Source organism: Calonectris borealis, chromosome 4, assembly GCF_964195595.1.
Source record: "Calonectris borealis chromosome 4, bCalBor7.hap1.2, whole genome shotgun sequence".
NCBI lineage: Eukaryota > Metazoa > Chordata > Aves > Procellariiformes > Procellariidae > Calonectris > Calonectris borealis.
Window position 1 is genome coordinate 31,281,777 of NC_134315.1, and position 71,442 is coordinate 31,353,218.

Consider the following 71,442-nt stretch of genomic DNA (forward strand, 5'->3'; position numbering starts at 1 on the left):
GAAATATTGCCCTCCACCTTGGGGAAATCTCTGTTATGTGTCTCTCAGCAACCAAGAGGCAACAAGTATACACAAGTGAGAGGAGGTTGGCACAGTACCAGCCCCTATATACAATTATTTGAAGAAACTTAGATGTGAGCGCTGAAGAGAGAGAAACCCCCGAGAGCAAGCAATGATGGCAGCTACATACAGAGTTACTTAAGAAATACCCACAAACTTCGTTCCCTGTATCATTTCAAAAAGAAAATAGAACTGATGTGTTGAAAGAAGAGTGCAAGGGTTAATCGTTTTACAGATATAAATAACATGAAGTCCAGATCACTCTGCAAATACAGCTTCCAGCTATGCCTGACTCAATAGCATTCCTTTACTCGTGGTAGTGTAATAAGACAATTCAGCATACCGCCAAGGTATTTTGCGATCCGCTGTCATGTCCAGCCAACTTCTGAAGGGTTGTGTGGTGAGAAGGGAGACTTCACAAACTGATGCACTAACAATGTGCGGAGCTGCTCTCAGAGGAGCGTGCCAGGTCTCAGTGAAGTTAGCAGGTTGCAGTCTTGGTTCCAGTCCCAGCCTTTTTTCTGTCTCTTCCCCCAGCATTTTAATTCAATACTGGGGAGAAACCAGAACTACCAGTCAATTACTGCAAGCTTCAGAAAAGTGTAATCTTTCTGATGACCTACCCAGTAACCTAGGAAATCCTGAGCAAACACTGAGCTTCTAACAAGCCAATTAATGAACTATCAGTGCAATTAATGGTTTCCTTTTATTTAGGACCTTTAAACATCATAATAAAGAGATTTATTCCTCTCTGCACTGCAGTGGTTTGTGGAGTGTCATAATTCAGCACTAATTCTCAGCACAGGCAAACCTCTGCCTCTTCTATGTATCTAAAAACTCTAGAAAATGAGACTGCAGTTACTGCAGCTACAAGCAAGGGAAGAACCAGTGCGTATATAGGGGCGGGTTACTGGTGAGGGAGATGCCTCCTCCCCAGCCATTGGCTCATAGCTTGGTTCCCCAAGCTGGGGATGGGATACAGTAGTTTCAATGCCCGCTTGCCTTTGCTGTCTCATCCTTCTGGCAAAATAAATGCTCTTCAGGATTTTACGGAGCCTAGTCCTCTGAGACGAGGGCCGTGAGAGGTCTTTCACCTCCCAGGTGAAGCCAGGCACAGTTCTGTCCTCACTGCTCTCAGGCTGCTGCAGGGGTCCTGGTGATCACCCCACCATTTTGGAGGACTATCGCTAACCTCATCACTCTGGTGCTTGGAAACATTTTGATCACCAGCCTAAATATGTGCGTAATCAATATTTACTTCTTTATTGTTATTTTATTTACCAATATCTGTTAATGCATTTATTCTTTTGCTTTTTTTCCTAAATGGGTCTTCTCCCTTCTGGTGTTTAGTCTGTTGATACATTTACAGGACATTTATACTTCTTCAGTTTTCAGTTTGTCAGCCTGACATAGCCAAGCTCTTTAGGTGTCCTTTTATCCTCCCACTTTCAAGGTAGCCCTTCTCCTGTACCTAGGATTTACCTTTCCTGGCTATGCTTGACTACAGCTGTACAGGGTATTTCAGTTGATATCTTACCCAGTGCCTTGTACAACGGCATTTATTCTTCCATTTCTCTGATATCAATTCCTATCCTGATACATCCTGTTATCTGTTTGCTTTTTTTTATTTTGGCCATTACACATCTAGGAGCTCAAAACTATCCCATCAGTCTACCGTCTTTCTTATTCCACAGTAAAAACTGTTCATAGCCCATTGGTACATGATCTTGGCATGTTCTGTCACTGGATTTCATCTCATTTCTCTCACTTCAGTCCTTAATTTCTTCTTTTTTGTCTGCTCTCCTGGTCCTCTTGCCTTGTCCTTGTCCTCAGTGATACTTGCCAACTTGATGTCAAGAGACTTTATTGGCAGACTCTTCCTTGCTGTGCTGCTCTGGAGAGGCTTTTGTAGAGCAGCTGTGGCCTTCGCAGTCCTTTGGCCTCCTGGAAGAGCCACCGCTGGGACCGCGTGTTGTTGCTGGCTGCTCAGCTCCTCCAACCTTGAGCTCCGTCACAGCTTTTAGAAACACAACATCTGGAACTGGCAACTTACCACCCTGTAAACTCTGCTTTCTTCTGACATTTTCTTCTCCAAGATGGCTTCGTGTTTCTTAGAGGAAGTGACCATGTCCAGGGCAGGCATCTTTGCATATTTCTGATGATAAACATAGATGAAGGGAAATCACTTAGCTTCTTAGCAATGTGCTTATTTTGAGTTTTTCCTTTTATCTTTAGTGACGCAGTGGGCCTCCGGCTTCTTTCCATGAGACCCTCTTTCCGATATAGGTAAAGAATCCCTTATTTTTTGTTTTAAACTTTTTGTACTTTTCTTTATGAAATTTGTGATGACCCTCCCTATTAATTTCCTTCTTATTATTTGTCTGCTGTAATATATGGTTTTCTTTATTGGCGTCCCCAAAATCTGATTTCTCCATTCTGACTTTGTATCTGAGACTCTCCAACCTTGCCGTTGTCCATACTGTTGTCAGTGGTACTCATCTCTCCTGAGGCTCTGCTGACACTTTTTTCCAACGAACTCCTTGATTCTGGACGTGCAGAGGCTAAAACTCTGCTGTGGTACAAAGTGCAACTGGAAAAATTCTTGGACATTGGGAACTATTAAACATGAAGGAACTCCCTCTGAGATGCAAATTGCTGCAGGCCAGGTTGGTACTCTGAGAAAGTAAGATTATGCATTTGCCTCTATTACTGTGTTACTCAGTACTGGCCATGGCCAGAGACAAGATGGGCCTGTGGTCTGACTCGGTGCAGCTGCTCTTACAGTCTTATCTTGGCCAGAAATCCTGGATTTTGCCTTTTCTGATTTCTTTTTAGCTTTAACATTTTGAGAAGCTTCTCATTTAACTGAAATCTCCCCTTGTGAGACCCAGTGTGTCAGTTCGAAGTGTTCCCTGGTGCAGAACCATCATAACTTTGTGCGCGGAGCCCCTTGGTGCTCGTAGTTCAGTGCCACGCACTGCTCAGTAGCTCCCCTGTCTTGGCTGAAACCAGGACCGGAGCAGCTTCACCTCCGCGTGGCGGCTGAGCCAGAGCTGAGCTCTGCTGACTGCCCCTGTGACCGAGGTCTGAGACAGGAGCTGGGGACAAGGACTGTCACACAGCCATTGACTTGATCTGTCACACTGATGTGACTGCAAGCTCTGGGACAGGCTGTATATGTATTTATATATAACCATATATATGTACGTGTGTGTACACAAAGCATTCATCATGGCAGAGCCTTGACCTTGGCTGGTACTTACTGCAGTAAGAGCAAACAAATTGTTGGAAACAAACCCAGGTGTGAAGGGAAAATGTAGAGAAATTAAGAAAGTTACTGGGAAAAAAATATGCTTGCACATATAAGTGCATAGAAAAGTACAATAATAAATTGCTTCTATATGTAGCTTACTCATATGTTTCCCTATGTTTTGTTTTTCCATCATTTATCCTAGACAGTAAATCGAGCTGCTTTTGACACTTCCTGGATTAGTTAGAGGAGGAAATAACAGATTATGGTAACCTTTCTCTAGAAGAGGTGTCTTGTAAAGTTATCTACATCGCTCCAGAAATGCTGCAATGTCCTCCTCTTCTGAGAAAAAAACATTTGTGCTAAGGGATGAAAACACAGGAGAAGCATTGCACAACTTTGCTAGTTTATGGGAACCTGTCAGGTCATGTTAATAAAACAGCGTTCTTGAAATCAAAGTTTAAGGTGACAGTGCCAACTTGAAATTATGCCCATGCCTGCAAAATAGGTAATTATCAAAGAGACAAGTAATATATAACATACTAAACAAACTTGACATATTTCTCCTCTCTTATGAGGGCACTATTCAGATATTTTTTTGCTAAAAAGACCCTTGTGAAAATATAAAACTCGAAGATTAAGAAAACAATCTGGTAAGAACAAATAATGTGACAAAAATATTTCAAATGCATTTCAAAAGAAATCTCAGAGATAGCATTTCAAAACTGTGCTATTGGGACTTGATTTTTTCAAAGTTTTTCTCCAATAGGAATCATAACAACCTGATAATGATCAAAGTTTGTAATGAAGCAAATTTAATGCCATGATATAACTTTTTGATCTATGTCACCACACCCTTTGGAAAAATGAGTGACCTTTGCATCTCAAAATCCTTTTGATATGAGTATAGGAAATGAAAAATCTTTCTAAAATTTTTCTGTTCAAAGCAGTTGTCAAATGAAGTAAAAATCAGTCTAAAATCAGCATAAATATAATGTGCAGTCACGTTCTCCTAAGTTTTTCTTGTATGAATGTTACCTACTTTGCTGAAAATACTGCATATCTCATTTTCTTGAGGCAGCATAACATACATTTCTCAATGTTTTCATGAAATTATGTATTTTTTCAAACTGTCGTGTCTTTTGATGTACCATAGAAACACCTAGGATTACAGTCACTCTGCCTGTTGAACCCATAACCAGCCACATCAGTGCTAAGCAGATGGTACTGGTGGCAGATGGAGAAGGAGCTGGAAAAGAGCTATTTGCATTTCTTCGGTCTTGTCCCTGTTTTTCACCACTCTCTGTTCTCAAAATTGTTTAGAGAAGTCTTGGATCCCTAGATTGACCAAACCCATCACAATCTCCTTCTCTCTCAGGTGTGTATCTCCTGACTCAGTCCAGAACTGCAGCAAGCATCTGCTCTGCTGTGCCACCAGCACAGCTCAACGCCTCAGCACTGGTTGTGCCACAAAGGAGCAAGCATCAACCTGTCTTTCTCTTGACCCAATTTTTCCCTGTCCCCGGTCCAGTAAATGGGAATGTGCTTCAGTCTGCAGACAGACAGATGGAGGAAGAGTCTCAGGACGTGGCTGGCTGTTGCAACAGCTTGAAAGCGAGCCAGCATGACTGCATCATTGCACAAAGTAGTAAACAAGCCCAACTGGAGTACGGAGTTGAGATAACCTGGGCATTCAGAGTCAGCTCTCGAGCTGGGGAGAGTCACCACGCAGCAGGGACGTTTGTCAGTCTTCTCTCTTTTTTCCCCCTTTTTTTCTTATATGCTCTGGGAAAAAAAGGGGAAAAAAGTAAATGTAAAGAAATGTGGAAGGTGAGAACCTGACAGTGTTTTAAATAGATTTTTCTATTTTAGGATTTGGGCCTTCTTAATTTTGTCAAAAAAGAAGAGATTTCTTCTCTTCTCCCACAAGCATCTGTTAAAAATTTCCAGCAAAAAAGCAGTGACCTGTTTTGGCTAGTTCAAGCTTTTTCATTTACGTTAGCAGCTGCCAGAAGCCCATTTGGAGCAGGGATTTTGCACTGTTAGGCACAGGGGGATTCTGGATAGAAGCCGCCCTATTGAGCTATACTCACTGTCCCAAATTTCTTCCATAGTGATGCTGAAAGAGGACCTCTGACGTGAGGCGGTCTATACATGTGTACAGCACGTTGTGAAGTTTTTTAACTACCTTATAGTGAGTTTTGGGAATGCTGATCTTAACCCAGGCCCCAAGTAGCATGGCCAAGCAGAAGGACGTTTTATATGTGATATCCAGAGTAAGTGTTTTGACCAAATGCTTACGGAGGTCCTGATTAATTCTTATGTAGTTAGTACAATGATATTTTTTTTCCTATGTTTGGGAAAGAACAATGCTTGCCAAAATATGCTATTGTGTCTAATTAATTATTTTTCAAGATTAAAAGCTACTATACTACCTATGAGTAATGTTCCTCACTACTTAAATCCCTCAGCAACTTCAGAAAATATTTAGGAAAATATTTAGTATGTTACAGCTTTTTTGTGAGTTCTTTTTTTTTTTTTAATTATCTTACACCAGTGTAAACCAGGAGAAAACCCACACACTTCAGCATGTTTGACTATTTGTTCTGCTGCACTGGTCCTGTGCTCCTGGGATGCCACTGTCAGCAGAATTTGTTGAGAGGAAGGGGAAGCAGGCATGGTGGTGGTTTACCAGCATACAGCAGGCATAGGCATCCCAACAAATTTAAGATTTTCATTGACCCGATTGTCCGCAGGATCCGGACCTCTAAATTTTAATAGCTGTCTGGTGATTGCAGAAGCCTCTTTATCTGCATCCTTCCTCTACACGATAACAGCAAATCCAGCGTCTCCACCAGATGCAGTGTATAACCTCTTTGAAGAGTGTCAGATGTTGCTAGCGTGATGCACTCCGCACTTGGAGAGCATCAGCCCAGTGCTCTGCAGGGAGCGAGGGACTGGCTCGGTAGTATCTGCCAGTTCAGAAGCCGGAGCATGTGTGCTAGACAGGTAGGATGCCCACTGGCTACGCACAGAAAGTAGAATAATGGAAGACACTACAGAGGGGAATGAAAGAAGCAATAACTGAGAGAAGTCCTTGCAGGGCTATGGAAGGATTTCATGAAGCTCTGAATCTACTTTATGAAATCTACTCCCCTGCAGGGTTGTAAGCTGGCATGTTAGCCTGGCTTTAGATAGCAAAGGATCTCCTGGCCCCATCACTCTGCGTGTTGCCACTGAGGGGCCTCTGGGCAGCCTGTATGTCCTACCAGCTCTATCCCACCAGCTCTGTCTCACCAGCTCTGCCCCACCAGCTCTGCACGCAGTGGAATCCCATTGTGTTTCTTCCAGAGGCGCCTCTAAACCTCTAGGGGCAGGAGCCAATTTTGGACGGCATGCAAAAGCGCTTGAAATGCCTGCTTAGAGCCCGCTGCTCTGTTGTGAGACGTTGAGGAATCTAAGTGAACGGTCAACTTCTTGAGATTTAGGAAACAGTCTGGTATTTAGGCTAGAGTAAAAACAAATGTTCCCTGCAAGAGCAGATGAGGATGCTGTGTTTCACTTCCTGGAATTTAGGTCTGGCAAAGACAGAATCCTTCTAATTCATATCATATCAAGGTCTTCTGCACATTCCTTCTGAATGGGAGATGCTGAGAGTGGAAAGTTGGCTCTGGTTTTTATGTGTTTCAAAACAAAGTTCTTTCAGTGGTATTCTTAACATAGATCAAATGAGTGAAAGGAAAACACTAGAAACTTTTCTTAGAACCCCACCTTTAGGACACTGATTTTTCTGAGAGACCCCTGTAGATGCAGTTTGTTACATGTAATGTTGTCCTCACTGATTTTCTGTTTTACTGTTTCAGTTTTCCAAAAGTGAAAAACATCATGGGTGATCACTGTGACTTCAAAGAAAACAGGCTCATCCTCTTGGTCCGGTTCTTTGCTCACTGTAACTTTGTGGATTTCAAGAGTTATCCCTCATTTACACCAGTGAAGCCACTGCATCTCTGAAGTGACTGGTCTTTTTTCCTATACAACTAGCGCTAAACATGAGCTGATCCATGGTAGGCCATCTAAACTTGCACCTTTGTAGCCTTGTAGCTGCTTTAGTGAATTGTTAAGTGCATAATTAACTTAAATCCCAGCAAGAGGACACAAGCCTCTGCCTGTGCTTTCTCCACAGGTTTAGCTGTTCTTCTACCCTGAATTTCCCCTGCCCCAGACAAACTCATGCTCCTAATGTGGACCGAATCCCTATGTCTGCTCTAATCATCAGCAAAACCACTCCCCATCTGAATGGAGAATTTAAGGACTGGCATCAATGCATTTCAATAAGCCTGGAGACCTGTAACCACCACTGTAAAGATAGGAGGATGCAAGCTCTGCCCGTACTCTCTGCATGCGGCATTTCTGGCACACGTGGCATTTCTTGTGGTTCAGGTTCCAGGTCTCAGCGTAATCCCTGGATTCAGGAGACCACAGGCTGTGCCCAGATCTTTCCCAACAGAGCTTAGCTTTGGAGATGCCTGTCAGGCCCCAGGACACCTCTGGCATCAGGGGCACTCCACCAGGTGTTGGGAGTTGGGTGTTGGGAGTGGGCAAAGCTTCAGGTGGTAATGAACACAAGGGAGGGAGGGTGGATTTTTACCATTTTATCATTAGTGCTCCCATTGCACTTAACTGCGCAGCGGGAACTCAGTCCCTCTTCCTCCAAAAGATGTGAAACAGTGGCATTGCAGCCCGCTGTGGAGGGATCATACATGTGTAACATCACCGAAACTTACCCTGTCTCAGCTCTGCCTCCACTGATAACTTGAAGAATGAAACAAAGCATAAATTTAAAATTGCTTCTTGGCTATTTTAGAACTTCTGTACAACCCCTCTTCCTTCCTCCCTCCTTCCTGTGGTCCCCAGAGCTGAACCCTCCTGATGCTCCAGGGCTGAAGCCACAGGGATGCTCTTTTCCAGGCTCCAAAGCCACAAAGACACGACGAGCAGCTCATGGACCATGTGGTTGGTGGCTGCATGCCTTCCATTCGCGTTCTGCCTCAAGGACTGCCAGGTTGCTGCCAGGGCATGCCAGCAAGTGTGTCCTCCAGCATGTTACTGTCCTGCCCCTCTGGCCACATCTGCAGGCTCATTGTGTGGTGGGACTGGTCCTCAGGCCTCCCCAGAAAATGGTAGAGACCCAAGTCCGCATCGGTTAGTCATTACATTGCCATATCAATGTGTCACGTTCAAGCTCTGACATCAGGATGACATCATACTTCTCAGCGCTGACTCCTTACCAAAGAAAGCCACAGTGCCGGATTCACCACCTGCTCTCAGAATCCGAACAGGATCAAAACAGTCACTCCCGGCACGTTTTAACCTGTAGAGATCAGAAAGCTTTTCTCCCTGGAAGACACCTCACCACAACCTACTTTGGGTTTGACTTCTGTGGTGTCTCCTTTCTGCTGTGGCTCCTGGAGATGCTGCAGGAGTTGCAGAGCCGGCGGAGCCGTGGAGCTGGGCGGAGGGAGCCCGTGATGCCTGTGCTCACAGCCACCGCTCATTTTATTTTTGCTTCTGGGTGGGAAGCCAGCAGTTGGTTTTAATCCCAATTTGAATGCTTCTCTCTCAGAGTCTGGCTCTCTTCTTGTGTAACACTGCGACGCTGAGATATTCTGGGACACTTTTACTAACCATGGCAGAGATACATTCCTGGAGACTGGAGCGAGAGTGTTTTTCAGTGCAGGGCCACATGTTTGAGTGCTTCCAGCTGGGAAACCCACTCTCTCTGGTGGTCTGATGGAGCCTAGGTTTACTGACCTTCGTAAAACTGTGCCACCCACTGCAGTAAGACCCCCCTCCATGCCACACACACCCCCCTTCGCACTGCGTACCCCAGTGACCTGGGACTTCACATTTGCTTCTTCTGGGTTTGGCCAGGCAGAGCAGTTTAGAGGCAAGGATGGCAGCTAGGAGAAAGGAGGAAATGAAGCTACCCATGAATGACAGCAGGCTTCACTCAGGCTCCCGTGGACCCTTTGAGAGATCCAACATGGGTTTTTGAAAGCAAATTTGTTACATCCTTAATTCCAAATAATCCCTGCTGCTGAAATGGGATGCAAACATCCTCCGCTGTGATCCTGCTTCTCTCCTACTCTTCAAAATAATTGAGGGGTGATACTTACACAAGGTGACTGCCTACCCTATCTCCTCTTGTCCCCCTTATCTCCATTCAGATGCTAATGATGGTTTAAACCAATGTTTGTCGTTCACAGGCCTAAAGCAAAGCTAGGTAGAAGGTCTGTAGACAGTACAGGAGTATTTTTAACACTCCTTCTTTCCTAAGTCAATATTGGGATAGGCAGCAATGAAAAAAGCCAACATACGGAGAAGGAATTTGAAGCCGGGAGAGCTTCAGAAGCCGTCAGAACAAGCAGCCCCATGGGGCAAAGGGCAGCGGAGGGGCACTGGCAGGTGCTAAGTGGGCTGGGGGACCATTTGTCTCCCAGAAAAAAAAAGCACTCGACTCTTCAGATATTTACAATGGCTTCTGTCCACTCAAACTGTCTAACTACCTATATATTTTAACCTCCCATAGGCAGAACTGCGTGCCTCTGACTTCCCTGTTAACGGCAGAGGCTACAGTTATACTTCCGAGTGCTGTTTTGATCAGCCCCCAGCTGTACAGCTGCTGATGTTTCTGGAGTAAAGCATTTCCTCAAACCCTTCATCTTGTCAAGTTGACTAAATCCTACTATGTTTTGGAAAAGGATAATCGGAGCAGGCTTCATAGATTCATTCACACCACCAGAGGCTCTGTTTGCAGCTTTCTTCATGAGAGTTTCCCAACAAAGTTTCATAGAGGCATGGATTTAAATAATACCTTTTTCTTATAGTAGTATAAAACACATTGAGAGAAAAATAACTGGGAAGAGAAAATAAAAGTTTGGTGATGGATAGGAATTGCAAGAATTTATTTGGATTTACTTTGGCTCTACAAATGTTTTCTCCCATTACAAAGAGAGAGAGAAAGGAAATTCTGTATTCTCTTGACAATGAGGAGAGCACGTTTCTACTCCCTTTGACTATGAAAACAGAAAATAAGGATGAAGTGACCTGTTCCTACTCTATTCCTTCTTTGCTGTGTCTTCAACTGATGGACAAAGAGAGCCAGCAAAGAGCACTGTTCTGGTTTGGTCATTTTTTGTATTCCTACTGCTATTCCTTCAGCACTTAGCCTGTTAACGTGAGACAAAGGAAGCAAAACGTGGATGGGAATAGGGGCCAGGAAGGTGAGGGATTATCCCATGATTCCCTTTCTCTGAAAGAAACCTCAAATAGGTAAAATCAGAATGGGCCCCATCTTCCCTGCTCTTGCAGTACAGGTCCTTTCAGAGCTGCCGTCTGGGCTCCCCCATGTTTGCTTCCTGCACCCTGCCGAGGCACCCGCCCAGGGCGGAGGAAGGATGGTGGATAAGCTCATCGCTGCAGGAGGTTGGGGCATGACGTGTGTCTCACTGCTCCCTAACTCTACAAACCTGCTCCACAAACAGCTTAAAAGATTGCTCCGTGAAAGAGTCAGCTTCACCATGGTGTCTTTGTTCACTGATTCAGCAAGGAGTCCTCTAGCAAAAAGAAGGCGGACAAGGCTTGATATTCCTGTACTTTTGAAATAACGAACAAGATCTGACTCCTCCTACATCCCAACCCCACTTAAAAAGACCAAAACAACTTTTCCAAGCCCATATTCTTCATACACCACAAGGAATCAGAGAGGTGCAGCTGATTCTTATTTTTCCCTTCTTTTCCTACACATCCTGAAGAAAGACCTGATTAACTTGTAGTGAAAATCTGGGACTGCTCAAGAGAACGACATTTCATTGGGTCTGAATGTTAGACCTGGAAAAAATTGGCCAGCATCTTCTCACCAACTGCAATCAAATTATGGTGAAATAGTTTCTATTAGGGACGTGGGCCCAACAAATGAAGTGATATCAGGCGCAGAAACTATTAAAGGACATCTTGCGTCTGACTCATGGGAGCTAGAAAAATGTCTAGTAATTAATGGGTCTTCAGCTTTTCAGCATTCCTTTAGGAACTCCTTTCAGAATTTGCTTCCCAGGGATCCTAAGCAACTGCCTTCTGAAAATTGCTCCTTCTCAGTGTGTTGACTTTAGCAGTCAGATAACAAGGTTTGCACCATGAAAAAAACTGTTGACAAGTGAGGTGTAAATTCAGATTCATTGCAATACCTGTGTTGTGGCTAGCCCCGAGAAATGTTCACCAGCAAGAGGAAGCTTGCTACTGCCACAGCAGCAATCGTATCATTTTAATGGAATAGGGTTTTTCTGGTTATTTGGAGAATGTCCTGCAAAATAAGAAGTTTCTGTACGTAACATATTTTAAACACAGCTGGTTATCAAGGGTTAACTTGGTTAGTGGAACCAAAGTGAAAGTTTTAAAATGCTGCTGCCATGGAGAACAAATGCCTTCAAAGTGCCTACAGCATATGTTATTTAAAAGAGCACTGAAACAATGTTCTGGTTTGAATTATTTTCCTTCACAGTGCTTCTCTAACTTTATTGCCAAAGAAAAGACTTCCAGAGCCAATTTTTAATTTTAATTATACCAGATTCAATCTGGAATATTTCCCTTGAAGTTAGAGTTACACCAGATTTACACAAAGCAGAATCTGGTCCAGTTTCCACATTAGACTCTTTCTCAAAAGATAATTTAGATTAAAAAACGGTATCTGACTAAAACAGCCAGCAGTCCAAGGATCAAAACCTACCTACATGCTGCCGTGTCCCCTGTTCTTGAGCCACGCCAGAGCTTCCCTGTCTGAGCTAAGCCTGAGCTGTACCTTCATAGCCATGGCTGCAGGGAAGGGACCTATACCTGCATTTTCCTCTCACCTCACTGTCTCATTTCTCCCTCTGCAACCACCTTGCTCAAGTGAAGTGCGTATAACCGAGTACTCTAAAGGATTGTCAACAATGGACAGGCAAATAAACATGTAACTGAAGCAGAAAGTGCTCCCTGCAGAATTAGATGAGGTACAGACTGAAACCTGGTGACCTCGGACAAAAGGAAAAGCCCAAATAGTCTTTTCTAGAAGTGACAGAAGAGTTTCCCCTGACTTTTCAGTGTGTCAGTCCTTCCTGTCTCCCAACTGAAGAAAGAAAATTGGACGTGTGGGCCTCAGTCACTGGTACCTGTTGGAATGGCTCTAGGTGCGATTGGTGCCTGCTTGATTTCTTCCATCACAGATTAGGATCATAGGACTAAACTTAATCTTGTGTTTGAGCACAGGAAACACAGAGCGTTGCAAAAAGAACGACAATGTGATTCACACCTCCTGCCAAAGCACCTCCAGCACAATCTTGGTAAATAAATTTAAAATGGATGACTGAATTCAATGACTAAATTCGTTTCCAGGTCTGGAGCTTTTTGCTGACTGTGTCAACATGGATGCCGATTCTTGCAATTCCTAATGGTGGATTAGGGGCTGACCTGTTTTAGAAAGTATTGAGTGAAACTCATAACCTCCACCATCTCCATACAAACGCCAACTCTGCAAACTCTTAGGAGGCATTGATGGCTTTCCGTCCTCTTCATCTGTAGGATGGGTGAGACCCATGCTCATGATCTCTTCATCCCACAGAAACAGAGGGACAGTGTTTGTCATGGTATTTTGGAGCATGAAATGTCCAGGGAGGAGAGGAATTGTTTTAGAAAGCAAATTACAATTCAGAAACCTTGGCCATAGTTCCAGTTATTCTACAGCAAATCATCCCAAAGGAATGTACTGTTAATCACTAAGCATCAGAAGAAAACCTGTCATGAAATGAAGCAGAAAAATGACATCCCATGTCTGGAGCATGGGCAATTCAGGGTAGCCAGTAAATAGACATGTCTCTCCCGAGTTTGCCCCCTTGTGATCCTTAGCCTACCTTGGCACTTCTGTGCCCATGGGAAGGATGTACACTGGACGTGGCCAGCCCAGGCACGCGTGAGGATGGATGCTGACACAGACCAGGGCTGGCCTATGCCCTCCTGTCAAGGGTGGCCGTGACCACTATGTCCAGGGTGGCCTCCGCACAAGCCAGCTCCTCCATGCAGATCTCAGGACTGGGTTCCCGAGCACAGCAGCCCAAGGAGGCAAAGCTGGTACTAGTAGTAAATAGACACAGAACCAAAGCAACCTGGCCTGGCTGTGTTTTTGTCCTGCTGTAATCCATTAATTGCTGCAGCTTGAAAGAACTAAGGTAGAGATAATGGTTATGAACCGAAATCAAACCTGGGCTGAATCAGCAGAGGAGGTCCTTTGATTTCAGAAGGAAAACTTCTCATTTGTGGTGCGGGAAGAATTGCTCTCTCTGCTTTCCTTGCAGCATGCCACATCCCCCGAGCTGCTGAGCCCGGCCCGCAGCAGCCCGGGGCTGTGCAGGGCTGGACCTGCAGGGATGAAGCCCTCAGTTCTCGGGGATGAGAGGACGGCCCCGCTTCCCCATCCTCTCCGAACCCGGTCGATCCCTTAATTAACGACAGAGACGCCAAAGGTTGGCGGGGCGTGCGGTGCCCCGGCTCGGCTGGGTCGCTGCTCCCGCGGGCTCCGGTGCCCCGGCTCGGCTGGGTCGCTGCTCCCGCGGGCTCCGGTGCCCTCTAGTGTCGTGGGCGGCGGCGGCGCTACCCGGGCACCCTCAGCCGGCGCCCAAGGGCACCTCCGGAGCGGCCCGCACCGGCAGTGGCTCTGCCTCCCCGCCCCACCGGTGCGGTGGCGGGGTCCGGGGCTCCCCGCCCCGGGGACTGGGGGGACGGGGCAGAGCGAAGCGCGGAGTAAGGCGCGGTGAAGGGCTAGCTGGAGGAACAATCCGTTTTCCTCTTGCCTCTGGGCTGCCTTACCTCACCCCTAAACTGGGGTTCGGGCCGCTTCTGGACCAGAGCGGCCTGTTTATCCTGTCCCAGTCAAAAAGTCAGGGTGGGAGCCGAAGGGAAAACAAAGCATGTTTTTCAAAGAATAAGGCTTCCACGGCTGTTTCGGCATCTTTTAATGTCAAGAGCCAAATGCAACAATGAAAGCAAAACAGCTCGACGTTGTGGCGGCAGCAGCCTCAGTGGGAAAACGATGGGCATGGGGAACTACCTTAGCCAACCATGTAGGGAATCAAAATAAAGGTTGGGGAGGGCAGGCTGGGCAACGTTAATTTCTTTTGTCTGGCTCCCTGCTCTCTCGGTGACACGGGATCCCTGCTATTCAGAGCCAAATTCTGTTGAACAAACAAAATGAGGGAATCTGGTGTTGTGGAAAGAGGGAGAGAAAAAACCCAAACTGGTGGGACTGTAAATGCACACAGGGCCCTCCTGCGGGCAGCGCATATCTCCTGAGGGGCCTCGGGGGCTTGGCGGTCCCCTGACTTGCTCCCCTTCTGTCTCAGGACGTCCGTACCACTGTGTTCTCCTCCCTCCGCGACAGATGCAAGCACAGATTTATAGCGACAAGCGATGAGAAGCCACTCCGCTTTCTCTCTCTCTCAGGGGTTCGAGGGGGTCTGCTCCAGGCTGAAGCTGCTCTTTACCAAGCAGGGATTCCTGCTCCAAAAGGTAAAAGGGTGAGGAGGCTGCGGTTGACCCCCGCACCGTGCATTGCTGCAACGTGGGTAACGATAATCAAACCCAGACCTGCCTTCCCACCGAGACAAAAGGTTGCGGCTCCACAGCGGAGCTTCCCGCGGGGTCCGAGCCGGGGCACCCCCTCTCACCCGCCCCTGCGCTGCAGGAGACCGCTCGGACCCCACATGAGCCACCTATTAGGCTGCCTAATAGCCTCAGCGAGCTAAACGCTGCCCGGCTCACCCTTGGGAGAGAGCCGCAGGAAAGGGCTCATTACTTGCAGCAAATTGGGACTCCTCTCGGGTGGGGAGATGCTGAGCGGGGCGGCTCGCAGGCTCCCAGTCCCCCTGGAAGCGTCCGAGAGCGGAGCGAGACGCCCTGCAAAAACCCGCCCCGTCGGTGCCCGCTGCTCGGACCCTGCCCCCGGGGGGCAGGTTGGGAGCATAAACAGGCGAGAGCAGCTCTAGCCCGCAGTTCTGTTTAAGATGTGCAGCTTCCATCTGTTGCCGCATAAACACAGGCTAGCGGGATGCCTTATGCTCCAGCCCTTCGGGGGGAGGGGAAGGGGGCTGCAGTGGTGGAAATCCCCCCCACCCCCAGCCTGTCCTCTCGCTAACCCCAAGTCCCCCGCGCCTCCCTGGTCGGGACCCCCCTGCGCCACACGGGGCGGGGGGTAGAGCTCAGCAGCCCTCTTGGAGGCTTTATTTTAACTACCACCTCCTCTGCGCGGGACCAATCCATAGGCACCGCCGGCACTTCGGAGGGGGATCGGCCCAGCAGCAGCTGCCCGGCCCTGGCCCTGCGGGCAGAGCCCGGCGCGGATCCCGGCGGCCGGGTGCCCCCCCGGGGCGGCGGGCGTGGGGCCGGCGCGGCCCGGTCCGGCTCTTAGTGCGAGGAAGGGGGAAGCCACGTCGGGGAAAGTGTCACCGCTCCCCCGGAGAGGCCCTGGCGACGGAGCACTGCGGTCCCGGCCCCGGTCCCTGCAGAGGCCGGCGGGCTCCCCGCCCGCAGCGCCAGGCTGCTTTGCCAGTCCCCGAATTTGCAATTTTTATTTTTCGCTGGGTCTTGTGAGATCCCACGTGGAAGCCGTTAACGACCGCTCGATAATGATCATGACAAAGGCATTATTCAAATGAGGCAGGTAATTGCAACCAGAAGGCGCCTCCTCCCCTTCCTTTTGCTCCTTTCTTTTTGCAAGAGTAACTCTTGCATTACATCCCATCCTGACTGTACTCCGCCAGGAATCACCTCCACCACCCCTCACGTTAAACCAGATACGTGCATGCCGGTAAATCACGGCCCGAGCCCGGCAGGGTCGGGCGGGATCGCCTCGGAGCTCGCAGGCGGTTGCTGCCGCTGGTCTGAACCGCGCATCTTCGTGGGGCTTAAATCTGCGAGAGCCCGCAGCTCCGACCCCAGTCATGACAGGACCTTTCCCTCCACAAATTAAAGATTCAGGCTGCTGGGTGCGCTCGGCCCCCCGGGTAGAGAGTGTTTTTTTTTTTTTCCTGCGTTGTTTTGGTTTTTTTTTTGCCATGCTTTTGACTCACTGGGAGCCTGTTGTTTATTCACAAGCATTACGGTATCCTGTTAGCATTCCGACCAGGGGCTGCTCACAGATCTGACTCCGATGATTTCCTGGAGGAACATGTGGAAGCAATAGCGGGGTTGTGCACTCACCCGAGCCGAGGATGCACTAGTGGAGGGCGCGCAAAGGGCCGGGAGCACCGCCGGGGACCCTGCGAGCCCAGCCAGGGGCACCTCAGCCTGAGTGCGCTTTTCGCGGGAGCCGGTTCTCGTTTCTGCCCCTGTTCCCTTCGGGGCATCTTCGCTTCAGAGGCTTAATTCTCCTTCGCTTAGGAAAGAGAAAAAACCACCGGATCCTGGCGCTTGACTTTGAGGACAAACTTTTCTTTTGTTTAATATTAAAAGGAAAAAAGAGGTGCGGGGGGGCGGGGGAGGAGGGCCAGAGTCGGGAGGCGAGGAAGCGGGAGAAGCCCCAGGACGCAGCTCTCGGGCCGGTGCCCTCCCCGGCAGGCGGGCAGGGGCCTCCCGCGCCGCTCCTTTCCTGGGGCTGCACTGCCCCCTCTCCCGCGGCCGCCGCATCGCCCGGCCGGCCCCGCTCGCCTCTTCCCGCACGGAGCCTGCAGCAGAAAGGCTGCGAGGGCAGCTCCCCGGCAGCTCCCCCGGCCACCCATTATCGCCGGCAGATAGCGACGGCCAACAAAGCAGAGATACCCGGTGCTGGCTCCCCGGCGGGGATCAAAGCTCCGTCTGGAGCGTGTTCAAACAGGACGGACTCGGACGTGCGCTGCCCTCGCCTCCGCAGGCACCTCCGGCCCTCGCCGTGTACCCTGGCTTGGTTATTACCGGGGTTTGTTTGCGCTGGGCAAAGCAAAGGCAGAGAGGAAGAGAAGAGCTTTCCCGGTCCCGTCGGAGCAGCGGGGTTTGGGGGGGCTGACTCCTGGCGAAGGTTACCTTTCGTTGTGTCTTTCATTCATAAATGTTAGTGATTCGTCTTTCCCCCTCTCATTCAGTGCCTCCTGCTCCTGGCTGGCTCACGGCCGTCCATCCAGCTCTCTAGCCCAAGCCCAAGCTCAGTGGTGTACAAAGGACACGAGGAAGCCGCAAATTCGTTTCCAGCTCAAACTCCCCATCCATAAACTCACACTGTGACCGTGGACACCGAGCCCGGCGCCCGACCCACCGTCCTGGAGGGTCTGAGGAGGGAAGGCTCATTCATGAAATTGGGAGCACTCGGAGTTTTCATGAAAGTTTTTTGGGTTGGTTTGGGTTTTTTTATTTATTTTCTCCCCCTGCAGTGCAAAACTCTCCGCTTCCCCCTTTCCTCCCCCTCGCCCCTGCCATATGGCTAACCTCCCCCCTCCCCTGCAAGGCTGGTGAAATCTGGAGGCAGAGACTGGCCCCCCTGCCTGCGTAAGAGCCTCCCGCCGCCGCGCCCGCCTCCGGCGGCGGGGCTGGGGGCGCCGGGCGAGCCAGGGCGGCTCTTATTCTGAAGGGGCCAGAGGGGGGCTTCATTTCCTGACAGCTATTTACTTAAAGCAAATGATTAGTTTTGGAAGGATGGACTATAACATTGAATCAATTACGGGACGCGGTTTGTGAGACCATTACAGTCGGATCGGGAGGGAGGGCGAGCGGGAGGGAAAGAGCGCGGCTGAGCGGGGAAAGTCACAAAAGACGTGGACATATTTTGGATATTTTACAATCTGCAGGATTGGGGCTGCGGATTATAAAGTAGAAGGTAAGAGGTGAGGGGCAGTTTCCCCACCTTTTTCTTTTTTTCACCTTTTTCCCGCTTCTTTTTTTTTCTCTTTTCTTTTTTCCCACTTTATTTACTTTTTTTTGGTTTGGGTTTTTTTTGGTTTTGTGTTTTTTTTTTTTCCCCCCCGATGCTCTGAGCCGGGCGGGGGGCTCCTTCCTGCGGGGCGCAGGCGGCGGGGGGCGGCGGGCGCTGGCGGCCCCCGCGGAGGGGAGCGGGGAGCCGGCGCTCCGCGGGCCGTCGGGGCGCGGCGGCGAGCAGCGCGGGCAGTGCTAATGACAAACACATTGGGACGACGGGGGCCACCGAGCTGCATTCCTGCCGCGGGGGCGGGAGCGACCCGCCGGGGCTCCGGGGGCAGCGGCGGTGCCCGCCCGGGGGAGACACGCACCGACAAAGTAAGGTAGGGTCCAGCGCCCAGCGACTCCCCCTCTTCTTGCATCCCTTGCTACCTTCACCCCGTTGCTCTCCCTTCCCCCACCCTTTGTTTTTCACCACCTTCCCCTCTTCAGATCCCTCTTCCCCACCTCACTCCCCCCGACCGGGTAGCCTAAATTGCCCCGAGATCCCGGGCGGGGGAACAGACACAATCCCCCCCCCGCCAAGGCAACCCGATCCCCATCCCTGCGCGCCCCGTCTTTTTTTACACGTCTCGGCGGAAGAGGAGATGCTGAATTTAGGCAGGACTGGTACCTGGAGCCTTTCCAGCTTACAGCCCCGTCTCGCAACGGGAACGCCAGCCCTGCCGCATGCCCCGCCAGACTGCTGGAGCCCACCGCCTCCTACCCCGGGGGAGGGCAAAGTCTTCGCGGCCACCGTTTGGATTTTGTCAAGCGCGAAGGTTGCAAACTTGCCAGCCTCTGCCAGGCTGGAGTCCCCTGGAAAAGTCCTAACAGCAAGTAGGAAATGGCTTTTTGGCTGTCCGCGGCATTGCTCAACATTTTTGGACGCGGATCCCGCAGCCCAGGAGCCGTTCCAGAGAACAGGACTTGGACAGCTTTTTCTGGAGCCAGCAGCGACAGATCTAGCAAGGCAGCAGCAGCCCCAGGGCGCAGCCGCCAGCCCCCGGGGCTTGCCCGCATCCCGGCGGGCGGCTGCGGGGCAGAGGCGATGCCCTGGCTCCCGCCCGCGCCGGGGGCACGTTTCCAGCGCCCCTCGACGGCATTTTCGGCGCGTCTCTTGCAAATGTTCCAGCTCCCTGGCGCTCCTCCGGGACCCAAGGCTGCACGCCCGGGACGGACAGGGCATCGCCTCGGCCCGGGTGGGGACCGACGGACCCGTCCCCAGGGCTTGCGGGCATGTCGCTCTCCCTCGGTCCCACAGCTCCGAGCCGGGGCACAACGTCTGTCCCCCCGCCGAGACTCCCGCCCCCTCTCCGGACCCCGCGCCCCCGGGCTCCGTGCCTCGCCCGACGGAGAGGGCTGGAGAAGAAGCCACGGGTGGCAGCGCCAGCAGAATTAGCCAGCCCCAGAGGGAAACACGGCTTCGCTCTGCCCCTCTCCGTCTCCCCTACCCCGCTTTTCTTTTTCCTGGCTACCTCGCATTAAAAAAAAAAAAAAATCGCTCCAGCTTGGCAAAGGCTTTGCTATTGTTTCCCAGACAAACAGCGAAGTGGCTGGGAGTTGCCATCTCTGCTAGGTTTGCTCGGTGTCCCGGGCAGCCTTTGATCCGCAGCGGCTCTAGCCGTCGGGTTGCGGCGAGGGGCCGCGGACCGAGGGGGATCCGCAGCAGCGCCTCTTGCCCTCTCCCTGGGGGCTGCCACTAGGGCTCCCCGCGGGCAGGCAGGGTCTGGCAAGCGCCTGCAGCCTGATGGGGGCTGGAGAGTGTGAATGTAACCCCCTCCCACCACCCCCACCCCAGGCCCGGCTGGCTGTGGGCGGCCGGCTGTCTCCCCGACGGGGCGCACCGGGGGAAGGGGGTGTTATGAAGGGTGTTATGTCCTCGGCATCTCCCAGAGCCGATGCAGAGCCCAGCTGGGGTCCCAGCTCGGCTGCCTTAACTCTGTGTCCCTGGATGGGGCAAGAGATGGGATCAAAGCAAGGAGACAGGCATCAAAGGTTCCTCTGTCATCGGCTGATCAAAATCTGAACTGTGGAGATTCGACTTTTAACTCTGGGTCTAGAAACTCTAGAGAAAGATCTCCCAGCAAGGGACTTCAGTTTTAGCTTGTAGTTAACAAAGAGCATTTTAGAAAGGCCCTCAGCTACACAGCGGTTTAGCCAACCTCAAAGCTTGAAAAAAAGTTTGAAGAAAAATGAGACCGCACAAAGCACTGGGGTTTAGGAGTCCACAAGCAAACCAGCTCTCCCAGCCTGCAGGCGCTCTCCTGCTGCTTTAAAATGAGACCCCTTGTTCTGGTACTCCTCTCCAGGCACCAAGGGGCAGGAGGTGTGCCAGTCTGTCTGCCATCGGACACTGGGGCCATCTTTGCTGTTATTTGCTTGTTGATGTATGGGAAATCTTAATGTGGCCGTGGGAGTAATATATAGGTATTAGGTTTCAAGAAAGCAGGAAGCAATAAATATTTTAATAAAATATCTCTCTGCAGTCCTACACTATTGAGCTAGGATTCGAGTACAATCGATATAGACAGAAAAAGTCTTGCATACCCCAGACCTTGCTGGTTATTTACAGCTGTATCAGCTGGTCTACAAATGAGGGTGAAATGTATAACCTTATACAATCCTTGCCTCGCTTGCATCCTTAGATCATCATGGCCACAATGGCACTACTTCTGCATGTGAACTCTGAAAATTTTAATAGAATAAATTTGCTTCACTTGTTTTAAAGACCAGGGAATGACTTCTGAGAGGTTATTTTTTCCTGGTGGTGGCAAGTATTGCTGATAATTTAAAAAAAGCGTGCAAGTAAGCAAACAATCCTTTCTCTCCCTTTTGCCTTGCTCTCCTGCTTGACTCATCTCTTTCAAGTCAATAAAGCTTTGCATGGGCACGTGGGGGAAAAGCTTGCAACAGCTAGGCTTCCTAGCTCCTGAGGTCAACAGAGATGGATTGGTTTTTCCATGCAATGCTTCTGGGCACTTGAGTTGGGCTCGGAGATGTTCTTTGATCTGACGCTGAGAACCTAAGTGAGATGTATTCCTTGGAAGTGCCAGTCTTTTTGTCTCTTTCCTGAGACAGTCTGGAAAATCCTTTTTGGACTGAGTGGGGAAATTTAGACTTTGCAAATTTCCCCCCACCTTTAGCTCCTAGACTGGTGGAATCTGTCCTTGAGGGTTAGACTGAAGAATCGGGGCTGACTGGAAGGCTCCTTGGGTAGCAGCTATCACTGCGTGTCCTTCAGAGCCCGAAGCACACTGCAGGAGCCTAGCACTGGGCTAGTCTTGGTGTGTAGTTATTCCTGCATACAGGCTACGCTGGATGCAAATACTTGTAAAGGGGTGTGGAACAAGCCTCATTTTAGGAGAACATGTATGCCAGTCTTTTTCATTGAAGAAATTTTCTTGTGTTGTTTGAGCCTTTCTCCAGTGAAACCTTCAGACCCGCCTGTTAGCACTGCAGGGCAGCTCTGCTCTTGCAGAGAATTTAGTTTGCAATTTGGGAATTGAGAACCAAGAAAAGTTTCAAGAAGTCCTGTCTGAACATTTACATTCATCTAGTGACATATACCACAAGGAGGAAATGTTCCCCTCTTTTCTTGGGCTGGCCTTAGCTTTTCCTGGAAAAGATCAGTCTTCCCAGAAGGACAGACTGCCACTCTGACAAAATCACCACTGAAATTATCCAGCCCTCTCATAACAAGGATAATCACAACATTACGTGCCAAGATTTGCGATCCAACTACTGTCGTATCCCTTATGTAAATACGGAGCAGTAGGGATCAGTTTGGGTTTATTATTTTTTTTTTAAATCGGTGAACTCACATGAAATGAAAATATAAGAAATTTGAATTTTAAGTTGATCCAGGAGACCCAGTTTAGATTCCATCAGCTACGTTGGAGACCAGCGCTTCCTTCTGCTCGACAACAAATTTGGCTCATTAATGTGGATCAACATTGCCATCCTGTGGCCAAGAGGATGAACTGTAGTGACTGGGTAGCTGGCAGGAGATAAATCTGTTAGTCTCCAGTCTTCTGGTAGATGGGCTAGTTTTCCCTCTTGAAAGAGGTCTTTGTTTGATTTACAGCAGTATGAAAATATATACTACTGGCTCTTCTCGGTCCACCACGGTGCTTTCTCTCTAGGTCATGTAGAGCAATCACCTAGGAATAGCACCATTTTCTAAACACGTATTTCCATCGGCTTTCTGGATATTGATTTTACTTTGTCTTCTACGGTGCAGTCAATTAAACCCTTCTTGGTAGGAAGCCAGAGTTTGGCAGTGAGCGTTTAGAAGATTGACTCCTTGCTGATAACAGTTCTTCAGATGTTCTTTTCCTGATTTTTTATCACTAAAGCACACGAGAGAGAGATCAAAATTTCAGGCAGATCCTTTCAAAACCCAGTGGTTAAAGTAGAGCAATGACTGTTTTACCCTGGGCAATCAGCCTCCCCTGCAGAGAGTTTGGCAAACTCTTCATGGTATCATGTAGCTTTCACTATACACACCCATGTTTCTATTTTAGCTAGCAATGTTCAAGGTATACAAGGAACTAAGTTTGGCTCAAACTTACGTTGTACGTGTGCTGTCAATGCCGGGCTTCAGCTCGCTTAAATCTACTGGCTTCAGTGAAGTTACACCAATCGATGGTTTGATGGAGTGATGTTAGGAACTGAACCTGGTGTATTTATTCAGGGCTGAGATTAGGACAAAGAGGGCTGCTCTGTCATACAGAAGGTAATAATAATTACATAAGTGCATACAAAAAAATTAGGTGATCATAAATAAACAAAAACATGGAAAGCCTACCTGCTGGGTGTTGTGGGAATGAGTAAACTCTCTTTTGTCCAGAAGTGTGAAATTGTACTTGCATTAAACCTTGACTCCAGCACTGAAGTGTGAGGATACGTTGGAGATCAGACTCCAGCATGCTTAAGTTAAATCCAATTCAAATACATTTTGAGTACAGATGATGGTGAATCCTTAGGAAATTATTCTGTCTTTCACAGTGAGGAAGCGTTTCTCTGGGTCTTTATGAGATTAATGGGTCATTGAGGAAAGATCAAAGCTCTGGGTTGTGAAAGAATACCCAGCTGGAAAATGCAAATTTAGTTAAGTCCTTGTGTTTTTAAACTGCATGGTAGATTCAGGCACTCAGCTCTTACTGATTTCTATGGCAGCCCAACCAAGACAGCAAATTCGAAGTAGCACTTTGGAAACGCCATCACTTGTACTTACATCAGCATATTCACCGGGCTTCACTCCTCACTTACACACACAGCTCTGTAACAGGGTAAGGCCACTTCAGCAGAGCTTCTGCAGACTGGAGTGCAAGAGCTGAGCTAGCCTTGTGTTTTCTCCTTCTGTGCTGCATCACTTGCACTGAGTAGTCTGCAAAAACAACACAAAAGGGGGAGAGATCTGCCTTTTCAGAGCGAAAAGACAGAAGGAAACTTGGCAGACAGTGGGGTAACATTGTCTTGTAGATCTTGGGAGGTTAGGAGTCAGATCAATAAAGCAGGCCATAGTAAGTCTTTCAAGATTTACAGCGGGTTACTTTATCAGAAAAAAATTACAGGATATAAATGTGATAAAAATGAGTAAGGAGGCTGAGACCGAGGGACTTCTTTGATGTCCGAGAGTCTGTTATCAATGGGAGACAGATACATAAACACATGGCAATTATTGCTAATTGAAGAATCAGGCAAAATGCCTTGTCTCTGCTGGAATGTTGTCAGCTGAATTTCAGAAGTTGTTTGTACATGTTTTTGAGGGTTGATAGTTTGTAAGTCTTCTAATCCTGCTTCTGAGACCTTTATGTTGGATTCGCGTATCAAATACTTTTTGCTTTGCAAAAGCGCGCTGTCTGCTCCACACGTTGCAGGAGGAAAGAGGGACTGGTTCAGAAACACTCCTTGGCATGTTGTAAGCATTTAACTTCCATATGGCACTGGCATAGTTGCAATAACTGGATGTACCTACGTGCTTTCCTATCTCAGCATCAGGAGCTGAATACCAGAGGGTGAATAGAAACTCTCCAGAACCTTTGAAATGTAGTCCCTGTCTTGGCACATCATCCTTTATTTTACTCCTCGGTCTGTGTTTCAGATTAGGGGTTCTTCTGTGCAGACATTTTTTAACCTATATTGGCTTTGGGCCAGATTCAGTTACCATTAAAGTCACCAACAAAACGTCCATTGATTTCAATGGGAGCAGGGGTTGTAGGAGCTCCTCCTTTGGAAATTATCTAGCAGGCTGCTTGAGGGTTTTAAGTAGAAATGTCATTAGATGGCACAAAAATTACATAGATGCTTATTGATACTGCTGCCTCTTCAAGACTGATGCTTTAGGATTATGTGTTTGAAAGCTAAAATTATCGCATGTGATCTATGACTCTCCACACTGTTGGGGAGGAGAGATGCTCTGCGGATGGCAGTGCTGGCCTACAGTCTGCCGTGGATTTATTCCATCAGAAAATTTCAGCATGTGTTTTAAATAGCATGTCTCCCGATCAAGGGAATTCTTGCTAAATAAGCAATAAACACTATTGTATTGCATTGTATTCAGTAAGCTATATATATACGTATGTACAATGGCAAAACAAAAATATCACTCAGGATTGTACTATTTGTAACAAAAGTAGCTTTTGAATATGCTTTTTCTCCCAGAAAGCTGCTTGCAGCTAAAAGGCCATAACTTACTGCATAAAGCCCTTGCACCGATGTCTGTGAGGGGTGTTTCTGAGGGCTCAGTCCCGGAGGCTGCAGTGGGCATCAGAGCTGTTTGCAGGCTGTTTGAGAGAGGGATGCGCCAGGACTTGGCTCCTTACACTGCCGGTGGAGAGAAGGGGTTATGGTGCCTTAGCTGCATTCCCTGTGCCGGTGATGCGTCTGTGGCCCCACGTACCTCACGGGAGGTGGTTGCATGCACCTCAACGGGCTGCAGGTGCGAGCCAGGGTCCCCGGGCTGTTTCTCTCTGTGGCACTATGCAGAGTGCTGGGAAGCTGCACTAGGGCACTGCAGAGGAGGGGTCCTGCAAACTCTCATACCATTTTCAGTCCATTAACTGGCTCCCTCTTGGCTTCTCCTTTCTGTTTCAGTTGTTGGAAGCTATGGGTACTTCCCCACGGACGTTCCTGATCCTGGGATGTTTTCTCACAGGTAATGTTCCTCAGTCCTTTAAGCCTCTCCACCCCTGCTCCTTTGTAAATCCTTATTTAAGCTTGCTTTCATTGTGCTCACAATGCCAAATGGTTGCCGACTGGCTACAGGCTCGATTTTTCTGCCTTTCCCTTCAGTAGGCTAAGACAAGAACTACTGAGAAGACGGTACTTTTGCTAGCCTGTGCCGGCCACTTTGGCACCCCTACAGCTGCTATAACCTCCTGCCCGGTTTGTCTGCCTGCGCAGGGAAAGTGAGCCTGTCTACCTCCAGCTGTCCCAGCCCTGCCCCACTGGGGTTTCTCCAGCAGCGTGGTGCAGGCGAGGCTGCCTGTGTGGGCTCCCCGCATCCTCCCATGCCGCACCACCTAACCGCACTCGCCAGGGCTGCCTGCCGAGCCTCCCAACATCTGCCGAGCGAATGGTGCTGGGAGGGGAGGGCAGGGTTTGCCACAGGGTGCCAAATATAGAAAGGACTTGTAGACGGAGATAACACGTGCAGGAGTGAGAAACTGGTTTCAAAGACAGTCTGGATTCTTGCTGCCGCTTTATTGCACAGAGCCCACTTTCACACCATGGACCTAAATGACTGTTTATCATGGACTACACTATCTGGTTTGTACGGGTCATTTGGTAGACTGAAACAGCAAATCTGTTTCCCTGGTGAATTCCCTATTTTTTTTTTCTGTGAGGCTTAGGGTGTGGATCCTCTAATTTTCCTTCTGGGAGTTGGACCTGCACCAGCCCACCTACAAATTACGTAGGCTTGCAAATCTGAGCCTCTAACCGTAGATTGCATCTGAAAACCAGTGCCATCTACAACATCTAGTTCAGTGAATTACAGTTTTATTTGGCTATAAACCTTCTGTACATTTTGGCTAGAAGTAGACCTGATGCACAGATTTTGGATCTAAGCCCCTGCTCTGGCCCTTTGCAGAAATAGAAGCCAGATGTAAAATGCAGGTGTTGGGAAGGGGTTTCTAAGTTTCAGTTGCGAACTTACTCGAAGATTGACAGAACTGCTGGTTTCCTGACAGTTGCTGTAAGGAGCTGTAAGATGCCCGTGACCCAGCAACCAGGGTGTGGGATTCACTGGTCTGCAGCAGAGCTGTGCCCACATTTGGGGCTCGGAAGCTGAGGTGTGGATTGGGAGCCATCTCTAATTTCACCTCTGTCTTTCACCTCTTGATTTGACAAACAGAAGTGAGCAAGCAAACACTTAGCCTTTCAAAGGGAAGTCGTTTGCCATCCATTGGGCAAAGCTCTGGCTTTTAACAAGGGCAAATTTCCCCAGGCATCAGCGCATCTGAAATGGTCAGCAAAAAAGCTGCTCTGGATCCACTCTGCTTTCTTTCGTGTCCCTGTGCTGAGGCTGTTCTGTGTGTTCATATGCTATTTATTCGTGTCTTTTTGCAGGACCGTTCCTAACATTTTGCCAGCTTCCTCTGCCGACTATTGTTCCCAATAGGAATGAAATGGTGGTGCAGCTGAATTCCAATTTCACGCTTAAGTGCTCTGGAGACAGTGAAGTGAGCTGGCAGTACCCAGTGACCGAGGGAAGCCACAGGATAGACATTAGACATGAAGAAAACAACAGTGGCCTCTTCGTGACGGTGCTCGAAGTAGGAAATGCCTCAGCCGCTCATACGGGCTTGTATGTTTGCTATTATAACCACACGCAAGTGGAGGATGGGGAAGTGGAAGGGAAAGACATCTACATCTATGTGCCTGGTGAGTGGGGGATGTCACAGCCGTAACCGGAGGTTGGGATGGGAGGGCTGAACCGTGGATGTTCAGAAGAGGCGTATTGCTGGTGGCAATTTGCTGTCAGAGGAAGATAAATGACCCCAGGGCCATATCCTAACATGTAAATCAAGACCAGCCCCTGTGAGTCTATGGATATATTCCTCTTTCTTTCCATTGGTTTTCACTTTTTTTGGTAAGAGTTTTAGTTCTCAAGAAGAGGGATGAATTCGCAACTTCAGAGCTGAGGTCTTCTGACCACCAGGGGCTGGGTAGTAGACCTTGGTGGCCAGGCCAGCTCAGCTGTGGCAGCATGTCCAGCCTTCAGGTTTGCCTGGCCCCCAGGTGGGGATTAACATCAACGCCAGTCTTTTCAGGGGTGACTTGGGTGGATGTTTTGGGATGTATACTGACCAAACCAGTGCCATGTCTGACACTAAAGCAGTTGCCAGATGAGAATTTGCTTGAACTGAGAACTGGAAAAAGCCCATGTGTGCACAGGGCCTGGGAAGCGCAAAGCAATGGAGATGTCTTGGGGGTGGCTGTCACAAGGGAGGGTGAAACAAGAAGTGTTATTGCTGGCCAGTCTGATGCAAGATTAAAAATATGGTGCTACCATGCAGTGCCCTGTAATTTTCAAAGCAAACACAGCCTTCCCAGGCCTTGCGCCGCCTTTCTCTTTAGTGGTGGAAAAGCTGTTGGATCCAGAAGAAATGGCATCCCTTCTTTTTGGAAGTACCTATGCCCAGCTTTGCCCTCCCACCCCCTTGTTCTGACCAGAAATCTGTTTAAAGGCTTTCCACACTATCCATGGGATGAAGATCTTTATTGTCATAGCCAAGATAGGCAGCAGAGGCTGAGCCACAACTGACTGCCTTTGTAAAGCCCTGTCTGGATGTTTCCTCAGCATTGGCTGGGGTTCAGGGGATGAGTGGCACAACTGCAGGGCCAGGAAAGACCAAGCCAGTAGATTTGCAGTAAGTATTTTGAATCATCCTGCAAAACTGCAGTATGTTGTGAAGGAGATGATGCCTGCAACTGCAAGGAAGACTGTGGAAGGGGAAAAAGCCGGGAAGCAATAACAAGACTTGTTTTACAGGCTATTTTGCAGCGGCATTAAGTTTTTGCAGTTCATGATGTGTGATTCGAGGACAGTGATTCTTCCAAGACTTTTCTCCATTTCCCACAACAAATGTAAAGTGTTTGCCTTCATTCTTGAAGCAAGATGTTTCAGCAGAGGCTGCAGGCTTTGGCACATGTGTCTTGATTTCCGAACGGCTCTAACCAAATCACCAGAAGATGTTGTTGGTGTTAAGCAGTCTTGTAACTCACTCAGTGAAGGAATATAAAGGCAAGAGATGGAAGATTTCTTCAAGAGGGCTTTTTGGTTTGGTTTTTAAAAGCCTCTAGACATCAGCCTACCAGATTTGCAGGGCAGAGACACCCTGTAATTTTTTCCACTCGCTAACCATCAAGATGTAATAAATGCAGAAACATATCCTTTTCTCCAAATTATAGAGAATGTTTCTGTTTCCACTATAAACTTTGTCTTTACAATTGTTTTTCCTGCAATGAATTAGGAGGGCAATGGGTGGCAGCAACCCACTTTAGCCAAGGAGGATTACGTTGAGACTTCACACAATATCCTATTTTCACTAACAGCGCACAGAAAACCAAACTAGGTGAATCCTCTTTCTGTTTTAAATTACAGTGGGAAAATGAATACATGGAGTTGGCAGCGTCTTTGGGATGGAGCGCTGTGTTTGGAATATTGCTACAAAGAGCCTGCCAGTGCAGCAGAAAGTCTATTGTTAGAGGGATTTGGATTGCTATTTATTAAATTTTGTTATAAAGCTTCACACAGAAGCTTCAGGCTAACAGGGATTATTTGTTTATTCCAAATGGCCAAATGGAGATAATTTGAGGGCTGTGCTTTTTAAGTTGGGTATGTTATGCAACTGTGTTTTAAACTCAGACTTTGGATTGGCCAGATAGGAAAGCTGGCATGTATTTTGTTGACTTTAAAAGAAATAAAACTACCAGGTGTTTGTTTGGTTTTTTTCTGGTTGAATACCATATTTTGAAAACCACATGCTGTGACCATAATTAACTATGTCTCCTAACTGTAATGTTGGACATGTTAGAAATGCATGAAGATAAGTACCTTGAACTATTTTTGATGAAATGTGGCTTTAATGGTGTTCAACATAAACAACACGAAAATGATTTCTAGTTTTTGACATTGGAAGTGTTTGGATTTTTTTTCTGTTCATTTTTTTCCTGGTTATATATTGGTTGGAAGACAGCTACTATTACCAAGGGAAAAAAAAATCTAACTGAAGAAGATGAGTGATTTGTGCCAATAAAAGGCAGGATTTTTAATAATTATTTTGTGCAGTGAAAGTTGCACCTAAGTGCAAAATCTTGTGTCATAAAAATAGGATGTTTAAGTCCAAATTCTTTCCTGAGATCTTTGCTGTACATGTATCTTGATAGAGTTGTCTATGATAAAGTGAATTAATCTTTACTTTAGTCCCCAACAGTTGCATGAATGTTTTCATACCCAGTAGTGATTTTCTTGCTTTTTGTCACTTAATATCCTTTTGCCCTCACTGCAGGAATATCTCAGAACCAGGTCTAAGGGGAATAATAATACTCAGCTTTTTTTTCTTGGGGTCCTTTGCATTTCCTATTCTCTCCTGTTTTGTGCTTAGGTCAAGTAACAAAAAAGAGATACTGCGTACAATTAGCATGCCTTTCCTGCAATCTCTGAAAAAGTGGAGCAATGAACTGTACTGCTTTCAGTTACGATCTATAAATGGACATTGATATCCAATTCTTGTACATGGGCTTACTACAAACAAGACAGTGTAAAATTACCTCTTGTTTTTTACAGACCCAGACATGCCTTTTGTTCCTTCTATACCAGAAGACCAGTTCATCCTAGTAGAAGAAGGTGATCCCACTGTTATCCCTTGTCGGACAAGTGACCCAAATGCTCAAGTGACTTTAATTAACAGTTTAGACAAAGCTGTCTCTGCTTTCTATGACAGCAAACAAGGCTTCATAGGGAATTTCCCTGCGGGCTCGTATACATGCAAAACAATGGTTAAAGGCGTGGAGTTCAAGTCCGATGAGTTCCTCATCTATATTTTAAGAGGTATTTATTTTTGTTCTTTAAAAAGAAAAAAAGTAATAATATTCAGCCCAGTTCGTTCCTCATACTGTAAGAGCCGTATTAGCACCAGCATCACAGGATTATATCAGATACTTCAGCAATGATGAGCTCCTTGCTCTTCTGGCAGTATTGCTAGTTATTTAGTTGCTAGTTTAGTTGCGGTTACGTACAATTTTGATGAGAATAAAGTGTCCTTAACTTTATCTCCTCTGCCAAATGGTTGCAAGAAAAGTCTTCTGTAATCCATGTATTTTCATCCTGTTTGCTGAAGCATAACTTAAAAGACTGGTGTTTCCCAGTGGCTTCAAATTGTAGGACTTTGGGAAGTCTGAATGAAAAACATGATTCAAATATTTTGACAATAAAGTTTTTATTGGTCAGCAATGGATTCTTAAAGACAGTCACTGATTAGCAAAATGGGAAATTGCTTTTATACCAAGTGCCTTTTCACAGGGGCATTTGAGGTAGGAACTTCTAATTTTAAGCATAGATCATTCTTTGTGGGATTGAACTCAATGCCTGTACAGTTCATGCTTTAAATACACGTTGTTTATATCAGTATAAACCAGCAGTACTTTCGCTGAATTTTCCAGGTAATTCCTCAGTAGAGGAAGTGAAATGGAAATCTCCCCCTGAAATCACACTTTTCATGTGAAGGTTGCATATTTAAAAAGCTAAATCTGCTCTCTTTCTCTTCTCTTAGCTACTTCACAGCTGCCGGTTGAAATTGAGGCTCTTAAAACTGTCTATAAAACAGGCGAGACCATCGTAGTGACTTGTGTGGTCTTTGACAATGAGGTGGTTAATTTACAGTGGAATTATCCTGGGAAAGTGGTAAATACCTCTCTTTTTATTTTATTTTTGGTTTGAATGTTTGTAGTTACTTATTGGGGAAGAAGGTGGGGCTGTAAAATATTCTTCTCTTCTCTGAATGAGGACAGCTGAGGAGAGAAAACAAAGTAATTTCTTTTACTTTTAGGTTACCACAAAAGAAAGTCAGTCCCAAAAGTTAGAGTTTGCTGTTAGTAAGTATGCAAAGCATGAGAGGAAGGTGAGGTGTGACTAGGGGTCCATCCTTGGTGGGAGGAATGCTGTCTCTCAGGTCTTGTGCTAGTTCAAAAAAAGAAATGTTGTGGAAATAGAAGGATCTAGGAATGTGTCGGACATCAGCATAGAGCTCTGTTGCTGGAGGTCTGAACCTCTAAAATGGCTCTCTTAAACCTTGGATTCTTAGGCATGATAGAGGATGATGAAGAATCAAGTTCATAGACTTAATTGTTCCTCATTATGCAGGTGTTAATTAAAATGACTCTTACAGTCAGTGTAATTACTCATTAATGTGAACTGCCTAGTAAGAAAACCTTAAAAATTTTGGAGAATCTCAGAAATTTTCAAACTGGCATTAACATTATTCTGCAGTGAAAGTTCTTATTGGTTAGAGCCGTCCTTGTCAATGGAGAATTTCAGAGTATCCCATGTAAAAAGTCTGGTCACTGAAGGGATAGAGTAGTTGAAGTGACTACCTAAATGTGACCCCAAATCCCACCTTTTATTTAAGTAAGTTAAGAGCCCAAGAGAAAAAATTATTTGAGAAGGTTTTGTTCTATTTTTCATGTTGCACATTATAATCTTTGCTATATGCCACCTTTCAAAACTGTCCCCAGCATATGTTTTGTTCCAGCCTCTCATGATAACATGGTCTACCATCCTCATCATCCCTTTACTCACAGGAGTCTTCTCCTTGCCAATAAATTATTCTTGTTTTGAGAGCAGGCAGAACATAGCATCTAGCAACTGGTTACTTTTTGTCTCGTGGAGGGGCTAAAAATTCACCCTACTTCATGGGAACTGAACAAATAAAACGCAAAATGAAAACCCACAGCTTTTATGTCTGAGAAGAAGTTAGCGCGTAAGCAGTAAAACACTCTTTCAGGCTGCTCACCCAAATTTTGAATGGTATTTTGTTTCGAGTGAACAAAATATGAGCTCTCAATCTCCTCACCCTTCTGCTCCTGCCCCCAGAAGGGTGTATTTTTATAGACACACCTTTTGTGCCTCTGGCTGAAAATACATGCCTGACTGAGTAAACAAGTCTTCTGCCACACAGGGTTTAGATGGTTGCTCTCACTCCAGTGGCATCATAAATCCTCAATGGTGTACTTTCAGCTGGGTTACTTAAGTAAGGTTGTTTTTTCCTTCTCCAAACTACAGAAAGAAAAAGGTCTGATAAAACTTGACGATATCAAAGTCCCATCGCAGAAGCTGGTTTACACCTTGACCATTCCTGAGGCATCAGTGAAAGACACAGGGGATTATGAATGTACTGCCCGGCATGCAACCAAGGAGGTTAAGGAAAATAAGAAAGTAGTCATTACAGTTCATGGTATAGTCTGATTTTAGTGTCCAAAAATTATTAACGTGTTGGAAAACACCATTCGTGAAAAATGCTGTTTACACAAGGCTTTTTCATTTACAGACAAAGGATTCATTCACCTGGAGCCTCAGTTTAGCCCTCTGGAAGCTGTCAATCTACACGAAGTCAAAAACTTTGTTGTCGATGTGCAGGCATACCCAGCACCAAAAATGTACTGGCTGAAGGATAACGTGACTCTGATTGAAAATCTTACTGAGATTGTTACTAGTTCCAACAGAGTCCAGGAAACAAGGTAAAAATATTCTTCTGACTTTGCCATGTTGACTTCAGTTTCTCCCCCAGAAACCTGGGCACTGCTCTCTCTTTCCACTGCAGTTTGTTGCTTCTTCCTCAGTGGCATTTAAAAATAATTTCTTTGTTTTCTGCACTAAAGGGCAATGTCTAATCTGCCTCTTTTTATTCCCTTGATAATATCAACCTCTCCAAACCATAGGAATCTTAGTTTCTGAGCACTAAGCGCCTTCGGTCCCTCCAACATGTCTCCATGCCAATAATTTCTAGCTATTTCCAATAATATCAGGGGCTTTGTCAGACCCCTGCAGAATATAACTATGTCTACTTGTTTCTCATTGTATTTTGGTAGTTATTTACCATTTGAGTAATGATTTTAGTGTAAAGACATGCTAGAAATGCCAAATGTCACTACATTATAATCTCTACATACCCAGATTACATGTTGCACCAAAGTGAATTTTCTTTGTGCATGCCCTAAAAATAGAAGCAAAAACTCTCATTTCTACAGGTTTCAGAGTATATTAAAATTGATCCGGGCCAAGGAAGAAGACAGCGGATACTACACTTTGGTTGCTGAAAATGAAGATGAGATTAAAAGATACACCTTCTCCTTGCTAATACAAGGTAAGGAGCCCCAAAGCCTTGCCCACCAGAACTGATGGCACACAGCAAAGACTTGATCCACTTATGCATCAGATTCCCTGGAGTATTGAGACAAGAAAAGCATGAACCAGGGTGTCCGGAGGAATGCGTGTGTGCTGAGTCCTTGGAGCTCTTGTACCCTGATCCTGGCTTTCACTTCAATGCTGGCCTTGAGCCAAAAAGAAACTTTATCCTCCCGCCTAAGTTATTCCAGCTGACAGCAGGGACGATAACCCATTTAGTATGACACGAGGACGTGGCATAACCACAGCACTTCCTTTTCGTGGCTCTAGCCTAGGACCCGCTCTGTCCTACAGGAGTTAAGAACCTCCTGGCCGAATCCGGGTCTCTAGCTGTTGCTAAGCTGTTGTCCAAACAATACCTGTCCTGGTTTATTTGGAATTTTAGGCTGCATTTGTAGACCCTGATGAGTATTTTAATTCATGTCTCTTTCCCAGTTCCAGCCCTGATCTTAGACCTCGTGGACGATCACCATGGCTCTGCGGGGGGGCAGACAGTGAGGTGCTTGGCGGAAGGGACCCCGCTTCCTGATGTGGAATGGCTGGTTTGCAAGGACATTAAAAAGTAAGAAAAGCGGGTGCTTTGTTATCTAAAATATGACTTGTTATGTCCTTGATTAGCTTAACATTATTAGTTACCATACCAACAGAGTACCGTTTTCCTCATCAAGGGCCAGTAACCTATAGATAATTTTTTTCTTTTTAGTGGCATGTTGCTTATATTTCAAGAAAGGTTGTCAGTGCCCTTCCTATTGCATCCTGTAGGAGAAGACACAATGCATCGATTCAGGAGGTTTATCTCATAGAAGCTTTGTGTTCAATAAGCAAACTCAGCAGATTTCACAGTCCCAGTTTGAGTAAGGATCTCAAGGAGCAGCTGTCCCTCCAACCAGGGAGTTCTTACTGTTTCACAGACAGCTCCATCTGCCTCATTAACACTCTTGCAAGCTTCTAAATTTTTACTTGTAATTATTTCCCCCCTAATTGTAATTTTCACCTTCAAAGTATTTTAGACATGTGGAGTAATTACTCCTGGTTTTGCTAGTTCTAGACTGGCTCCTTCTACAGCTGCTGGGAGGCAGGGTTTTCCCTGGGAGGATATCCACCGGGGAAAGGGAGACCATGCATGGAAGAAGGCTAGGAGCCCTGGGCACCTCCCAGGTGTGTTTTGCTATCATTGTGCTAAAATCTCTTGCTGCTTGGTGGGACGATTGTCCTCCTTGTCCTGCCTCAGGGAGCCTTGTACAGCACCAAGGGTTCAGCGAGAAACAGAGATCTATCACGTACTATAAGTCTAGTCTAGTCTAGAGATACATAGCGACACCAAGGTCTACCTATACCAGACCTGCCGGGCTGTACTGTCAGGCCCTCAAAGTGGCAGCAGTAATGAGGATCATAAGGCAAATTATTCTTAGGGAAGAAAGATGTAGGCTTTTCACAGAGGTGGTCTTAAGCATTTCTGGTCTTTAAAATGGTCATTGTCAGAAGAAATAGGGAAAGGTGATTGCTGTTCTGTTCACTCTTCTTTATCCATACCCATGCCCAACTCCTGTTTCCCCTGTTACTCTTCTCTGCAGGTGCAGCAATGACACCTCATGGACTCTTTTGACTAACAATATCTCTGACATACACATGGAAGCCCACCTGGATGAGAAAAACATGGTGGAAAGCCAGGTGACCTTCCAGAAGGTAGAGGAAACCCTAGCTGTGCGATGTGTGGCAAGGAATGACCTTGGTGCTGTTACTCGGGAACTGAAGCTTGTGGCTCCCAGTGAGTTTGCTTTATCCTTCTATGAAATTACAGCAGCCAGTTTGACCCCTATCTAACACACCTCAGTTCAGTCTTAATAGACAAAAATATGAATTGTTGCAGATAAAAATAAATGAAAATGGATTTTTTTCCACCCTGGGACATCTGAGGATGAGGCATTCTACAGGTCTTTATGGTGCATCTGTTTTTTGCTTATTATGTGGTTCCATGATTCATTTTATCATTGTATAGCCACTGGCTATGGGATGTTCTTCTAGACAATCTCTGCATTTGGTTTTGAAACAGGAAAGCAGAGCAGCTCTGGGCTTGGTAAGACTTTACAGTCACCAGCCCCAGGAACTTCTCCTGCCACATCTGCAGGACATGGGAACCGCGATGGTAGGGGAGGTGGGTGTCTCATGTATGTGTCATGTTCCTCGTGGCTCAGGAGGAAAATACGATCTGTCTTTTGACTCCACAGCCTTGCGATCAGAACTAACGGTGGCTGCTGCAGTCTTAGTGCTGTTAGTGATTGTGATAATTTCACTGATTGTCCTGGTCATCATATGGAAACAGGTAATGTAGAAAAGTATTTCAGTTTGGATGCTGAGCCCTGCTGGGTTTTGATCTGCTCTGAAGTCAGGCACAGGACTGATGGTTGGTTTTGCATTCCATGTGCTTTGCAGAAGCCAAGGTATGAGATAAGATGGAGAGTCATTGAGTCTATCAGCCCTGATGGCCACGAATACATTTATGTGGACCCAATGCAACTGCCTTATGACTCCAGATGGGAGTTTCCTCGAGACGGGTTAGTGCTTGGTAAGTTTCCTCTGAGGGACTAATCCCATCCTTTTCTGGGGAGAAGGACAATTTTGATGTCTCTGCTACCAGGATTTGTGATGTAACTCATAGCCATGAAGTCCAGAGCCTCTCTGTGCCTGTCTGTTCTCCCCAGTTCTCCTACCACATCCCCTTCTTCCCCTACAGTAGTGTCAGCCTTGAGCTCCTTGTGTTAGTGTCTCTTGCACCTCCGTTCCAGCCCTCCTCCGTGTGCCCCAGTGCAGTGCCCACCTCCACACAGTTTAGGTGGCCTCTCCCAGCATTAAATCTCCTCTTCAACACTCACTTCTGCTAAGGCACCCACAAGAAGCTCGTTAGCATATTTTACTTGCAAGACATTTATACACTTATGCGTAGAGGCCAAGGGAAATCTGCAAGTAGTTATGTAGTTTTATTTTTTAAAGTATTAAACCTATGTGCATATATCAGTGCTGAGTAACGGCATAACTTATTTTTGTGGCTACTGTCCTTCTTCCTTCCCCTTCTGCTTTCTTGCTTTGTTATCCCTGCATTGGAGTTCATATAGATTTCAGTTCATAATTACTTCTTCAGGGCTGGCCCAATCTGTCATTTATATCAATTGAAAGTGTAATGGTTATAGACAATTTTAATGTTCTATCCAGATAGTGCTTTAAATCCACAAGGCATCCCTCTCCTGGAGGTATCTGTGCACCAAGTTGTATACACAAAATACAGGAGAACGAAACTAAAGATGTTTTTTGCTTGATATATTTTAAGAAACACACCCCCCTAGTATAGTTCTCCTTCCCCCATCACAGAGAAAGAATTGATGTTAATTCTTGAAAGAAGCAGCACAAAAATTTCTGGTTCAGGAACGATATCCTTTAATTAAATTCATGTTGCTAATTGAAAACTAGAGGAGGGTGGATATTTAATGGAATTATTTTATTACAACCCAGACTTTAATTATATCCCTAAATAGGATTTGTCAGATCTGAGTTGTTAACAGACCACCACTGTGACTTTGTCTCCCTCTGACTCATGAGCACCAGCCTGCTTCAATGCCTTCCTGTTTACAAGTATATTCAGGACAGTCAGTGCTTTAAAAACTAATGCTCTATGTCCTTTTAGCGATCTGGATTGCACAAGCGTTCTTCTTGACACTGTTAACATTTACCTGCTGGCAGTTTTGCCATATGAAATGCTTGCTGATGGGGACCTCTTTTGTTTCTGGGGCTGATTATTCTGATTCGCGTGGGTTTTCTCTTATCGAAGTGGGAGATGGCAGCAAAGCAATTACACCTTTAGCTCAGGGAGGCTCTGAAGCAGGATACGGACCCATTTTGGCTCATTCAGACAAGCATTTCCCATCCTAGCTGCGTAAGCCAGCTGGCACTTGTTTTTCTAGCTAGTAGTGCGTGGAGTGCAGCGCTAGGTTAAATGTCAACCCTGAACATTGGCTGGCTGGAGTTTCAATTGATAAATTCGGGTTACACTGCAAATTTTCCTTTGCTATCGCCCCTCCGCAATGTATGTAATGCTCTGCTGTTTAAAGCGCTCAGCAGCCAGCGCAAGACTGGGAGATGTGTAACAGAATGAGAAATGCGATAACGCAGTGAGCTGCTTGCATGGCACTGCCTTCTCCTGGCTCTGCTGAGAAGCGGCGAGGTCCCAGCAGGACCTGGACCTCCTCCTTTGGCTGAGATGGCCGAGGGCAGGGCCTTTCCAGGAGCGGGGCCCGAGTGCTGCCGTTTCTCAGGGTCTTGGGGTGGCTGTCAAGAGGCGGCAGCGTTGCTCCCATCGCTTCCCAGCAAGCCACCCATTTGTCTTGGTGATCTTAATAAAATGAAATGCTGGTCTGACACAGAATCAGACCCATCCCCATTTGCAAAAGGCAAGTTCAGATTCAAGTTACACAGCATTTAGGGGTGTGGTACCCAATATCTCATGAGTCTAGAAACTGGATGTAGATTATAAATCTTGTCACTTGTTTGGCTTTTGGTGTAGACAAAGAAAGTAATGATTTAATTTGGGGTGGGCAGATCATTCCAGTTCAATTTTAGCCAAAGCAGCATCCAGTTGAGAAGGTTGTGTCTGGAACAAATTCACAGACTTCACCTTTGTATTTGTGTCCCACTGAGCAGAAAAACAGCAGAAAAAAAGCTCTGTGGATGGGTACAGAGGCTGAAACAGCTCTCACCCCCAAGCATGGTCCCTCTGGTAGTTCAAGGAGCCTTAAGCTGCTGTGTCTGCACAGTCTCTCTGCGGTGGAGAAGCACCGCTGCTCCTCTGCCGGGCAGGTCACAGCGCTGCCTTTATACTAAGAAAAGTAAACACACACTATCATTTTGGGCTCCACTGAAGGCCTTGACATCAAGAATGGGATGGCATTACAGATGCCTCCAGCTCTTAAGCAGTCAGCTCCCACCTGGCCCCAAATTTCAAGTGTAAAACACATGGGGCTTGGGCTACGTCTGCGGAGAGGGGTGAAAAGGGGAAACAGCAGCGATCGCGCCTCGCCGCTCCGGAAGCGCTCTCACTGTCTCCACATGCACCCTGCTCAGCAGAGGTGATGGAGAGGGAGATGTGCGCCCGTGCTCAGCTGACAATATGGTTTGGGGAGGAATTGGCTTGTGAAGACAAGAAGATCAAGGAGCATCAGCAAATGCCATCGCATTCTGAAGGGCTGCATCCTGCCATGTGGCTCCCAGACCTTCGGTCTGAAAAGTTTCAGGGGCCAAATTTCAGACTCAGGTTGTTTGAATTAGTCTGAAATTTAGTGGGAAGCTTTCTCACATCCTGACTGGGAAGAATAACCTTTGGAGCACAGGAATCTTGAAAAGAAATCGCATAGTTTTTGTGTGCATGACAAACTACGCTGTCATAGTCTTGGAGAAGTTCTTCAGTGGTAACTCAGCTAAGCATGCTTTAACCTTTTCTTGTGCTTGTTAATGATGTAGATATCATTTGGCTGGAAATTTTCTTTTAAAGAAGTGGGGGCTGTAGCTGGACAATAACAGAAACATATGGCGTTGCATCCCAGATAACACCTTCGGAAGTGTAAAAGGCAGCAAGTTCAAACTGCAAATGAACGTCAAAGACAAAATGCTATATATCTCCATAGTAAAAGTCACTACTTGTTCTTTCTGTGCTGGAAGTTAAAAAGTAACCTAAAATCAAATAGGGAGCTTGTCAGGAATATGAAAATATCCTGGCATCTGGAGCTCGTATACGGGTTTGTTCACTGAGTAAGAGTTGCCTTAATGAACTTACTCTTCAATATGGAAACTATGAGATACAGTATTTTGTAGTATGTTTGTGCAGTTCATATTTCTCTAAAATCTCACTCAATCTGTACACAATTCTTCTGCACACTGTATCCATATCAGGAGACAGGATATGATAATCTAAAATTTTTATCTAAATTGATTTGTGGGAAGAGTAAAGTGTGTATAAACATTAGCCTTTTCATTACAGCACTTGGAAAATTGCAATAAAATTTATTCAAGCATATGAAACACACTTGTACATTAAACTTCAGAGAAGTTTCCCCTCATATGTGATCAACATGTATTTCAGCTTCTTGCAGATCACCAATGATCCTGCCTGTCTATTTCGAAATGTGCTGCTGATGTGCGTCAGTCTATCTTACTGCTAGATGTATCCAGCATTGATATAACAGCCCAAAACTAAGCTAAACAGCAGCTAAGGAGTCCATTTCAGATTTTTAAGTAAAGGACACGACTGTACTGTAGTCAGGTGCTGACTGAGGCAGAGAGGTCAATTTAAATGTAGGAGAATCAATAATTAGAAAGGATAAAGTGAGGGTGGCAGGGCAGAGTAGGAGACAAATTTGAATGAGTTGAGCTCCCACGTGCAGATGTACTCCTGATGTTTGCTTGCTTGTTTTTATTTAAGAATTGTACTTAATGACAGCATTTCTTTAAAATATATTTACCTTTTCTGCTTAACAACAATAGTAATAATAATTACACTAGTGGTCTGGCTAAGTGAGTGTGCTCTTTCCACAAAGAATGACAACCTGTAGAGGAATGCCAGCAGGAAATGAGGCAAATTGCTGTTACTTTCTGAAATAAATAATGCTCTCCTTTGTGTTCAGGTCGAATCCTTGGTTCTGGTGCATTTGGAAAAGTAGTTGAAGGGACTGCATATGGATTGAGTCGCTCTCAACCGGTGATGAAAGTAGCTGTGAAAATGCTGAAACGTAAGTTGTCATGGTTCCATTTCCCAAGCTAGGTAGTGCATGTTCCTATAGGGTTATTTAAGCCCTGCTTGTGTATAAACAGTTTCTCCACATCTGAAGTTGAAAATGCATTGTGGAATGACTGAAATTTAAAATTATATCTTAGATTGCTTCATGGTGTTTTCAGTTTTTTCAGGCAGTATCCAGGCTTCTGAATACATCCAAATTTTGATTTTAGCTGTATGGACCATAGCAGCCATGATAATTCAGAAAAAGATAGAATAACCATGTAGGTTTGTGAACAAATTAAAGCAACACAACAGAGCAGAAACAGGCAGGTCTCATGTGAGAATCTTAAGTTCGCTGAAGATTTCCCAGTTCATGAGAGCTGAGAATCTGATGCAGTGATTCTGGAGGGTATATGAAATGAAAATCAACCACACTGAAATAAATATCAAGCACAGGAAAATATTAGATGGTGAGATGTGGGTGAGAAAAGTAACACTAGAACTAATCCTGGGGTTTCCTCAAGTCTATTGTTATATTTTGAGGATGACACATTACAGGTCTTATACGTGTAGGATACTACAAATGGAGGTTGGGTAAGGTGTTGTCAAAAGACCTGAGCAGTTTGAGTGTCACTTTGTGGTCCCCAGGTCTTTGAATGTCCAGCTTCCAATTAGCCTTGCCGCATGAAGCCAAGTAGCTTGCTGGACGGCTCTACTTTATTTTATCTGCCTGTGCTCTAGGAGTCACTTCACCTATCAGGTGCCATCAAGAAGTGTTAATAGCTAGCTGTGGTCATTTCCCTGAGTGGCCTTTTTTTTCGCACAAGTGGGTTGCCCTACGGTGCATCTACACTGTCAAGCTAATTGTTCCCAGCATCACACCACGACTAGATGCATCACACAGAATACACATCAGGTTGCACCCAGGGGACGCTCTGTGTTGGCTGCAAATGAGGTATTCTCTGCCGAGGTCCAGATGCTACCAACCCTGTGGATGGAGCTGGTTTGCATCACTTGCCCAGAAACCATGACGAGCTTGCTTGTGTTGAAAAGAGCAGCTTGTAAAGTGCCTCTGTGCCACCTGGGCAATCCACTGTGCTCCTGGAGAGGGACAAACAGATTGGGTCAGCTATTGAGCTGCATCAAATGAGTCCTTTATTAGTGATTTGTGACCCTTTCCGAGTCTTAAGAAATTCCCTTGTCAAGTAAAGGACACAGTCTTCTTCAAGAAACCATGGTAGAAATGCTCTAATGAGGCAAGCAAAGAGAGATCATTTGTTATCGTGAAAAAAGCGATTGCTCTCACTGAGTGGCTGGTGTGTTTTTTCAACAGCTACAGCTAGATCCAGCGAAAAACAGGCACTCATGTCTGAACTGAAGATAATGACACATCTCGGGCCCCACCTGAATATTGTGAATCTGCTTGGAGCTTGTACAAAATCAGGTGGGTTTGGCTGACAAAATGGAGGTTTGCTGTGGAGCCATCGTTCACTGTTTAATAAGCACACAAATGTCAAGTGAGGGATTTAACAATAAACAAATAAAAGATTTCACAAACCTACTTGATATTCAGTAGTAGTTGCAGTCAAAACTTAGTAAATAAAAATGTATTAACCTCCAATACTTTTTATGTTTTATATTCTATTTTCTACTCTTTTTGGAGTCTTTTTTTTTTTTTGAAAGACCCCACTCATGAATGCATTATTTTGCTTAATTTCATCAGGTCCTATTTACATCATCACTGAATACTGCTTTCATGGTGATTTGGTGAACTATCTGCATAAGAACAGGGACAATTTCCTGAGCCGACACCCGGAGAAGCCAAAGAAAGATTTGGATATCTTTGGGATGAACCCAGCTGATGAAAGCACAAGAAGGTGAGAAGAAAGGGAAAAAAATGTATGACCTGTAACTTAAGGAAATCTCACTACTAACCTTTACTCCATTTCTCTCATTCAGGGGTTTAGAGCCCTCCCTAATTCTTCTCATTAGACTTCTATTTGTCAGGTTTCATAGATCTGGGAAGGTTTCAGCACTTCTTGTTCAGTCTCCCTGACATACATCCTAGATCCATGTCTCCTCTGTGTAGAGATACCTGCAGCCCCAGGACCACATGGGTTCTCCATAGACACAGCTCCAAATGCTAGGCACACATACTCATGGGAGCACACACCATACAGATTTTGCAGACCTTTTAAACAAATTCCCCTCTGCCCAAGGTAGTGTAAGAGATACACGGATTTAGAGAAAAAGCTAATATCCTTACAGGACCCTAGCAGTCCTGCACCTGCCTCGTTACAGCATAGTCTCTAAAGCACACAGTCAGCCTCCTCTCTCCTCAAGCTCCGTACCTTCTTCCCTGCCCTATCCTGGGGTCCCAAAGAACATTTCTATTAATAAAGCACGGCCCAGTGTTCCTCTTTTGTGTAAAAACATCCTTTTGCCTCTACCCTTTTAAAAGTAAAGCGCAACTACCCGGTTTCCTTGTTTCCCTGCTTGAGGAGTTTCCACTGGCTAAAACTCCTTCCCTTCAAACAACCTGGCAGAGTTTGTTCTCCAAGCTCGAGCACTCTCCTTTATCTACCAATGGCTTAGCCAGTCTCAGTAGTTTCCTTACGGTTAATGTTCATCCCATAGCATTTTCCAGATGAGGGTGGAGGAAGCTTGTCATCAGACATTCATCAACAAACCAATGTCAGAAAATTAGCCAGGATTTGGAAGGCGAACAGAGATTCCTTCAAAAAATCACACAGGCAAATAGACCAACTGACTTGGAAGCTGAGTACAGCCAGGACTATTCATCTGAGCATGGGTTTCAGCAGGACTGGATTTGAGGCAAACTGTTTGGGTGAATAAATTACATCTGTCCTTTGGAATACCTTGAACTAAAAGCCCTAGGTAGTAATGGCTGAATTCAGTGGGGTTTTGGGAAGTTAGACAATATATGTTTCCGTACTTGACTATTGACAAAAGGATAAGTTTAAAGCACTTGTGTTTGTCTACAGTGATATATGGTAACATGTACTAATATGTGGTAATACATGGCTATGTTGTAATACACAATCTTTATGTATTCCCTATCAAGAAGTCAGCTCTTACACTCTTGTATTTCATAGCAATACACCATAAGAGAACTGTTAGATCTATAGGATGCTGTGGCAGCGAAGTCACCTGGGCAATATTAGCTGATACACCTGTATTTTTTCCCAATTTCAGTTATGTGATATTATCATTTGAAAACACTGGAGAATACATGGACATGAAACAAGCTGATACCACTCAGTATGTGCCAATGCTGGAAAGGAAGGAGGGATCTAAATACTCTGATATTCAGAGATCTGTGTATGATCGGCCTGCTTCATATAAGAAGAAATCTATGTCAGGTAACGTAGAATTGTCCCTTCTGCATACATTGTTAATACAAATAATTCCTGCATAAATGCGTGTCTTACTTTTGCCCTCTATGATATGGACATAAACCACTCAGCTGTGTTCTGTAAGCTACAAGCTAAAATGTTTGTGATCTTCATCATGCTCTGGGGAGAGGAGTGCACGCTCCTGGAGCAGAAGGGGTCCGGTTGTGTATTTGCTTCCATGCTGAAGCGCTGAGCAGCTGTGCTCTGTAGCAGGGCTGTAGGCACTCTTTGGAGGCGGTGATTTTACTAGTCTTGCAGTTTGCAAGATTTTGAGCAATAGCAATGAACAATAATAATAGTAATTTATATTGCTCTGTTTCCACTTACATTTCACATTAACTGACACTTACCAAATGCAGAATGCTCCCAAATACTTTCCTGGATTATGTAATGAAGATAATGAATGCGTCCCGTTCCCTGGCCCTGTTCTCAGAAACCAAATATGCTTTGCTTTAAAAATAGGCACCGTCACTTCTGCCTCTAGGCCTCAGAAACTCAACCATATCCAGTCCCAGATTTACACGGCAGACTAATGTACTCATACTGTGCTCTAAGACAGTCGGGGTAAATGAATCATTGAATTTTGACTGTTTTTTCTTCTGACATCTTTCATAAAAAAATAAGAACTGTTGCCATAGAATTCCTGACCCTTTTTGCTGGTATGAGATTAGTCCCAGTGAATACTTGCTGGGAAACTGACAGTGTTCAGCAAAAGCAAACAGATAAGAATTATATGCATGCACAGAAACCTAATGAAGGCACCACCTCAAAATGAATGTTTTTATACCACACACTGGGTATTGTAAACAACCTGTACAACACTTCAGTGGCCCTTTCTAAATTCACCTTTTCCTGCAGTTCTTGGGGGAAAAAATACAGACAGGAGAAAACCCAAGACCTATATTTAATACTGGATGTTTTTAAGAATGCAGCACGTGTCAGTGACTGATGCAGACGTTAAAAGTGGTTAGCTATTATGAAAAGACTGATTTGGTCATGGTACTCTGTTAAAGTCATCAGCTCAGAATCATGATAGGCAGGGGGAAATGGTGCTGCTTTCACACTCCGCAGCACAAACACATTTTTCTCGCTTTTTCAATAGAATCAGAAGTCAAAAACCTTCTTTCAGATGACAGTTCGGAGGGCCTCAGCCTACTGGATTTGCTGAGCTTCACCTACCAGGTTGCACGGGGAATGGAATTCTTGGCTTCTAAAAATGTAAGTAAATAAAAAAGTAAGTAAAATGTAAGAAAGTGTAAAAATGTCTTCATCTCCAACTATGGCTTTCAATTTAGATTCTGAAGACATGACACAATGTAATATTCTTTTTGGGGTTGTAGACAGCTTCTCACTTACCTGAAAACTGAGATCACCATGGCTGGTGATCAAAAAAAATCAAAGCAGCAGTCAGTCCTCTTCTCCCATTGCAGCCTGCAACATTCACGGAGTCAGAGTGCTAGAGACAGTGGTGGATCTAGGCAGGGTCTGGGTGGAGAGTCCATACAGCCACAGGCCAGCATGGTCACAAACATAGATGTGTCATTAGCACATGATGGGCAGAAGTGGAAAGGGTGGCATCACTTTTGTCTCCTCCCCGTTGCAGTGCATCCGCATGAGCCCTCGCTGGTTCTGAGGACTGGTGCCTCCCTGCCCCTGTTAGCACTGGTTACAGGTGCCTGTTCAGTAGAAGGTCTTGTTAAGACTGTGCCCAAAAAGTCAACAGATCTTTTTCAGGGATCTTTGCAAGGGAAATGGCCCTCGTGGAATTAGCACATCCTTGAACAACTTAATTTCTCTCCATACAGTGTGTGCACCGTGACTTGGCAGCTCGTAATGTCCTCCTGGCTCAAGGAAAAATCGTGAAGATCTGTGACTTTGGGCTGGCTAGAGACATCATGCATGATTCCAACTATGTCTCCAAGGGCAGCGTATGTACTTCTTAATCTTCTGAGTTCTGCTTTAACTGAAATGAGAAGTGTCAGTTTTAAATGCTGTTTAATGTTCTTCCCATTCAGTGCTGGTTACACTAATTGACCATTGGGATGAATGCTCCTGAGAACAATTTTTCTTCAGTTCATTAATTCCTGTAACTTTCCTAATTCCGCTTTAAAGCTGAAGAGTACTTGGCCACACTTAGTACTTCACAGGCTTACATTTTAACTGGCAAGTTTTGTGACTGGATAAATTATTAAGGAATTGTCACTATGACATGTAGAGTAGTGACACATCGGTCAATGATGTATCAGACCTAGATCGGCAGTGCCAGGTTCTGTATCATACCTTCAATTAGCCCGGTCTTTTGCTAGTAATAAAACGAATACAGTTATGGCTTAATTAGGTTTTGTGGGGAACAAATAGTAGCATTCCTTATAATCCTGGTACCTCTGTGTTCTATGGAATTAAAAATAAACACTAGCCAGGTTAACACAACTTTTCTTGTTAGAGAGAAGTTAATCCTGGCTATCAAACCACAGTTGTAATGGGAAGCATTTCTTTAATGACCAATCTGTGTGGTTTGGGGTTTCTTTCTTTTTGCTACAGACCTTCCTCCCAGTAAAATGGATGGCACCTGAAAGCATTTTCGACAATCTGTACACAACATTAAGTGATGTCTGGTCTTATGGCATTCTGCTGTGGGAAATATTTTCTCTTGGTATGTACTGTGAACATGTTCTTATATGTAGTGATTAAGCTTTTTCAGCTCAAGCTGTTCTACATAAAGTATTTCAAATTCTACAGTAAAAATATATGTGTTAAATCAGCTGTTAGTTATTCTTCTATATGGGTTTTCAGATCCCAACGTTAGTAAAGTGTGAAGTAAAACGTCCATACTCTCCCAAAGTTCTCCTTAGATTCTTTTTTTTCCCAAGATATACTTTTTTCTTTTGCTAGAAAACTCAAAGCACTGAGTGAAAAACTTTTGGAAAAGCTTTTGTGGAAAAGTATTGGTGTGCCAGCCCAGGATGGATTTTTTGGCTAATACGAGAAGAAACATGCTTCCCCCTTGCAACGGGGCCTGGAGCTGCAGCCCAGCCCAGTGGCTGGTTTGAAACAGTCTCTTCATATACGTTTCAAAAGAGCCTGTCTTAGTCCCATTACAGAATGAAAACAAATGTCAATCTTCTGGGACGCTGATTTCTCATTTCCAGGTCAGCGCTGTTCACACAGTTGGTTTATGGCAGCATAAAGTGGTTATGACAATGTATAGCAGTTAGAGACAATGTACAGTTCCCAGCTGGGAACAGCCTGGCTCTTTCCTCAGCCTGATTAATTAGCCTCCCGGGCGGGTGGCTGGCCTGCTTCAGTAAGTGTGCATCGCTCAGATTTACTCTGAGCAGAATTAATCACGCCTGTATTATATCGACTACTGCCCCACGGCAACCCCAGGCCTAATGTTATTTTCTAGAATGAGTTGTCATATAGCTACTTCTCAGAAAACAGCAGTTGCACCACTATTTATGGTATTGATTACTGTAATCGCTGGGCATCATAGGATCCTGCAAATATCTGTTCACCAGCATCCCTGGGAGGCATGGGAGTGCCATTGGATAGCTTGGGAACTGAGGCACAGCAAAGCCTGTGCTTCACTGCCCTACCTGTAAGGAAGGCTCTGAAGCCCAGTTTTAGGTGAAAATCCTGCTTTTGAAAGGGCTGAGGTTTCTGGAGTAATATTATAGTATGCCTCCTCCTCCTGAGAAAGATGATCTTTCTTGGAAAGCAAAACATATCCTCAGCGGCGTTTGTTAAGAAGGTCAACTTTGACATCTTGCTGCGACACTGACTTCAGCCTGAATGATCCTTTTACACATCAGCGACAGCTGAGCATGAGTGCAATGACGTCTGTATGCTGCGGCCTCAAATGATCGCTTAACTGTGTCAGCTCAGGGGCCAAGTCTAAACTTTTCGACAAGCCACGTGCCCGAATGTTAGCTGCTGTCTAAAGCCAGCTGCCCAGGTGGGAAGACTTGGGTATGGAGGGGACTGGCTCACACTAAGGCTTTGCCCTTACAGCCGGGCTGAGGCGAGTAACTCTCATGTCACTCTCAGCTGTTGTGCAGTGCCAAAAGCAATAAAAGCAGAGCAAGTGACTTGCTTAAGGTTGCACAGACAGTCAGAGGCAGAGCAGAGCCATGACCCCAGATCCGCCGTATGCAGGCTGATGACTTGATCCAGGCATCATCCAGCCTCTGTGCCCAGTCAGTACACTCATAAACACCATAAAGGGATTTTTTTCTAAGTAGCACCTACTTCAATCTTTCCTAGCCAATGTTTCACATCAGGGCTTAACATGGTCAAGACAATAGCTCTGATGTGAAACACTGGCTAGGAAAGATTAATTTTGATGGCATGTCAAATTATAGCGTTAACACTTTTTTACACGAACAGCAAGAGAGTATTTGGGAACTCTGCATGGATAGTCAAGTACAGAGTAGGAATTTTTCTTCTCTTTTATCTGCAGGTGGCACACCATATCCTGGCATGATGGTCGATTCTACTTTCTACAATAAGATCAAGAGTGGCTACCGAATGGCCAAACCCGATCATGCTACCAATGAAGTGTATGTGTGCATTTGGCTTTCCTCCACCTGGCCAGTCTCTGGGCAATTTTGGCTTTAGTTTCTGTTTGGTTACTCATTCTCCTTTCCCCATTGGTTAAATTGGTTTCCATCTTATCTGCAGGTATGAGATCATGGTGAAGTGCTGGAACAGTGAACCAGAGAAAAGACCTTCTTTTTACCATTTGAGTGAAATTGTGGAGAGCTTGTTGCCTGGAGAGTACAAAAAGGTTTGCTCTTTGGAATCTCCTCTGTTTTCTACATACTGTTTTAGAGGGAATTATAACTGTTTCAGCCATCAGAGCCACAAGCACTGAACTGGCACATCCTAACCTACATGAATTACATGATTTGGACAAGGACATTGCATATTTGGGGAACATGAAACTAAGGTTACTGAGAGAAGCAATTCTGCAGTATTAGCTGGGAAGCAGAAGTCTCCATTTCTAGTGAAATCCTACCAACTTAATGGAGAATTTCTACTGGAGAATGGATTTTATATATTTTCATGGGATTTCTAGGCAGTGGAAGAATTCTAGAAAAGGGACTACTTGGCCCACATGTATAATGTCCCTATCTCCCTCTTTGGACCCTGACACTAGCAAGTTTTCCCCTCATACTTCTGATACCTCTGGACAAGGTCTGCCTGCCCCACCATTCAGTGTTTCATTTTCCCACCTATCTTCACTCCCTTCCCCCTCTCCCTACCCCTCTTTCATATCTATTTGTCTGCTCTGTGCTGCCACACTCACTCCTGCATCGTCTAAAACTTATGTGTCACTTCTCCCTTCAAATCATTTGAAGATGCTGGGCTTCTCTATCCAGTGTTGTTGGCTTACAGGGCAGAATATTTGCTGGGTTAATGAATCACAGCTACCCATCTGAAGAAAGGCAGCTTTAGTGAACAGCATCTAATGAGGGCTTTGAAATGAATATTTTCAGAGCTATGAGAAGATTCACCTGGACTTCCTGAAAAGCGATCACCCAGCTGTCACACGCATGAGAGGGGACTGTGACAATGCTTACATTGGTGTCACCTACAAGAATGAAGACAAGCTAAAGGACAGGGAGAGTGGATTTGATGAGCAGAGGCTGAGTGCTGACAGCGGGTACATCATTCCTCTGCCTGACATTGACCCTGTTTCTGAAGATGAGCTTGGCAAAAGGAACAGGCACAGGTGGGTGCAGTTTACAGATCATGTAGCCCATAGTCACTGTTTGGGGTCATGTTTGGTAATGTACATTAACACTTTTTAGCATCCTACTCTGCAAATGGTTTCCTTGGCTCTGTTGAAACTACTTAGTGGGAAGGTCCTATGTAAACATGGTAGTATGACTGGCCACAGTGTTTTCAGTGGGAAAAACCTAATTTTACCTCTTTTGTGACTGCCAGGGGCAGGTGACTGCTGGTAGGGTGCTCCTGTGTGTCACCAGGACTCTCTTGTTAACTTGGACAAGACCCAGTGGCTGTCTGGTGGCTCTGTGGGCACATTCTGCAACACATCTTGCCCTTACAGCTCAATGCCTTGGAGCTGCATATGAGATCTCAAGGGATTTGTTCTGTGCGAGACCACTCCAAAATTTTGGAGAAGTTGTTTTTAATATCTTCCATGGTATTCTTTTCATTGCCAGCAGGGTATCCAGGACTTTTTACTGCTCCCTTGTCAGTTTGCATGACCGACTCCACGACAGCACAACCTTTACTCTGAATGGCAGGGGTTTAACTCAGCACTTAATTCTTAGTATACAGAATTAGCAACTTAGAAATGTCTTTTCTTGATATTTTCGTGTAATTTTCAAGAGGGGGATGAATGAAGTCTCTAAAAAGCACTATCCAGATTAAGATTTATTACCTCTCTCTGTTTTTCTTATTATTATCTTATTGTCTGTTATTGCTATCTTATTTTCACCTGACCTCCCTAGATTTACCTAAGTGACCTATTGTCACAGCAGTGTCATAAAGCTATTTCTCTAACGAGTCTCTGGCAGAAAGTGCTTGGAAGAACATATGAACAACCTGCTCCTTTGAATTCCAAGGTGGTTGATTACTCTTGATATACAAGATGTGTCAGAGTCACCTAAGATTGTGCCATGGGTCAGAAAGCATGTGGGGAGGTAGTGTTCAGGTCTGCTAGGGACTGGAGTACTTGCCCAACCACATTCGCTGTGTATTTTATCTCTGAGATGTTTGTCTCTTCCAGTTCCCAGACATCTGAAGAAAGTGCCATTGAAACCGGTTCCAGTAGCTCTACTTTCATCAAGAGAGAGGACGAGACCATTGAGGACATTGACATGATGGATGACATTGGGATTGACTCCTCAGACCTGGTGGAGGACAGCTTCCTGTAACCTCACGGACACCTTCCAGCTCTGCACACGGGGAAGCTTGCCGTGCTGTCTACAGACTTCTGCTCCACAGAGAAAACCACTTTATTGCAATGACAAGGATGTGAAGAGAAGGTGGATTTGTACAGAGAAACTCCCAGCGATGGGCAGAGGAATCAGCCTGAGTACGAATGAAAGAGACATGTTGAAGATGGATTTTTTTAGTGTTGCTTCTTGCAGTACTTCAGTAGCATCTCAGTGTTGTTTGCCATTCGAACTTGTAGGAGGACGAAGGAAAAGGCCACAAACAGACCAGTTTTGTGTTTCAAGGGCATTCATATGACTTTGATGGATCGAATTTCCACTGCAGCAATACTTCACCATTGTAATTATGTAAATAACTGTCTACTCAAGGATCCTTTGAGGTGCACATTGAACATATGTCACGGATTTTAGAAGAGATCATTCATTAATTTTGTGTACTTCCTCCCTCAATCTCAATGTCAGCTGCTGTTGAACTATCATGTGAATTGAAGAACATGCAAAAACCACTTTTGGACCAAAAAGGTCTAAAACCACAAGGGACTGACCGGTACTACAACACACGTTACTTTTTACCATTAATGCAAGTAAAGGGGAATAACAATAATAATAATAATTAAAAACCAGTCTATAATAGGTGTTAGAAACCTAGTAAGTCTTTATTAACTATAGAAGATAGCTGTTTTCAAGATACTACTACTACTGTTTTCAGTAACACTAAATGTATATTTTATAATTCATTGTCCTTCAGTAAAAGCACAGTCTCAAGAAACTTTTTTAAGTACAGGGAAAAAATTTATGACCTGAAAATTTTTATGAAACAATTCTTTTATTTGGCTGCACACAGAATGGTAACTGCTCTGGTTAGCTAAAACTACTTTAACACAGAGAAAAATTTAAGATATAGTTTTCTATCATGAGCTGAGTAGTTTCTCTAATCATATATACCAGAAGCAATTATTGTCCTCTGATTAAGTGAGGTTCTAAAAATTTAATTAAAAAAAAATAATTTATGCCAGATTTCCAGGATGCTCGAGAATGGAAGATTATGATAAACCACCAGCAACATCCCATTATTAACGTTTCATGGGTACTCAAAAGAAATCTTATCCTGGGGTTAGCTGTGAAGAATCAATTTGATATTTGAACTGCTCAAGGAACAAAGACATCTCTCCCAGTCTGGAATTCCAGATTAAATAAGCAGAAATAATTCTGCAGCAAATATTCTTTTCTTAGTTTTCAGGTTTAAACAGGAATAGAAAACTCTGACTATTATCTTTGCAGACTGTAACTACAAATGGTAATTGCTTCCAAGAGTATTTTTCAGAAGAAGGTGCATGAAAATGAACCTGCTCTCAGCCTGCAAAAGTTGTTTTTTGACACCACTTATATGAACATTACTGCTATCACTGTACAATATGTTATTGAGAGATGACGCTTTGGAAGACTTACCTGTGAAAAAGGTACATCACTGCGAAGGGCCCCATCCTTTCTGGTGCTCAACTTTCAAACTTAACCTTAATTAAGTGCGATGAGTGCCTCGCAGGACACGCTCAGCCTCTGGCACGACACAACCAATGCAAATGCGATGCAAATTCATCCCTGTGTTGCAGTATTTTTCCTAGGAAGTGTGAAAGACGGACCAGCAGTGACCGACAGAACATGCTGCCCTGTTAAACTACAGTTTGACTTGAAATGGCCCTAAGAAAAGCTACACAAGTCCCCTTGACTTCACTTGTTGTGGACCAAAGGAAAGTAAATGTAATATTGTCAGTGTTACAGGCAAATAATTCTGGGTCTGGATTTCAAAATGTCACCTGGCTGAGGCCATGTACAAGAGTACTGCAGATGTGAAAACAGGACCTGAAGCGAGGCACCCACATTTTCAACCCTGGTGGAGGCTGACAATCAGAAGGAACCATGAGCGATGGCACATCCTCCATTTCTTGCAGTCAACAGATCAAGACCGAGTGTCTTCCTGGGAGCTGTGCTTTAGGCAAACACGTCATTGAGCTCTGTACGGGGACAACTGTGAAACATAAAGACTCTCAATATAGCCAGGACAGATGAGACGATGTAAAGTCTCCCTCCAGCTATGAACTATGAATTGAGGAAACAAATTGTCTATTGGATATCCCAGATATCTGAATGGCCACTTAAGACCACATGTGCCTTAATTTGCATGTGTAGTCATTACAACTACGCATTCAAATTAGGCAAGCAATTTCACCTGCATTTTTGCACATGGCCTAGTGTTCTTCAGGGTTTGAAAATCAGCCCCAGCATGTTTTATTATACCAGTTACTGGAATCTAAGGACATTTTCATGCGGTCTCCCCTTCCCCTCACCAGTTTTTCTGTATCTCGTAGCGCATCTCGGGGCTAGACCGAAATGGTGGACGTGAACCAGAGCTGGCTCACTTTCCGATGTGTCATGAGTATCGTGTAGATGAACCACATCTGCAGCAGGGGTCTAGCCAAACCCAGCTCACTGCAGGCTTGGAATCAGATAAGCTGGCCTGGAAACTGGAATGAGAAGCGGAGGAAAAGAGGGGATTTACTAGAGAGGGAGAAGTGTGAGAGGATGATTTTTTTAGTTTTACAATATTATCAGTATTACAGACTTTTTCTTTTATGGCTTAATTTTTGAGAAGCCACTGGAAGAGATATTCCCAAACCTTTCTCTACAGTAATTGTATAATGACAATCAGCATTAGCCTATGAAACACAGCTTTTGATTTGGAATGGCCAACTAATTCCTTACAGCGTGGTCTGCAACTTGTACAAAATGGTCCTATTACATGATGAAGGACGTAAGATATGGTGATGTTATACATCAATATGTATATAAGTATTTTTATATAGACTTCTAGAATACTGCCAAAACATTTATGACAGCTATATCACTGCCTTTGTTTATATTTTTTTTACTGTGATATATTCCACAGGCACGTTAACTGTTGCACTTTGAATGTCCAAAAGTTATATTTTAGAATAATAAAAAAGGAAGTGTTTCCAAAATGGTGGCTGTTGTGAAATGTTTGAAGAAGGGCAAACTGGCCTGAGTGATGGTAGGCACAAAATGTATTTCAAAAATGCCCCTGTTGATATTTTGTCTTTGAAAAAACCCTGTAAATTAAGATCTCTATATTTCAATAAATGATATATAATTTAAGGATATGTGAGGGGTCTATACTCACTTATTGAAAGATGGTTATAAAGAATCCGTCTTGCTTGGGGATTTTTTCCTCCAAAAGGTTTTTGGTTAATTGAGTGCTCTGCAAAGCCATCGGGCAGCAGTGACAAGCAAGTCTCTGAGCCCTTCCAGTGGGCATAGTGGGGAAGTGCCTGTGGCAAATGACCCGAATAGCAAGTGACACCCATGGGGAGCCATGTTGTCCCCCAAAACATGGCAGGTGCGGTGCTCCAGCGACTGCTGCCTGGAGCAGAGCATGTGCCCCGACATGGGCACTGGGCTCCCCGCACGAGATGAAACCCTTCTTGACCTTGGCACCCTGTGTGCTGGGGGGTTCGATGCCTGCTGGACTGCACACACCGAGGAAAGGGGGGACATGGCATGCAAACGGACATGCTGCGCTGCAATGTATGCTCTCTGCTGCTTCTAGCACCAGTGTACAATAAAGGGTTTCATGCAAAGGTTGCTTTTAACAAGGGACTGAAAGTGACTTGTGTCAGTCTTTATCCTAAAGCTTTTGATGCTTACAGAGGATTAGATGGCCCCACCTTGAAATAGCCATGGTTTCTCTGCCTCTGGCTGCAGGGTTTTTTTAAACCTACGCTGAGCTCACCTTCTTTATGAATCCAACCAGATTTTGTCCTATGGTTCCGTGCTCCCACAGTAATTAATTTTACACAGTGGATGTAACTGAATGTGAATTTGAGAAGAATTGCAAGATTTTAACCTGGAATCTGAGTTAAACTTGTCAGCTGCACTTCCTGCACTGGAGTCTGTCCTGGTTTGCCAGCGAGAGCCAGGCAAGGCTGGCCACGGAAAGCCCTGCAAACAGGCAGGTTGGCAACCTCCTGCCCATGGAGTGCTCATTGTTGTTAAAACATGCTTGGAGATGAACTCTCCATCTAACATCTCCCTCTCCTTCACCACTTCCTTGTAAAGCAAAACCCCTCCTTGCTTCAAACAGGGTGCAGCAGCCTGGGCCCTTGCCTTAGGTAAGAGTTTGCGTTCTTGCCGAAGAGGAGTCTTTATCCTACAACACTGCACTGACACGCAACGCTTGCTGCCGCCCCAAGGGTTCGGGAAAGAGTTGTGGCAGTGCTTGTGTCCTTATGTCTGTCTTGCTCAGCTGTGCACCTGCTCTTCTGGAAGTTCAGCAGCTGTGTGAGACATGAGGACTGATGGAGTCCTTATTCCTGCTGTGCACCGTAAAGGGTGGTGGTAACAAAATCCCTGTCTATGCAAGAGCCTGCAGGTGCAGGTGCAGAGCTCGGATTCAGTTCTCCATCTTCTTCTCCCCCTTTGCAGAGAGGAAATGCAATCTCCCATGTGTAGGGTATGGTTGTGTGTCCATGTGAGCATGTGTGTCCACGTTGGGGAGCATGGACGGTGAGTGTCTCACCCTCTTGCTGAAGTAGATCTATTTTGGGCAAAAGCCTAACCCCTCACTCCACTGATAACTACAGTCCGGGTGTCCGTCGGGAGTTCAGCTCATCGTCTTGCTCCCTGTCTCAAGGCCTCGGTAAGTATTTGGCTGGAAACGTACCGAGGGAGCGCACTGGCACGTGGCAGAGGCAGTCTGCCCAGGAGAGAGGGGCTGGGGGGAGAGCGGCACTGTGCCCGGAGCAGCAGAGAGCAGGGGGCTCCTGGCCAGGATGGGAAGGGAAAGGTAGGGAAAGGCTTTCCACGTGGGCCCTATGCAGGAGACTTCAGTTTATGCAGGTAAACAGACCTTTGGCTAAGCTTCTGGATTGCTGTGAGTTGTGCAAAAGGGGAGCAGCAGGTTCATCAGCCAGAAGCAAGTCATCAAACCACCCCGAGACGCTCCCAGTAGCTCTGGGAACCTGAGGCACGGTGCCCTTGCAACCGTCTCAGCAAGACGGCTGTGTCCCATCACCTTATCCCCATCGTTAGAGGTTGTGTGGTACTGGAGCTGTGTGCTGGCATAATCGCTGGGCAAGATCAGAGGAAAGCAAAGGAAAGCCTGTCATATGCTCAAAAACAAAGAAAAGGGCAAGTCACCTCATGGACCTGAGCCGGCCCATGAAGCTGGCAGCTGAAGCAGAGTCCATATGCTGTGGGAGTCCCACCACTGATGCCTACAGCAAGGTGAAGGGTTGTGCTCAGCACTCGTGAGCTTGTCCACCTGGCCCCATCTCTGTCTTCCACCCCTTGGCACAGCCCACCCACGTGAGACCAAAACACAGCGGGCGGCGGAGGAGGCACCAGCCCCTTCCTCTGCCAGCATTGATGTTCAATGCCTTTCAAAAGGATAACTCATCTAACTTCAACCCCAATTCATCCCCATCCATATAACTGGAGGTAAGGATTTGGGACACCTTTCAAAATTCCAATGTTTCCTTACATTTGATAATACCTTTACTGAAATAGCCAAATTTTTCTTTTCCGAGTTGGCCACAAGATGGAAGCATCAGACAAAAATCTGTTAAATAATTCTTCTTTCCCACAACCCTTTTCTGTTTTTATTTCCACAGCAGCACAGATGTGCTGCCACTGCAGAGGCAGAGCAGCTGGAGCCTTTCCAGCAATAGGAGATAAGGAATACATACGGTGTCCGTCAACTGCAAATGTTTTGTTTGGAAGAACTTTGAACCTGTTATGATGACCACACTTTTCCACAGGATGACACCTGCAGTAGACACTCCTTTTTAAGAATGAAATATGTATTCAAGTCTACTCTTACCAAAGGAAAACTGAAACAGCTTCATGGAAGTCAGGGAAGTTGCCTGGGATTTTTCTGGGCCACAGTTATCCATTTTGTGTTACAGCATACAGCCCAAATTCTGCAAAGCTGGAAACTTTACTGGCAACTGCCATGCTATCTCTGACGGAGCTGAAGGGCACTCGGCCTTTTGCCTCAAAAAACTTACCTGTAGTGGAGAGTGGGAGGGATTTAGAATAAAATATGATTTTAAATATGGTGAGGAGTGAGACCTTAGATATCCCAAACTCAGCTGAGACTGCGTCCGTCTCCTCTGCATTCCTTCTTTTGTTGCTTTAGTGTTGTGTTGATGTTAGATGAGAAGCCAGAAGCACTCCTGAGCTGAGGGTCAGATTCACGTGCCTTTGTGGTATTCAAAAAAAAAAAGAGTTGGGACCAGTCTAATGTGTGTAGCCAGACCTCCAAACTCTAACCCTCAGAAGGCATGCAAGTTAGAGGGTTAGTTTGAGTTTGTAAGCTATTCCAAATCCTGCAGCAATCTGATGTATCAGACATTGCCGTATCCACCCTGCCATTAGCACTGCTGCGCTCTGCCAGCAGGAGCATCACCTGCTTCATCATTTCTCCATAAAAGTGATGCAAGGTTTGTAAGAAGGGGGATGTGATTTATTAGACCAGCTGATACACCTGAAAAAAACGAGAAGTTACTCACGTCAGGACTTGAGGTAAGGCTTGGGTATCTAAAAATTGGGCTGTGTTTTCCAGCTCTACTAATTGGCCTCATAAAAGATGCCTTCTGCATATTACTTCTGGGTGGCTGAGACAACAGCCGTTGTGTTGCCAGCAGTAGCATGTGCCAGCTGATGCCCGAGTCTTAGAAATGCCTATTTAAAGGCAGCTCTAAGCTTTGAAATTGGAGCCACCTTGTCGAAGGTAAGCCAAGCATGTGTGCGCTACCAGTGACAGCTCTGCAAAAATTGGCTCCCACCAGCAAGCGTATTTGGGTGTATTTGTATTTATACCAAGTGCATTTGTGAGCTTGTTGATTGATCGCTTTCAAAGGTAGAGTTTTGTTTTGCTCACAATCTATTTGATACGCAAAATGATGGGTAGGTAAAAATGCTGCTATAATGCATGTGGGAACGATGTCAATGCTTTAAAGCCAATCTTCAATTATAAAAAAAAGAGTCTACTGTCGTCATTTAACCTGGCATGCTGTATGACACAGACCAGAGGGTTTTCCCAAATTAATTCCCATTTGAACCAGAGCCTGTCATCTAGAAAAAAAGCAGTCTTTTCTCATCTCTGTGAATCCTTGTGTAAATATCAGGTTTTGCAGCTGCTTACATGCGAGAAAAGCGTTATTAGTTCAACACTCTGGGCATGCACCAAACCAAGACTTATATTTCCACACTGTTTGCTCAGAGGAGCTCAGAAGCCTGTTAGCCATCATTTCTAGTCTGATCGGCTGGATGAGCAGGGGAGTGGGATTTCATCAACATATTTCAATCACTTCCAGTGTAGTTTCTGGTGGCTGCCTTTGGCAGTTTTAGATATGTGTGTACGATAGTTCGATGCTCTCTGCATGAAGCGGGAGTTCCTCTGACTGGAAGTTAGGGGAGGTGGACTGGTCTGAGGGAGGAAAGATGCCTGTAGCCAAAAAAAATGGTATAACATTTCTACCCAGTAAGAAAATGTGGGTGAATTTAGTCAAACGTCAGTGTTTTTCCTCTCTGTCCCAAGACCTTCTCATGCTTTTCCGAGCTGTGCCTCCCCGTTGGATGGGCCAGGGAGATTGCTCTGAGCAGACCAGGAGGGGTGCCACGGCCGACACCCCCGGGCTTTGGTCAGAGCTGCCTGTGCTTGGTTTTCATGTATGCAAAAGCAGGAATAGACAGAGGACCCTCTATACCAATCCCAGCTACTACATAATGTAGCAACGCAGAGGTTTGGGCTGCTGCCTTTGGCTGCAAGCACAGGGGACTGTCCATGCTCTGTTACAGCTGTGGGCTGGTCGGGAGGTACTCTCCCTGGCTGCAAGGCTTGGCACTAGTAGTGAGACGATGCTGGGGCATGGCATATTCTACTTTTTTCTGCTGTCTTGCTAAGACTGCACAATTTGTTCAACGGTGCATTTGACTTGGTTCTTTTTCCTACCACCCACCCTTTTCAGCTTTCCCCCCGGAGAAGCGGGCTGGGAGCTCTGCCGTATCCCTGCCCCGCTTCAGACTCGGACAACACCAGCCGCTGCCAAAGGCCAGGGTCGAGGGGTCCAGCGCCGCTCCAAGCCGCTCCCTAGAGTTTGCATAGCTAATGCGTTTCCACAGCTCCTCCCTGGATCTTCGGCTGTTCCCCTGGCAGTGAGAAACCTTCAGAATTAAATACCGTGAAAAAGCGTTGTTGAAAATGTTCAAGAGAAACTGCATTTTGAGAGAAAATGCATTTGAAAATGTCAGCATTCTGTAAAAGAAGAAGAAAAAAATATGGTGCGAATATATGTTGCTTTACTGTCAAAAACTGAGCAGCCCAAACCTGTCCTGAGCTGCCAAAAATTAAAAACTTTATTTTTTGGCTCGAATATTTTGGTATTCAAATTTTCTCCTGAAAATGCCATGTTCGCTATGGAGAATGTAGAAAGCAAGCTTTTGGTTTTTTTTCTCCTGTTGAAATCCACTTTTACCTCCTCCCTCCTGAAAAGGACCCCCCTTCCCATCCCACGTGTTATGACATCTTGTGCTGAGACCGAAACTGTGCCGCTACAAGGACCTTTCATAGGAACAGCTGTTAGAAGTTGCCTTACAACTCCAGGGAAGTATTTATCAGGATTTCTTACCCTGGCAGCTTCCAAAAAAAATGCTGTCAGAGGATCAGGGCACGAGAGCTGCCCCCACCAGGGTGCTGCTCAGGCTGTGGGCAGGGGACCGGCAGCGCCTACCCGCGCATGAAAGATGCGTTTTGTTCCTCTGCTCTGCCCTGTGGCAGTCGGCTATGGGATCCGGTGAGAGCCTCCTTTCCCAGGAGCGTCGCTGATGCAGGGGCTCACACGCGTGAGCAAGAACACAGTGGAGCTTGTATGCGGGCACATGCCTGCCCGCCTGCCTGCCCACGGGCCACTCATCTTTATGGCCCAGGAGCAACGCAAAGGAGGGGTCTGAACTCCACCATGGTCTTGTAACTTCACGCTGGTCAGAGGTGCTGCCAGCGCTGCCTGGGTTTTGCCAGCTACTGGGGCAGGTCTTGTAAAAGACATCACCTCTGTCTGTGAACCTGCCGCACCTTAATCTTGAGACGATCTCAGCTAGGGGAGCTCTGCTGCGCCAGCACTGAATTTTATCACATGCTGCTCAGGTCATCTTCTTCTCCTGCAAGAGTGAGCAGGGGGCTTGTGAGAGTGCTAAGTCAGCAGAAAGGAAGAGTTTTCTTACATATCTACTGAACAGTGATGATGTAGCTCATGGCAAACCTCTCTCCCTTTTTTCTCCTCCCTCCAACACTATGTGTCTCGCCCTAGCAGCTTGTCCACCACGCTGTCCCCAGGTCCCCTGCTGGCCCTACTGCTGAGACCTGTCTGACTCGTGCCATGGCGGGAACACTAGTTCTGGCCCAGGAGACTCCTCCAACAACAGGAGGTGGCACTGGATCGGCTGCTGGTGGGGGAGGTAGAAGGACCCCCTGGTTGTATGTTGTATGGTTGTATGTGGTGGGAGAGGGAATGGGACCATGTAAGCACTAGGACAGCGTAAATGTCATATAACATGCAGTCCTAGCAAGGACCAAACCCTGTCACCATTGTCGAGGACAAAGCACCTCTGTTCTCATTCACACAGGAGCATTGAGCAAGGATCTGGCCAAGACTAGTAAGTCCAAAAGTGTGACACTCCTGGATCACTTAGAGGGACAATTAAGGATTTAGCCTTGAGGAAATCACCAGGAAAACTTCAGAAAACCATAAAAGCAGCCACCTTGTCCCAGCCCTGCACTGAAGGAGACTCTTTTAGGGCACAGAGGATTTTGTGACTCTGGGTTGAAGTTTCTTACTTCTAGGTGTGCTTACCATCACTCAAGACACTGTCGCTGAGTTTTGTGCATTGACACCTCTTTTCTAGGGAGTGGTCTGAGAGCTTTTATGGCACTGTCGAGAAACTGGAGGGATGAGTAACTTAAACATATCAGAGTAGTCCACTGTCTCATTTTACTTAAGTAAAAGAGCTGCCAGAAGGTAATAGCAATTCCATTACTACCGTATTGTTGTTGGCAACCTGGGCTGGATTTGAACAGCTAACAACTGATCCTCCTGTTAACTCCCCAAACCACCCATTCTTCTTTTTAGCTAGAGTTTTACATCCAGTAGCCATGCAGCAGCTAAAATACTGACAAATTATGATTTTATTATATTCTTATATTGTTGAACCTGATGTGATGTCATGAGATTGGATTGTTTATATTTATATATACATAACCATACATTCTTCTCTCTTTGAATGGTCAAGCATTCCAAATATTGGTCATCTATTACATTGAAATATATTCTCTGCATCCTTCATGAAATGAAAGTAAGCATTTTGCTTATTTTTTTATTTCATTAAAATACCTACCAGAAAGTTTTGGGAGTGTTTAGAAGTTTTCCATTTTCTTATAAATCTGGAAAAAAACAAGATGAGAAGACGTTTAATTTAGTCAGAAAACCCCGTTTATGGAAAACATTTTAACAATAGTGATGGAAAATCAATTATTATCTAAGTGACCCACAGCCTAGGCTGAGATCAAATCTTTTTAGTAGAGCAGGCACATCTTGAAGACATACTATTTTTGCTAACCATCTGAATTCTTTTGGCTTTAGTACTTCTGTGATTGGAAGTGCTCAAAGGCTGGACACAAGTACTAATACTTCAAAGCAAAAGAGAATATTAGTTTATTGCAGAAGTTATATCTTTCAAACTTTTCATTATGTTAACATGACTACATCAAAAGGGTTTGTTGAAATTTTGTTTCAAATCTAGACATGCAGTTTCAGCTTATCAACCTTTGCATGTGACCTTAGTTGTCAGTAATTCTGTAGAATAAATTCTGCTAAATACGTAGATGTACAGCTATACATCTGCTCAAAGGGGCCATAGTTTCTCTCTGCAGAGAAAACTTTGTACGAAAATGAAAATGAAATTATTATTTTGGATGGAGTAATGAAAGCAAAGGATGCTAGGTAATCCGAGGGTCTTAGGGGAGCAGGAGGAGCAGCGACTATCCGTGCAGTGGCTGGACTTGTCTGTGCCCTGTTGCCAATGTGTTCTGTCCCCATATAACGCCCCCCCAGCTTAGGCTTCAGCAAGCTCAGCTCTTTTTGCAAAGAAATGAGCAGAAAGGTCCCTTAGCATGCAACAACCAGAAAGTGGCAACTGATAAATACTTGTCTTTCCTGCTTCCCTCCCTCTTAATTCTGCAATTATGGAAGTCACAAACTAGCAATACCATTGTCCCTTCTTGTCCTTCCTCTCCCTTTAAGGCCACATGGCCCCCATGATGTGTCAGTTTGACTGCTTCTTCCCTCCCTGCAGGTGCTGTGCCTCATTCGCCTGAACATTGCTCTGGAGGACACAGATGCTTTGCTCAGTGCTCACTGCGGTACTTTGAATCACAGCTCTTGGGTTGAAAACCTACAGATTTTGAAGGGACATACACGTGAGTGACTGTCCAGGAACACAGCTAGATTGCCTCTTTAAAAAACAACTATTTTAATGCAAGAGTTGCCCAAGTTGGAGAAGAGAAAGAAAAAGCAAAGAAACAGTACTATCAAAATCATAAATGGACAATATGTGCCAGCTCTCCAACACCATCTCCAAAGCCTGAATTCATGACTCTTCAGTCCTTTGTAAATGAAGGTCCATTCCCATCTCTGCTTCCAATATATTATCAAAGAGTTATCCAAAATGTTCTCACATGCTCTTTCATCCCTATTTATCTTCTGGTACAAGTCTGGAAAGATTCCTACTGACGCAGAAGGATTTTGACTCAAAGTCTGTCTTGATTACATGGTGTGCAATATGCTCCTCACTGGCTGACCTTATTAGCCCTGATTAGCCCTTATTAGTCTAGGGGGCAAAACGATGATAGTGTTCAGGGAAAAAAATGAAGCATTTCTGTACCCAATAACAAAAAATCATAGGCTGATCCTCCAAGGCATGATTTAAAACCAAGGCAAAACATGCTGGGTTCTTTCAGTTCCACTTGGTGGACTTTCAAGTTGCGCTTGCTTCACATGATGATGTTTATCTGCAATGATGAGAGCTAGCAAGGCACTGTGCACAAATGAAAGTGAAGAGGCTGTGATTCCAGCAGCTGGGACTTCACCATCCATCGCAAAGACATGGCAAAGCAATCTGATACAGCACATAGCCTGTCCAACTCTCCTTCTGCCAGCACAGAAGTCCACAGGAGTTCACAGAAGATTTTAGGCCTCCTTCTCCAGAACTTAATTCTCTGGGAAAACCACCAGCATTCAGCTGATTAAGTAGTATTATGTGCGCAGTTACCTGCTTTGGCAGGAAAAAAATTTCCTTCCTCCTGTCTTTTTCAATTTGCTAGTAACCTTTTAAAAATGAGAATCCCAGAAGCTGTCGCTGAACAGTACTAGAGTTTGCCCGGATGAGCTTTAATAATTAGCAGTAATTTGAACAAAACTGAAAGAAAGTTCAAGGGCTATACTCAATAGGAGATCCAGGCACTGTCTTCAGTCTCAACTATTCACATCCATAAAGCCGAACTGCAAGAAAATTATGATTAACTTCTATTTATCTCCCCCATCTTCACAAAGGCCAGGTTTATACTCTGGCTTACATGCAGTCATTAGCATGTAATAACACAAATACCCATATTCTCTTATCAAGTTGAGTTGCTCATCTGCTTTTCGTCTTCTGCAGGTTCAGATGGCTGTGTGTACACAGTCGCAGGTGTACAGGAGGGTCTGGTTTGGATTTGACACTTCCTCTTTCATCTCATCCATTCCTAGGGAGGCAGCGATGAGCGTTTCATATCTCTGAAGTCCATTTCCTTTATCTGCTCCTTGTCATTTCCTAGCAGGATTTGTCTGTGTATGTGAAGGCACAGCTGGAGAGGGGTGTGTTTGTCCTTTTTTTCCTACAGCTACCCTGTCTGTGTGTGTGGAAGTTGTCAAGGAGGCCACAGGGCTCTTGGTCGCAGTGAGGAGCAGTAGCGGATGACTTCAAACTCTTCCCAGGACACAAATCATCCCCCTGGTTTAAATTTGGTACTTCCTGGGGTTTTAGATGTATAATTATTTTCACTTTTTGCTTCTTGGAAAATAAAGTAATGAGGAATGGAGAACTGAGAAGCAAAAGTGTGTGTCTTAGGCTAATGAGAAGAGGAGGAAAAGAGCAGAGACAAGTCTACAGCTAGGGAAGGTGCTAGAGATTAAATGAACCAAAGTTAAACCTGGCTCAAAGTTTGCAGCAAAGGAGCAGCTGTAGATAAGGAAAGGGCAATATCACAGGCAAAGCTGTTTATACAGCAGTTGTGAAATCAAGGGCAGATACTAATAGACTTCCTTCAATTTGTATCGCACCATAGCCATCATTTAACATTAACATTAAGTGGCACCGAAAGCTGAATTTAGAATGTACTTTTCTAGACTGATTTCACAAAAACTCCCGTCCCAGCTGTGATAAAGCTGGCACTCTCTATTTACCATCAGAACGAGGACCGGGTCCTCTAGGAAGACCACATCTTACCATGGGAATCTCTACCTTTGTTTGCTAAAGGCATGCTGTCGAAATGATACCTGCTTATTTCCTAAAATGAGTTAAATGAGGATTACACCTGTCTTTGCCAGTTTCTGTCATTAAACAATTTCCTGCCTTCAGTTTCGTGCTTTATTTCCTGCTGGTGTCTAAAGGATGCGTGCTGACAGCTGAAGAAAGTGACGGTTGTGAAGCACTGGCACTGCCTGTGGGGCCGTGATCAGCAGCAAGACTAACTGGTGAGCCTGGGTGAGATGTTTTCTTTTGTTTTGATCAATCGTTTAGCGTGAGAAAAATGCGGCTTTGACGGATCTGGCACTATTCACTAATTGGGCTGAACGTGCAGACTGACTAAAGCACATGCTTATGGTTTGGGAGATCCAAGTTCAACTCCGCCATCTGCTTAAAGCCTCATTTTCCTGCAGTCCTGGTTGAGCAGGCTCGGGTTGAGCGGGGCTGGCAGGTGCAGAGTCTCTCTTGCTGAAGCTGTTACACTTTGCATACAAAGATTAAATATTTATTAGTGCTGATGGTCCCGCGTGTCCCAGCTCCCACCTGGGTGCCCTAATCACTGCACTGTAATGCTCCCTCTGGAGCAATTAATGTTCAAATGTAATGTGCAAAGCGAGACCACATCAAGGGGAGAGGCTGCAGAAGCCTTTCGGTGCTGCACAACAGTTTGCAAGGCTAAGACAGTCTCCTGGGAAGGGATGCAGGTACGAATCTCCTTGTACAGAGGAAAGCAGGGCAGAGTTGGGGTTTCCTTCACCCTGAATATGTGCCAAGCCTGCGGCTCTGCGGGGTTCCCCTGCGGGTGTGGAGACTTCTCCAGTCTCTGAGCTATGCAAAGGACCATGAAAAGTGTTTGAGAAGCCTGAGCCTGCAGGGGCGATTTTAAATGCTTTTACTAGGGTCCTCACCTGGCAGCTTCAGGGGATTTCAGTAAACCAGAAGAGCTGGAAACAAGTGGAGGAGATGCTTGGGTAAAGGGGTGCACCCAGTAGAAGAAGATGAACTAGAAATAGATGCTTGCTTTTTTGGCTTTTATCAATTCAGGTGAGATGCATTAAAGTATTTGTGAGGTCTAGAGACTGCCACAATCAACGATACAACTGCAGAACTGAGTCTTCCCTTCAAAACCTTATAGGCCATAGTGGGTAAATATAGTTCAGACACAAATATGTTTTTAGATGAAGAGTGTTCTTTTAAATCTTTCTTTCTTTCTTCTGAGAGTGCCAAGTAGTGCCAGTTTGGAAGTAGTTTCTGAAATGTGGACATCTGTCTTCTAGGATCTGTACTGAAAACACCATCTTTTTTCATATGGCTCACCAAACAAGCCATTCATTAGTAACTAGTTTCAACCTGTAATGACTTTGGGTCTGATTCACAGTTGTAACTCTTGAGCTTTGTGCCATTGTCAGTAGGATTTGCATGAGCATACATCTGGGGTGCAGAGGTGAATCTGGCCCTCTTTCTGGTCAGACGAATGATTTTCATGTGATGTTTCACAGCTTTTCATTGATCCCCAGAGCCCTTCTAATGTCTAAGAAAGAAAAAGCTGCAGAATAACACCTACACCATAAAATTACTCTAAAAATAACAGCTAATCTCCTGTTTGAGATATTAATTTATAGAAGGAAAGGCTTTGGAATAAACCCCAAATCTTGTAATTACGTGACTGTTTTTTTTCTTGAGGTACATAAGCAATTCTTCTGTCCTTAGCTGAGAAAGTATGTGCTGTGTTCTACCCCCAGATCTTCTAGCACTAGCTAAAAGGTATTTCACACCAGTCCACATGTAAGAAAAGGCTTTTCATCAGTCTGAAGTAAGGTATAAACAACCTCAGGAAGTTTGGAATATGTTATTAGAACTGTTCTCTAGCATCCTTGTTACAGGGTGTTTTGGCATCACATCCTTTCGTGTAAGCTTATTATGTAAGTCACTTGTTGGCTAGCTTCTGATCTGTCCCATGACCGCTCCTCAGAAAATCACATCCTTTTGTAAGTGGGGTATGAAAAGAGGGACAGTGTGCTGCTGTTCATTTAATGATTCATCCGTCTTGCTTTCCTCCTCTTCTAACCCCCCTCTGTTTCTGGATTTCAACCTGCTTGTGTCTCGGGCATTTCTCTTGGCTTTCTCCACCCTGTGCCTTAGGCACACCTCTACCCGAATACATCCAGGGTGGCTTTGGGCACCTCCCTGAGCACAGCATCAGGGATGTGCTGGGCCTTGGCCCTGCTGCAGTCAGGGGAGAGATTGTGGCACCCGTTTGGAGCAACGCACACCAAAGCTGGCATTAAAAAAATTAAGGATACTGAACAAGACCCCCTTTGCTCCCCTGTTATAGGGCATGAGCTGCGCCTGCCGAGGAGATGGCCCTCTCCAAGCCCTGCACACCACCCCATTGCTGGCCGCATTCAGGTTTTGCAGGGAGTCATGATGTAGCAGTGCCTAAACTGCTGAAACCTTAGAGGTGTTTAAACACTGAAAGGGGAATAGGACACCCAGATATTTGCGTTTCCAGCATCCAGTCAGTGCCTCTGCCTCCTACCTTACATTTGACATATTAAACTAAAGGATGCCACAGGCAGACCCTGTGCCTAGAGAATTTTTAAGATCAACGTGAGTCTAAGAAAATGTTCCGAGGCCCTGTAGCTGTGGATGAGACAAGTACTATATTTATTATTGCTAAGGAGGTATAAGTATAGCAGTTACAAGAAAATATGAAACTATGGAAACATGAATATGAAGCATTTACAGTGCTGCATGAGGAAAAGCATCAGGTAGTTATGTTCTTTGATGGCATATCTTGAAATGAGAAGGTCAGTGTGTTCTTAGGATGACATCTGATACCTCATTTGTTCTTAAGAGAAGTCTTCAAAAGTCTTCAGACTTTTGTCACAGGGCTGTGATCATCTGTCTCTTTAAAAGACCCTTCCCCCTATCCTTTTATCAGTTGTGCTCCTCACCCTGAATAGAGCAAAGATCGTAAATCACCCCCCAGGTTAAGTAACAGGGCTGAAAACAGCCGGCGATGGGGACGGCAGAGCATTGCCATCACCAAAGCAAAAGTCTGCTCGGACGTGCGGTGAGGTTATCTGAAGTGCGCAGAAGTCCCAGAATCAGTACGAGTTCAGCCTCCCTCAGGGCTTCCTGCACTGCCTATCGGTCCATCAGGCAGCACCGGCGGTGGTGCCGCGGGTGCTGGGGCTCGTGGGGTGCAGAGGCGGCCGCGAGAGGAAGAGGAGGAAGACAGGGGCCAAACAAACCTTCAGAAATCTTCCTGTGGTTTCTAAGGCATTGCCGAAGTTTGACACGCTTCTGCAGGAGTAACAGGAATAAATACATCGGTGGTAATGAGTATGGGTAAAAAAACCCATCAAGGGGACCCGCCAGTGTTTGCAGATACTTTTTCCAAAATTGCTTTGGAGGTGGAACCAACCCCAAATATTTCTTTCCTCTTCTTTACGCAGAGGTATGTTTAACACACCGTTTTGACGGGGTTATTAAGTGGCTGACAGATGCTACATCAGAGTTTTTATTAACAGATTTGTAGCGAGGATGAATGAGGAGCAAGAAGCAGGAGCAGAGAAGCCCAAACCCTGTGTTGGGATGGGGTGGTGCAGCTGGGGAGGAGCGTGGGTGGCTGCGGTGTCCAGGAGGCAGGGCAGCAGCGTGCATCGCTTGGAAAGCAGAGAAAGCCTACTCGAGGAAATGTGCTGGCAGAGGGAGAGATGACACAGCACCCAGATATCTAGTGTGTCCTCCTGGCAAGTTGAAGCCCATCGGTAAAAGCTGCTATGGTTGTTATACACTATAGTTATGAGCTATCTATTGTCCCTTAGAAATTAAGCATGCGTTAATGTTATATTATCTATTACTAAGTACTATCCTTTATGTAAAACAGAAATTTTCTGCTCTTTCTCTGGCTCTACATTTTACATCCACTGAAAGATGCAGGTCTGGATCTACTTATTTGCTTATCTGAATTGCTTTTGCTGCTTTTGCTACCACTGCTATAAATTCTCTAGGAAACCGCCCTGCAAAGCCTCGGTAGGAATTCAAACCTTTTTGGCTGATGGTACCATAAATAACAAATTTCTTCAAGGTCAGTCACATCAGAGGTGTTGTTCAAAGCTTTTAAAATAGCTAGCCTAGTGCTGAGTCAAACATATTTTTCTTGACTTGGTTTGTATTAAAGGCCTGAGGTACAAATCTTACTCAGGCAAAATTTCCATTTATTTTAACCAGGCACTCGGCTCCTGTTGTGTCCTGGTTTTGCTTGCTTTGGTGGAAATCAACTTGCATAATATCCTGACCTGCACAGAAACTGTGATGCTTAACCTTCTTTAAACCAGTTATCCTTGCTCGCCCAGCACAGTTAGCGGTTATCACAACAGATATGGAAGCAGCAGGGAGGGAAACTGCCTGGCCGCAGCCAGCTCCTCAACCTCCGGCACAACCGGTTAAGGTCATCCTGGGGACCTGCTCATTCTCCTGGGATGGCAGGATGGCTTTCAAGGGTGCAGAGGTGGCTTTAGTTTCATGTAGGGATACACCTTTCCCCAGCAATATGTAAGATTGTCCCAATATATAAGTTGAAGGCAGCGCTTCACTGATTCCTCGTTATCCTCATGTTTGGTACCAAGGGGTTTCAGGGCATAATTACTGCCATATGGTACCAGTGGGTTTCCGCAGGTGATTAGCTCCATGACCTCTGTCTGGTCAAGCTCCTCTGCTTGCCAAGAGCAGCCAGATCCTTGCAAAAAATCCCTCCCCCCCAACTGGAGTTTGCAACTCCAGCCTAGCTACCTCATCTGCAACTAATGCATCTTCCAAAGCCCTGAAGTTTTCTCACTAGACCAGAATTAGCTTGAAATGTCATTTCAGAGAGCAGGAGGGCGAGGGGAGGTAGCAGTAGGTGAGGTGGAAAATGAAGGTGGCCCGCTCGTGCAGCACAGGTGCTCCCAGGAGGTCCCGCAGCCCCTGGAGCTGCTCTGGGCGAGGGGCTGGGCAGGGCGCTGGGGCGCCCGAACTCTGCGACCGCGCGGAAAGAGCAGAGGATCTGGCTTGACTCTCAGATTGGTGTTTACAGGGCAGACAGAGGAACAGTGGATGTTTTACTTGAAATGTTATGAAAATCCCTGAAAAGTAATGCCTGTACAAGGCAGTTCTCAGAGTCTATTTCTGTTCACGAGGGACAAAAAGGCATACAACAGAACCAAAAATTCTGCAAATCCATTTCCTTTTTTTTTATCATTGCAAGGTTCATGAACTGAAAGAGGAGTTTGAGAAATGTGACTCAGTTTCCAAGTGGAATTATTAGGTTTAACTTTTTTTTATACTCAAACCTATTTTTTTTAAGATAAGCTGGGATTTTTCCCTCTATACAACAATAGCTAAACCTGATACTCAGTTGCTTGGCTAAGAGACTGATAGGATTAAAATCTAAAAATACAAAAGATAGAAACCAGATTGTGTTATCTAAAATATACATCCTCTCCTGTCGTGCTGGTAACTTAAGTTCACACAGTGTAAACAGAGAACTAACAAGCTCTGGTATTGTCATTTGGGCTAGGGTTTTTTTTTTTAACATAAACTAGCTCCAGGCAGCTCACAGAGCTCTCTGAGAGATCAGGTACATAGATTTCAACACGTCTTCAGTCCATGAGTGTTTGATTGATATAGTACAGTACTCCTGTTCGTATAAATATTTGAAGTTGGAAAAACCTTCTGGTTTTAATTCTGTTAAAAAAAGCCAGTTTAAGCTGACTTCCCATAGCAGAACAGTTCTTTCACACACACACGCACACATATCTGTGTGTGGCTCTGCTTCGTGTACGTAGACCTCTGCCATGAATGATGGGTTTTGCGTAGCCACTCGGCCCTTCTTGTTTGTTACAAACCAGCAGGAAGGTAGCAGGGGCCTGATCCGAAGCCAGCTCATTTTGCAGAGCCCCCATTGAGTTTGGACAACACTGGATAAACAGAGTTGTAGGACCGGTCACTTTCTAGGTTTCACACATTTCTAGGGAATTCAGTTGTTCTCCTCACACCTCATGCAACCTGCAGTCCCAAAGCAGTAGTTATAGAGGTGACTGCCATCACACCGAAGGGCTTGGAGACCTCACAGGGTCTACCAGCCTGTATGTTCAATTCACGCGGCAGCTTTTTTGTTGCATTCACTGCTTTCTGAAAACATAATGGTACATTTTTTCTCACTGTTATGAAGCAGGAAAAATGTTGTTTCTGACTAGAGAGACCCTTCATAAATGAATATCTGAGAGACGGGAAATGGGGACCCTGCAGATTCTTGTCATCCTGGGGCACGGCAAAAGCAGTGAGTAAGGAAACCCAGAAGAGAATTGCCAGCAAAGTAGGAATTGCAACTGACATTAAAAAAGATTTCTGAGATGCTTGGCTTGACAAATTCAGAACTGGAAACCCTGTGTAAGAAGCCACAAACAGAGAAAACAACATCTAAATGTCAGAAAAATCAAGAGGCTGATTCCGTAATCAACGAAGGCAGAAGACGCAGCAAAGTCGAAGGCACGAGACAAAAACAGACTCCTGTGCTCTGCGATATGCCTGTTCTCAGGTCTTTATTTTTTCTTCTAGCCTTTCAGGTTCTCTAATAAGACTTCTTGCCTACGCTCTAGCATGGAAAATACCACCCTCCTGGTTACCAGCGGCACCTACGACGGCGCCAATGAGCTCAGTTATCACAGATGGGGAAGAGATGTCTGACGTACTCCAGTCCCAGACTTTTAAGGATCTTCAATTCAAGACCAATAAACTCAAGCACCAGCAGAAGTCAGAAGCGATTTTTCAGACGCAGCTCATGTGCCAGCAGTAACTGGATGTCTGCAGGAGACGGTGACAAGTGTGACTCACCGACCGCGATGCCGCTCCCAGCGTGGCAGGGAAAGGCTCGGAGATGCCACCACCACCTGATGCGCGTCCTTCAGCTTCTGCCGATTGCCTCAGGAGACACAGCCCAGCTCCCAGGGAGGAGGGAGCTTCAAGGGCTTCGCCCCTTTACCAGC

The 71,442-nt window shown here is 45.5% G+C and overlaps 1 protein-coding gene across 1 annotated transcript; it reads left to right on the plus strand.

Moving 5' to 3' along the window:
- The first annotated feature begins 18,005 nt into the window (after positions 1-18,005).
- PDGFRA (platelet derived growth factor receptor alpha) lies at positions 18,006-53,949 on the plus strand. Its single transcript, XM_075149099.1, has 23 exons — positions 18,006-18,179; positions 25,358-25,418; positions 26,834-27,148; positions 30,057-30,320; positions 31,042-31,172; positions 32,550-32,721; positions 32,815-33,004; positions 33,515-33,630; positions 34,107-34,233; positions 35,246-35,439; positions 35,900-35,994; positions 36,105-36,237; positions 40,340-40,444; positions 41,765-41,875; positions 42,155-42,308; positions 43,648-43,814; positions 44,950-45,065; positions 45,653-45,775; positions 46,389-46,500; positions 48,307-48,406; positions 48,528-48,633; positions 49,346-49,581; positions 50,605-53,949. The coding sequence occupies exons 2-23, from the start codon at positions 25,370-25,372 to the stop codon at positions 50,750-50,752; spliced, it is 3,264 nt and encodes a 1,087-aa protein (XP_075005200.1). The 5' UTR covers positions 18,006-18,179; positions 25,358-25,369; the 3' UTR covers positions 50,753-53,949.
- The last annotated feature ends 17,493 nt before the right edge of the window (positions 53,950-71,442 follow it).

Excerpts from the sequence above, each read along its gene's own strand:
- PDGFRA (XM_075149099.1), top strand. The coding sequence starts at position 25,370 with ATGGGTACTTCCCCACGGACGTTCCTGATCCTGGGATGTTTTCTCACA. Across the intron at positions 34,234-35,245 it reads GTTTGCAAGGACATTAAAAA|GTGCAGCAATGACACCTCAT; the intron begins GTAAGAAAAGCG and ends TCTTCTCTGCAG. Across the intron at positions 46,501-48,306 it reads GTGGGAAATATTTTCTCTTG|GTGGCACACCATATCCTGGC; the intron begins GTATGTACTGTG and ends TTTTATCTGCAG.